Raw genomic sequence first — 64,824 nt, forward strand, 5'->3', positions numbered from 1 at the left:
CTACCAGAAGGTCTATCCACTGCTTTAGTCTGCCATAAGGTCTATCCACTGCTTTAGTCTGCCATAATGTCTATCCACTGCTTTAGTCTACCATAAGGTCTATCCACTGCTTTAGTCTGCCATAAGGTCTATCCACTGCTTTAGTCTGCCATAAGGTCTATCCACTGCTTTAGTCTGCCATAAGGTCTATCCACTGCTTTAGTCTGCCATAAGGTCTATCCACTGCTTTAGTCTGCCATAAGGTCTATCCACTGCTTTAGTCTGCCATAATGTCTATCCACTGCTTTAGTCTACCAGAAGGTCTATCCACTGCTTTAGTCTGCCATAAGGTCTATCCACTGCTTTAGTCTGCCATAAGGTCTATCCACTGCTTTAGTCTGCCATAATGTCTATCCACTGCTTTAGTCTGCCATAAGGTCTATCCACTGCTTTAGTCTACCATAAGCTCTATCCACTGCTTTAGTCTGCCATAAGGTCTATCCACTGCTTTAGTCTGCCATAAGGTCTATCCACTGCTTTAGTCTGCCATAAGGTCTATCCACTGCTTTAGTCTACCATAAGGTCTATCCACTGCTTTAGTCTGCCATAAGGTCTATCCACTGCTTTAGTCTACCATAAGGTCTATCCACTGCTTTAGTCTGCCATAAGGTCTATCCACTGCTTTAGTCTGCCATAAGGTCTATCCACTGCTTTAGTCTGCCATAAGGTCTATCCACTGCTTTAGTCTACCATAAGGTCTATCCACTGCTTTAGTCTGCCATAAGGTCTATCCACTGCTTTAGTCTGCCATAAGGTCTATCCACTGCTTTAGTCTACCATAAGGTCCATACAGATTGATAGAGGTGCTCTCTCTCCTTTCTCCTCTCTTCTCTCTCTTCCTCTCTCCTTTCGCCTCTCTTCTCTCTCTTCTCTCCCTCTCTCTTCTCTTCCTCTCTTCCTCTCTCCTTTCTCCTCTCTTCTCTTCCTCTCTACATGTTGATGACAGCTAACCACAGCTACCTGTCCATCAGTGTGCTGCTCAGACACACAGACACACAGAATCACACACACACAGCTCCTTCTTTAATCCCACAGAGCTGGAGACATTTAGGACATAAGCAGAGCATTAATGGAGAGGTTGATTAAGGTAGGGTTTGAGAGGGAGAATAAGGGAAGTTAAGGAGAGAGGTTGATTAAGGTAGGGTTTGAGAGGGAGAATAAGGGAAGTTAAGGAGAGAGGTTGATTAAGGTAGGGTTTGAGAGGGAGAATAATGGAAGTAAGGAGAGAGGTTGATTAAGGTAGGGTTTGAGAGGGAGAATAAGGGAAGTTAAGGAGAGAGGTTGATTAAGGTAGGGTTTGAGAGGGAGAATAGGGGAAGTTAAGGAGAGAGGTTGATTAAGGTAGGGTTTGAGAGGGAGAATAAGGGAAGTAAGGAGAGAGGTTGATTAAGGTAGGGTTTGAGAGGGAGAATAAGGGAAGTTAAGGAGAGAGGTTGATTAAGGTAGGGTTTGAGAGGGAGAATAAGGGGGAGGTTGATTAAGGTAGGGTTTGAGAGGGAGAATAAGGGAAGTAAGGAGAGAGGTTGATTAAGGTAGGGTTTGAGAGGGAGAATAAGGGAAGTAAGGAGAGAGGTTGATTAAGGTAGGGTTTGAGAGGGAGAATAAGGGAAGTTAAGGAGAGAGGTTGATTAAGGTAGGGTTTGAGAGGGAGAATAATGGAAGTAAGGAGAGAGGTTGATTAAGGTAGGGTTTGAGAGGGAGGACAAGGGAAGTTAAGGGGAGAGGTTGATTAAGGTAGGGTTTGAGAGGGAGAATAAGGGAAGTTAAGGGGAGAGGTTGATTAAGGTAGGGTTTGAGAGGGAGAATAAGGGAAGTAAGGAGAGAGGTTGATTAAGGTAGGGTTTGAGAGGGAGAATAAGGCAAGTTAAGGGAAGAGGTTGATTAAGGTAGGGTTTCAGAGGGAGAATAAGTGAACTAAGGAGAGAGGTTGATTAAGGTAGGGTTTGAGAGGGAGAATAAGGCAAGTTAAGGGAAGAGGTTGATTAAGGTAGTGTTTGAGAGGGAGAATAAGGGGGAGGTTGATTAAGGTAGGGTTTGAGAGGGAGAATAAGGGAAGTTAAGGAGAGAGGTTGATTAAGGTAGGGTTTGAGAGGGAGAATAAGGGTAGTAAGGAGAGAGGTTGATTAAGGTAGGGTTTGAGAGGGAGAATAAGGGAACTAAGGAGAGAGGTTGATTAAGGTAGGGTTTGAGAGGGAGAATAAGGGAAGTTAAGGGGAGAGGTTGATTAAGGTAGGGTTTGAGAGGGAGAATAAGGGGGAGGTTGATTAAGGTAGGGTTTGAGAGGGAGAATAGGGGAAGTTAAGGAGAGAGGTTGATTAAGGTAGGGTTTGAGAGGGAAAATAAGGGAAGTTAAGGAGAGAGGTTGATTAAGGTAGTGTTTGAGAGGGAGAATAAGGGGGAGGTTGATTAAGGTAGGGTTTGAGAGGAGAATAAGGGAAGTTAAGGAGAGAGGTTGATTAAGGTAGGGTTTGAGAGGGAGAATAAGGGAAGTAAGGAGAGAGGTTGATTAAGGTAGGGTTTGAGAGGGAGAATAAGGGAAGTTAAGGAGAGAGGTTGATTAAGGTAGGGTTTGAGAGGGAGAATAAGGGGGAGGTTGATTAAGGTAGGGTTTGAGAGGGAGAATAAGGGAAGTTAATGAGGGAGGTTGATTAAGGTAGGGTTTGAGAGGGAGAATAAGGGGGAGGTTGATTAAGGTAGGGTTTGAGAGGGAGAATAAGGGAAGTTAATGAGGGAGGTTGATTAAGGTAGGGTTTGAGAGGGAAAATAATGGAAGTTAAGGAGAGAGGTTGATTAAGGTAGTGTTTGAGAGGGAGAATAAGGGAAGTTAAGGAGAGAGGTTGATTAAGGTAGGGTTTGAGAGGGAGAATAAGTGAACTAAGGAGAGAGGTTGATTAAGGTAGGGTTTGAGAGGGAGAATAAGTGAAGTTAAGGGGAGAGGTTGATTAAGGTAGGGTTTGAGAGGGAGAATAAGTGAACTAAGGAGAGAGGTTGATTAAGGTAGGGTTTGAGAGGGAGAATAAGGCAAGTTAAGGGAAGAGGTTGATTAAGGTAGTGTTTGAGAGGGAGAATAAGGGGGAGGTTGATTAAGGTAGGGTTTGAGAGGGAGAATAAGGGAAGTTAAGGAGAGAGGTTGATTAAGGTAGGGTTTGAGAGGGAGAATAAGGGAAGTTAAGGAGAGAGCTTGATTAAGGTAGGGTTTGAGAGGGAGAATAAGGGAACTAAGGAGAGAGGTTGATTAAGGTAGGGTTGAGAGGGAAAATAAGGGAAGTTAAGGAGAGAGGTTGATTAAGGTAGTGTTTGAGAGGGAGAATAAGGGGGAGGTTGATTAAGGTAGGGTTTGAGAGGGAGAATAAGGGAAGTAAGGAGAGAGGTTGATTAAGGTAGGGTTTGAGAGGGAGAATAAGGGAAGTTAAGGAGAGAGGTTGATTAAGGTAGGGTTTGAGAGGGAGAATAATGGAAGTAAGGAGAGAGGTTGATTAAGGTAGGGTTTGAGAGGGAGGACAAGGGAAGTTAAGGGGAGAGGTTGATTAAGGTAGGGTTTGAGAGGGAGAATAAGGGAAGTTAAGGGGAGAGGTTGATTAAGGTAGGGTTTGAGAGGGAGAATAAGGGAAGTAAGGAGAGAGGTTGATTAAGGTAGGGTTTGAGAGGGAGAATAAGGCAAGTTAAGGGAAGAGGTTGATTAAGGTAGGGTTTCAGAGGGAGAATAAGTGAACTAAGGAGAGAGGTTGATTAAGGTAGGGTTTGAGAGGGAGAATAAGGCAAGTTAAGGGAAGAGGTTGATTAAGGTAGTGTTTGAGAGGGAGAATAAGGGGGAGGTTGATTAAGGTAGGGTTTGAGAGGGAGAATAAGGGAAGTTAAGGAGAGAGGTTGATTAAGGTAGGGTTTGAGAGGGAGAATAAGGGAAGTTAAGGAGAGAGCTTGATTAAGGTAGGGTTTGAGAGGGAGAATAAGGGAACTAAGGAGAGAGGTTGATTAAGGTAGGGTTGAGAGGGAAATAAGGGAAGTTAAGGAGAGAGGTTGATTAAGGTAGTGTTTGAGAGGGAGAATAAGGGGGAGGTTGATTAAGGTAGGGTTTGAGAGGGAGAATAAGGGAAGTTAAGGAGAGAGGTTGATTAAGGTAGGGTTTGAGAGGGAGAATAAGGGAAGTAAGGAGAGAGGTTGATTAAGGTAGGGTTTGAGAGGGAGAATAAGGGAAGTTAAGGGGAGAGGTTGATTAAGGTAGGGTTTGAGAGGGAGAATAAGGGGGAGGTTGATTAAGGTAGGGTTTGAGAGGGAGAATAAGGGAAGTTAAGCAGGGAGGTTGATTAAGGTAGGGTTTGAGAGGGAAAATAAGGGAAGTTAAGGAGAGAGGTTGATTAAGGTAGTGTTTGAGAGGGAGAATAAGGGAAGTTAAGGAGAGAGGTTGATTAAGGTAGGGTTTGAGAGGGAGAATAAGGGAAGTTAAGGGGAGAGGTTGATTAAGGTAGGGTTTGAGAGGGAGAATAAGGGGGAGGTTGATTAAGGTAGGGTTTGAGATGGAAAATAAGGGAAGTTAAGGAGAGAGGTTGATTAAGGTAGTGTTTGAGAGGGAGAATAAGGGAAGTTAAGGAGAGAGGTTGATTAAGGTAGGGTTTGAGAGGGAGAATAAGGGAACTAAGGAGAGAGGTTGATTAAGGTAGGGTTTGAGAGGGAGAATAAGGGAAGTAAGGAGAGAGGTTGATTAAGGTAGGGTTTGAGAGGGAGAATAAGGGAACTAAGGAGAGAGGTTGATTAAGGTAGGGTTTGAGAGGGAGAATAAGGGAAGTTAAGGGGAGAGGTTGATTAAGGTAGGGTTTGAGAGGTAGAATAAAGGGGAGGTTGATTAAGGTAGGGTTTGAGAGGGAGAATAGGGGAAGTTAAGGAGAGAGGTTGATTAAGGTAGGGTTTGAGAGGGAAAATAAGGGAAGTTAAGGAGAGAGGTTGATTAAGGTAGGGTTTGAGAGGGAGAATAAGGGGGAGGTTGATTAAGGTAGGGTTTGAGATGGAAAATAAGGGAAGTTAAGGAGAGAGGTTGATTAAGGTAGTGTTTGAGAGGGAGAATAAGGGAAGTTAAGGAGAGAGGTTGATTAAGGTAGGGTTTGAGAGGGAGAATAAGGGTAGTAAGGAGAGAGGTTGATTAAGGTAGGGTTTGAGAGGGAGAATAAGGGAACTAAGGAGAGAGGTTGATTAAGGTAGGGTTTGAGAGGGAGAATAAGGGAAGTTAAGGGGAGAGGTTGATTAAGGTAGGGTTTGAGAGGGAGAATAAGGGGGAGGTTGATTAAGGTAGGGTTTGAGAGGGAGAATAGGGGAAGTTAAGGAGAGAGGTTGATTAAGGTAGGGTTTGAGAGGGAAAATAAGGGAAGTTAAGGAGAGAGGTTGATTAAGGTAGTGTTTGAGAGGGAGAATAAGGGGGAGGTTGATTAAGGTAGGGTTTGAGAGGGAGAATAAGGGAAGTTAAGGAGAGAGGTTGATTAAGGTAGGGTTTGAGAGGGAGAATAAGGGAAGTAAGGAGAGAGGTTGATTAAGGTAGGGTTTGAGAGGGAGAATAAGGGAAGTTAAGGGGAGAGGTTGATTAAGGTAGGGTTTGAGAGGGAGAATAAGGGGGAGGTTGATTAAGGTAGGGTTTGAGAGGGAGAATAAGGGAAGTTAATGAGGGAGGTTGATTAAGGTAGGGTTTGAGAGGGAGAATAAGGGGGAGGTTGATTAAGGTAGGGTTTGAGAGGGAGAATAAGGGAAGTTAATGAGGGAGGTTGATTAAGGTAGGGTTTGAGAGGGAAAATAATGGAAGTTAAGGAGAGAGGTTGATTAAGGTAGTGTTTGAGAGGGAGAATAAGGGAAGTTAAGGAGAGAGGTTGATTAAGGTAGGGTTTGAGAGGGAGAATAAGGGAACTAAGGAGAGAGGTTGATTAAGGTAGGGTTTGAGAGGGAGAATAAGTGAAGTTAAGGGGAGAGGTTGATTAAGGTAGGGTTTGAGAGGGAGAATAAGGGGGAGGTTGATTAAGGTAGGGTTTGAGAGGGAGAATAGGGGAAGTTAAGGAGAGAGGTTGATTAAGGTAGGGTTTGAGAGGGAAAATAAGGGAAGATTAAGGAGAGAGGTTGATTAAGGTAGTGTTTGAGAGGGAGAATAAGGGGGAGGTTGATTAAGGTAGGGTTTGAGAGGGAGAATAAGGGAAGTAAGGAGAGAGGTTGATTAAGGTAGGGTTTGAGAGGGAGAATAAGGGAAGTAAGGAGAGAGGTTGATTAAGGTAGGGTTTGAGAGGGAGAATAAGGGAAGTTAAGGAGAGAGGTTGATTAAGGTAGGGTTTGAGAGGGAGAATAAGGGAAGTAAGGAGAGAGGTTGATTAAGGTAGGGTTTGAGAGGGAGAATAAGGGAAGTTAAGGGGAGAGGTTGATTAAGGTAGGGTTTGAGAGGGAGAATAAGGGAAGCTAAGGAGGGAGGTTGATTAAGGTAGGGTTTGAGAGGGAAAATAAGGGAAGTTAAGGAGAGAGGTTGATTAAGGTAGTGTTTGAGAGGGAGAATAAGGGAAGTTAAGGAGAGAGCTTGATTAAGGTAGGGTTTGAGAGGGAGAATAAGGGAACTAAGGAGAGAGGTTGATTAAGGTAGGGTTTGAGAGGGAGAATACGGGAAGTAAGGAGAGAGGTTGATTAAGGTAGGGTTTGAGAGGGAGAATAAGGGAACTAAGGAGAGAGGTTGATTAAGGTAGGGTTTGAGAGGGAGGATAAGGCAAGTTAAGGGAAGAGGTTGATTAAGGTAGGATTTGAGACGGAGAATAAGGGGGAGGTTGATTAAGGTAGGGTTTGAGAGGGAGAATAGGGGAAGTTAAGGAGAGAGGTTGATTAAGGTAGGGTTTGAGAGGGAAAATAAGGGAAGTTAAGGAGAGAGGTTGATTAAGGTAGTGTTTGAGAGGGAGAATAAGGGGGAGGTTGATTAAGGTAGGGTTTGAGAGGGAGAATAGGGGAAGTTAAGGAGAGAGGTTGATTAAGGTAGGGTTTGAGAGGGAAAATAAGGGAAGTTAAGGAGAGAGGTTGATTAAGGTAGTGTTTGAGAGGGAGAATAAGGGGGAGGTTGATTAAGGTAGGGTTTGAGAGGGAGAATAAGGGGGAGGTTGATTAAAGTAGGGTTTGAGAGGGAGAATAAGGGAAGTTAAGGAGGGAGGTTGATTAAGGTAGGGTTTGAGAGGGAAAATAAGGGAAGTTAAGGAGAGAGGTTGATTAAGGTAGTGTTTGAGGGGGAGAATAAGGGAAGTTAAGGAGAGAGGTTGATTAAGGTAGGGTTTGAGAGGGAGAATGAGGGAACTAAGGAGAGAGGTTGATTAAGGTAGGGTTTGAGAGGGAGAATAAGGGAAGTAAGGAGAGAGGTTGATTAAGGTAGGGTTTAAGAGGGAGAATAAGGGGGAGGTTGATTAAGGTAGGGTTTGAGAGGGAGAATAAGGGAAGTTAAGGAGAGAGGTTGATTAAGGTAGGGTTTGAGAGGGAGAATAAGGGAAGTTAAGGGGAGAGGTTGATTAAGGTAGGGTTGAGAGGGAGAATAAGGGAAGTTAAGGGGAGAGGTTGATTAAGGTAGGGTTTGAGAGGGAGAATAAGGGGGAGGTTGATGAAGGTAGGGTTTGAGAGGGAGAATAAGGGAAGTTAATGAGGGAGGTTGATTAAGGTAGGGTTTGAGAGGGAAAATAAGGGAAGTTAAGGAGAGAGGTTGATTAAGGTAGTGTTTGAGAGGGAGAATAAGGGAAGTTAAGGAGAGAGTTGATTAAGGTAGGGTTTGAGAGGGAGAATAAGGGAAGTTAAGGAGAGAGGTTGATTAAGGTAGTGTTTGAGAGGGAGAATAAGGGGGAGGTTGATTAAGGTAGGGTTTGAGAGGGAGAATAGGGGAAGTTAAGGAGAGAGGTTGATTAAGGTAGGGTTTGAGAGGGAAAATAAGGGAAGTTAAGGAGAGAGGTTGATTAAGGTAGTGTTTGAGAGGGAGAATAAGGGGGAGGTTGATTAAGGTAGGGTTTGAGAGGGAGAATAGGGGAAGTTAAGGAGAGAGGTTGATTAAGGTAGGGTTTGAGAGGGAAAATAAGGGAAGTTAAGGAGAGAGGTTGATTAAGGTAGTGTTTGAGAGGGAGAATAAGGGGGAGGTTGATTAAGGTAGGGTTTGAGAGGGAGAATAAGGGGGAGGTTGATTAAGGTAGGGTTTGAGAGGGAGAATAAGGGAAGTTAAGGAGGGAGGTTGATTAAGGTAGGGTTTGAGAGGGAAAATAAGGGAAGTTAAGGAGAGAGGTTGATTAAGGTAGTGTTTGAGGGGGAGAATAAGGGAAGTTAAGGAGAGAGGTTGATTAAGGTAGGGTTTGAGAGGGAGAATGAGGGAACTAAGGAGAGAGGTTGATTAAGGTAGGGTTTGAGAGGGAGAATAAGGGAAGTAAGGAGAGAGGTTGATTAAGGTAGGGTTTGAGAGGGAGAATAAGGGGGATGTTGATTAAGGTAGGGTTTGAGAGGGAGAATAAGGGAAGTTAAGGAGAGAGATTGATTAAGGTAGGGTTTGAGAGGGAGAATAAGGGAAGTTAAGGGGAGAGGTTGATTAAGGTAGGGTTTGAGAGGGAGAATAAGGGAAGTTAAGGGGAGAGGTTGATTAAGGTAGGGTTTGAGAGGGAGAATAAGGGGGAGGTTGATGAAGGTAGGGTTTGAGAGGGAGAATAAGGGAAGTTAATGAGGGAGGTTGATTAAGGTAGGGTTTGAGAGGGAAAATAAGGGAAGTTAAGGAGAGAGGTTGATTAAGGTAGTGTTTGAGAGGGAGAATAAGGGAAGTTAAGGAGAGAGGTTGATTAAGGTAGGGTTTGAGAGGGAGAATAAGGGAACTAATGAGAGAGGTTGATTAAGGTAGGGTTTGAGAGGGAGAATAAGTGAAGTTAAGGAGAGAGGTTGATTAAGGTAGGGTTTGAGAGGGAGAATAAGGGGGAGGTTGATTAAGGTAGGGTTTGAGAGGGAGAATAAGGGAAGTTAAGGAGAGAGGTTGATTAAGGTAGGGTTTGAGAGGGAAAATAAGGGAAGATTATGGAGAGAGGTTTATTAAGGTAGTGTTTGAGAGGGAGAATAAGGGGGAGGTTGATTAAGGTAGGGTTTGAGGGGGAGAATAAGGGAAGTTAAGGAGAGAGGTTGATTAAGGTAGTGTTTGAGAGGGAGAATAAGGGGGCGGTTGATTAAGGTAGGGTTTGAGAGGAAGAATAAGGGAAGTTAAGTAGAGAGGTTGATTAAGGTAGGGTTTGAGAGGGAGAATAAGGGAACTAAGGAGAGAGGTTGATTAAGGTAGGGTTTGAGAGGGAGAATAAGGGAAGTTAAGGAGAGAGGTGTATTAAGGTAGTGTTTGAGAGGGAGAATAAGGGGGAGGTTGATTAAGGTAGGGTTTGAGAGGGAGAATAAGGGGGAGGTTGATTAAGGTAGGGTTTGAGAGGGAGAATAAGGGAAGTTAAGGAGAGAGGTTGATTAAGGTAGGGTTTGAGAGGGAGAATAAGGGAACTAAGGAGAGAGGTTGATTAAGGTAGGGTTTGAGAGGGAGAATAAGGGAAGTAAGGAGAGAGGTTGATTAAGGTAGGGTTTGAGAGGGAGAATAAGGGAAGTTAAGGAGAGAGGTTGATTAAGGTAGGGTTTGAGAGGGAGAATAAGGGAAGTAAGGAGAGAGGTTGATTAAGGTAGGGTTTGAGAGGGAGAATAAGGGAAGTTAAGGGGAGAGGTTGATTAAGGTAGGGTTTGAGAGGGAGAATAAGGGGGAGGTTGATTAAGGTAGGGTTTGAGAGGGAGAATAAGGGAAGTTAATGAGGGAGGTTGATTAAGGTAGGGTTTGAGAGGGAAAATAAGGGAAGTTAAGGAGAGAGGTTGATTAAGGTAGTGTTTGAGAGGGAGAATAAGGGAAGTTAAGGAGAGAGGTTGATTAAGGTAGGGTTTGAGAGGGAGAATAAGGGGGAGGTTGATTAAGGTAGGGTTTGAGAGGGAGAATAAGGGGGAGGTTGATTAAGGTAGGGTTTGAGAGAGAGAATAAGGGAAGTTAAGGAGAGAGGTTGATTAAGGTAGTGTTTGAGAGGGAGAATAAGGGGGAGGTTGATTAAGGTAGGGTTTGAGAGGGAGAATAGGGGAAGTTAAGGAGAGAGGTTGATTAAGGTAGGGTTTGAGAGGGAAAATAAGGGAAGTTAAGGAGAGAGGTTGATTAAGGTAGTGTTTGAGAGGGAGAATAAGGGGGAGGTTGATTAAGGTAGGGTTTGAGAGGGAGAATAGGGGAAGTTAAGGAGAGAGGTTGATTAAGGTAGGGTTTGAGAGGGAAAATAAGGGAAGTTAAGGAGAGAGGTTGATTAAGGTAGTGTTTGAGAGGGAGAATAAGGGGGAGGTTGATTAAGGTAGGGTTTGAGAGGGAGAATAAGGGGGAGGTTGATTAAGGTAGGGTTTGAGAGGGAGAATAAGGGAAGTTAAGGAGGGAGGTTGATTAAGGTAGGGTTTGAGAGGGAAAATAAGGGAAGTTAAGGAGAGAGGTTGATTAAGGTAGTGTTTGAGGGGGAGAATAAGGGAAGTTAAGGAGAGAGGTTGATTAAGGTAGGGTTTGAGAGGGAGAATGAGGGAACTAAGGAGAGAGGTTGATTAAGGTAGGGTTTGAGAGGGAGAATAAGGGAAGTAAGGAGAGAGGTTGATTAAGGTAGGGTTTGAGAGGGAGAATAAGGGGGAGGTTGATTAAGGTAGGGTTTGAGAGGGAGAATAAGGGAAGTTAAGGAGAGAGATTGATTAAGGTAGGGTTTGAGAGGGAGAATAAGGGAAGTTAAGGGGAGAGGTTTATTAAGGTAGGGTTTGAGAGGGAGAATAAGGGAAGTTAAGGGGAGAGGTTGATTAAGGTAGGGTTTGAGAGGGAGAATAAGGGGGAGGTTGATGAAGGTAGGGTTTGAGAGGGAGAATAAGGGAAGTTAATGAGGGAGGTTGATTACGGTAGGGTTTGAGAGGGAAAATAAGGGAAGTTAAGGAGAGAGGTTGATTAAGGTAGTGTTTGAGAGGGAGAATAAGGGAAGTTAAGGAGAGAGGTTGATTAAGGTAGGGTTTGAGAGGGAGAATAAGGGAACTAATGAGAGAGGTTGATTAAGGTAGGGTTTGAGAGGGAGAATAAGTGAAGTTAAGGAGAGAGGTTGATTAAGGTAGGGTTTGAGAGGGAGAATAAGGGGGAGGTTGATTAAGGTAGGGTTTGAGAGGGAGAATAAGGGAAGTTAAGGAGAGAGGTTGATTAAGGTAGGGTTTGAGAGGGAAAATAAGGGAAGATTAAGGAGAGAGGTTTATTAAGGTAGTGTTTGAGAGGGAGAATAAGGGGGAGGTTGATTAAGGTGGGGTTTGAGGGGGAGAATAAGGGAAGTTAAGGAGAGAGGTTGATTAAGGTAGTGTTTGAGAGGGAGAATAAGGGGGCGGTTGATTAAGGTAGGGTTTGAGAGGGAGAATAAGGGAAGTTAAGTAGAGAGGTTGATTAAGGTAGGGTTTGAGAGGGAGAATAAGGGAACTAAGGAGAGAGGTTGATTAAGGTAGGGTTTGAGAGGGAGAATAAGGCAAGTTAAGGGAAGAGGTTGATTAAGGTAGGGTTTGAGACAGAGAATAAGGGGGAGGTTGATTAAGGTAGGGTTTGAGAGGGAGAATAGGGGAAGTTAAGGAGAGAGGTTGATTAAGGTGGGGTTTGAGAGGGAAAATAAGGGAAGTTAAGGAGAGAGGTTGATTAAGGTAGTGTTTGAGAGGGAGAATAAGGGGGAGGTTGATTAAGGTAGGGTTTGAGAGGGAGAATAGGGGAAGTTAAGGAGAGACGTTGATTAAGGTAGGGTTTGAGAGGGAAAATAAGGGAAGTTAAGGAGAGAGGTGTATTAAGGTAGTGTTTGAGAGGGAGAATAAGGGGGAGGTTGATTAAGGTAGGGTTTGAGAGGGAGAATAAGGGGGAGGTTGATTAAGGTAGGGTTTGAGAGGGAGAATAAGGGAAGTTAAGGAGGGAGGTTGATTAAGGTAGGGTTTGAGAGGGAAAATAAGGGAAGTTAAGGAGAGAGGTTGATTAAGGTAGTGTTTGAGAGGGAGAATAAGGGAAGTTAAGGAGAGAGGTTGATTAAGGTAGGGTTTGAGAGGGAGAATAAGGGAACTAAGGAGAGAGGTTGATTAAGGTAGGGTTTGAGAGGGAGAATAAGGGAAGTAAGGAGAGAGGTTGATTAAGGTAGGGTTTGAGAGGGAGAATAAGGGAAGTTAAGGAGAGAGGTTGATTAAGGTAGGGTTTGAGAGGGAGAATAAGGGAAGTAAGGAGAGAGGTTGATTAAGGTAGGGTTTGAGAGGGAGAATAAGGGAAGTTAAGGGGAGAGGTTGATTATGGTAGGTTTTGAGAGGGAGAATAAGGGGGAGGTTGATTAAGGTAGGGTTTGAGAGGGAGAATAAGGGAAGTTAATGAGGGAGGTTGATTAAGGTAGGGTTTGAGAGGGAAAATAAGGGAAGTTAAGGAGAGAGGTTGATTAAGGTAGTGTTTGAGAGGGAGAATAAGGGAAGTTAAGGAGAGAGGTTGATTAAGGTAGGGTTTGAGAGGGAGAATAAGGGAACTAAGGAGAGAGGTTGATTAAGGTAGGGTTTGAGAGGGAGAATAAGGTAAGTAAGGAGAGAGGTTGATTAAGGTAGGGTTTGAGAGGGAGAATAAGGGAACTAAGGAGAGAGGTTGATTAAGGTAGGGTTTGAGAGGGAGAATAAGGGGGAGGTTGATTAAGGTAGGGTTTGAGAGGGAGAATAGGGGAAGTTAAGGAGAGAGGTTGATTAAGGTAGGGTTTGAGAGGGAAAATAAGGGAAGATTAAGGAGAGAGGTTTATTAAGGTAGTGTTTGAGAGGGAGAATAAGGGGGAGGTTGATTAAGGTAGGGTTTGAGAGGGAGAATAAGGGAAGTTAAGGAGAGAGGTTGATTAAGGTAGGGTTTGAGAGGGAGAATAAGGGAAGTTAAGTAGAGAGGTTGATTAAGGTAGGGTTTGAGAGGGAGAATAAGGGAAGTAAGGAGAGAGGTTGATTAAGGTAGGGTTTGAGAGACAGAATAAGGGAACTAAGGAGAGGGATTGATTAAGGTAGGGTTTGAGAGGGAGAATAAGGGAACTAAGGAGAGGGGTTGATTAAGGTAGGGTTTGAGAGAGAGAGAGAGAGAGAGAGAGAGAGAGAGAGCGAGAGAGAGATCTTTGTACACCAGATGCTGGAACACATTTGCCGTTATGTGTCTGTTCTGATGACAGATGAAACACAGACTGATCTTCCTCTCTCTGTGTGTTTCTCCCTCTCTCTTTCTTTCTCTCTCTTTCTCTCTCTCTCTGTCTCACTCCTTTTCCTCTCTTCCCAAAAACAGTGATTCCCGGGATGATGGATCCATCCATGTAGATCTGTGAACGTTGAGGATTTGGGAATGTTGACAGGGAGAGAACATGTCTGACGTGTCCCTGTGTCCCTGTGTCCCTGTGTCACACTCCAACCCTCTGGACCTGAACAGAACACTGAACTCAAAATGGTTCAACTCAGGCCTTTCTAGAAGGAATCTCATTGGAAGGAAGAGGAGGAAGGAAACAACAAACATAACATTTGTTGATGTCATTTCCTTCCTGGTGAATGTGTGAACCTTCTCAGACACACCTTGGAGTCGAATAATATGGTTATTTAAATTGAATTTAATCGAACTGAATTTAATCGAACTGCATTGAATCAAACTGAATTTAATCGAACTGAATTGAATCGAACTGAATTGAATCAAACTGAATTGAATGTCATTTAATTGACGAAGGACTGGAAGATGTCTCATGACCGTGTCCACATCACAATTGAGTGACAATATTACTGACCTCATGACAAAAGCATTTATTTGTATGCGTATTTATTGGTATAATGTTTAAGTTATATTGTTTAAGATCTGTTGTATGCCTTCCTACAGACTGTGACACATACAAACAGCACTGCAGCTGATTGGCTATAAGGGTTTGTGTAAGTAGATAGCTCTGACATGACTGGATAGGAGTTAACATGGGTTGTAACTAAGCTGTCTTGTATCAGTTTACATTTAGTAACTGTAAACAAACACTGTATAGCCTCGAAAACACAGTTCAAATGATAATGGCCATATCAATGATGCATCCATAGCCATGTGTAGGAATTTGAGAGTGGTTACATTTCCCCATCTCTCAGCTTTTAACTGAAACAGTGGTGGGGACCATACTAGGTTGTTGTTTCAACTGGATTGTCCTTTAAAAAGGACTCAAACACACTGAGCTGAAAGATAACTTCTACAATTTTGACAAAGATTTTTGCTGCTAACTTATCACAGAAATATAATCAGAGATGGGCAATTCCCTTTTAATTTCAATCAGAAAACACGTTTGATGAAATATCAGATTAGAATGACAATTGATGTAACATATTTGTGTCTATAAATATAAAAAGGATGGGTTTATTATTTGATTTATTTGACTTTGTTTTACCAAAGTTATACTTCTAAATATAATATAAACAATAATATGTCTTAAGGCAGCTCTCGACACAGATGGTCATTTCACTGTCAAGCTCTCATCATCTATACTTTGCAAAAATGAGAATCACGGATTTGGATACAAAACAGGGATTTCTGTATAAAGTTCTCATTGAAATAATGTATTTCTCTTTTGGATGTGTACATTTTGCATTACTTCTTGACCTAAATTCTAGCTTGTTCTGTGTTAGTTTATAAGTGTCACAGAGTTATGTTTTGCCACCCACTATGTAAATGTGATCTCACAGGTTTTATTTTGTATCTGTATTGGTGCTGTATTGTCTAGACATGTTTCCATTTGTTATTTCCCATCCCAAAATGTTATCTATTCTTTATTTTATAGGTTAATAAAAGTAGAGTTTTTCCTGATTTGAAAATGTTTTTAAAAATGTTATGTCCAAAAGCAGCATCATATTCTGATAGCAGTTGGTTTGGATTTCCACCAACTGTCTTTTTCTAATCTAAACTCCAAGTCCAAACATCAGTCCATGCTCGACCCTGGTTTCCACTTTACAGTATTTACACACACTCAGACACTTGATTCACCTTAGTCAACCATTTCCTCCTCTCCCTCTCCTCCACCTCTTCTTCTCCTTCTCCTTCTTTCTCTCTGTTGGTCCGTTTTTCTCTCTTTCTCTCTATTGGTCCTTTTTTTTCTCTCTCTCTCTCTCTATTGGTCCGTTTTTCTCTCTCTCTCTCTCTCTCTCTATTGGTCCGTTTTTCTCTCTCTCTCTCTCTATTGGTCCGTTTTTCTCTCTTTCTCTCTATTGGTCCGTTTTTCTCTCTTTCTCTCTATTGGTCCGTTTTTTTTTCTCTCTCTCTCTCTCTCTCTATTGGTCCGTTTTTCTCTCTTTCTCTCTCTCTATTGGTTCGTTTATCTCCCTTTCTCTCTCTATTGGGCCGTTTTTCTCTTTCTCTCTCTCTATTGGTCCGTTTTTCTCTCTTTCTCTCTATTGGTCCGTTTTTCTCTCTTTCTCTCTATTGGTCCGTTTTTCTCTCTCTCTCTCTATTGGTCCGTTTTTCTCTCTCTATTGGTCCGTTTTTCTCTCTTTCTCTCTCTCTATTGGTCCGTTTTTCTCTCTCTCTCTATTGGTCCGTTTTTCTCTCTCTCTCTCTTTTGGTCCGTTTCTCTCTCTCTCTCTATTGGTCAGTTTTTTTTTCTCTCTCTCTATTGGTCTGTTTCTCTCTCTCTCTCTCTCTCTCTCTCGGTCCGTTTTTATGTCTTTCTCTCTATTGGTCCGTTTTTTTCTCTCTCTCTCTATTGGTCCGTTTTTCTCTCTCTCTCTCTCTATTGGTCCGTTTTTCTCGAGCTTTCTCTTTATTGCTCCATTTTTCTCTCTCTCTTTATTACTCCATTTTTCTCTACCTTTCTCTTGTATTGCTCCATTTTTCTCTACATTTCTCTTTATTGCTCCATTTTTCTCTACCTTTCTATTGGTCTGTTTTTCTCGACCTTTCTCTCTATCGATCCATTGTGCGTCTTCAAGCTGTTGCCGGACATAGAATCGGACTTTCTGTTCTTGAGAATATTGCGCAGAAGACTGCCTGTTGATAGACTTGGGTGTTGTCAGGTGATGGCGTGAGGCTTTCACCATGCTGTTCAGATCGAGGAGGGGTTGGCGTGAGGCCTTCACCATACTGTTCAGATCGAGGAGGGGTTGGCGTGAGGCCTTCACCATGCTGTTCAGATCGAGGAGGGGTTGGCGTGAGGCCTTCACCATGCTGTTCAGATCGCGGAGGGGTTGGCGTGAGGCCTTCACCATGCTGTTCAGATCGAGGAGGGGTTGGCGTGAGGATTTCACCATGCTGTTCAGATCGAGGAGGGGTTGGCGTGAGGATTTCAACATGATGTTCAGATCGAGGAGGGGTTGGCGTGAGGCCTTCACCATGCTGTTCAGATCGAGGAGGGGTTGGCGTGAGGCCTTCACCATGCTGTTCAGATCGAGGAGGGGTTGGCGTGAGGCCTTCACCATGCTGTTCAGATCGAGGAGGGGTTGGCGTGAGGCCTTCACCATGCTGTTTGAGGAGGGGTTGGCGTGAGGCCATCACCATGCTGTTCAGATCGAGGGGGGGTTGGCGTGAGGCCTTCACCATGCTGTTCGAGGAGGGGTTGGCGTGAGGCCTTCACCATGCTGTTCAGATCGAGGGGGGTTGGCGTGAGGCCTTCACCATGCTGTTCGAGGAGGGGTTGGCGTGAGGCTTTCACCATGCTGTTCAGATCGAGGGGGGTTGGCCTGAGGCCTTCACCATGCTGTTCGAGGAGGGGTTGGCGTGAGGCCACCATGCTGTTCAGATCGAGGAGGGGTTGGCGTGAGGCCACCATGCTGTTCAGATCGAGGGGGGTTGGCGTGAGGCCTTCACCATGCTTCTCGAGGAGGGGTTGGCGTGAGGCCTTCACCATGCTGTTCAAGGAGGGGTTGATGTGAGGCCTTCACCATGCTGTTCGAGGAGGGGTTGGCGTGAGGCCTTCACCATGCTGTTCAGATCGAGGAGGGGTTGGCGTGAGGCCTTCACCATGCTGTTTGAGGAGGGGTTGGCGTGAGGCCTTCACCATGCTGTTCGAGGAGGGGTTGGCGTGAGGCCTTCACCATGCTGTTCAGATCGAGGGGGGTTGGCGTGAGGCCTTCACCATGCTGTTCGAGGAGGGGTTGGCGTGAGGCTTTCACCATGCTGTTCAGATCGAGGGGGGTTGGCCTGAGGCCTTCACCATGCTGTTCGAGGAGGGGTTGGCGTGAGGCCACCATGCTGTTCAGATCGAGGAGGGGTTGGCGTGAGGCCACCATGCTGTTCAGATCGAGGGGGGTTGGCGTGAGGCCTTCACCATGCTTCTCGAGGAGGGGTTGGCGTGAGGCCTTCACCATGCTGTTCAAGGAGGGGTTGATGTGAGGCCTTCACCATGCTGTTCGAGGAGGGGTTGGCGTGAGGCCTTCACCATACTGTTCAGATCGAGGAGGGGTTGGCGTGAGGCCTTCACAATGCTGTTCAGATCGAGGAGGGGTTGGCGTGAGGCCTTCACCATGCTGTTCAGATCGAGGAGGGGTTGGCGTGAGGCCTTCACCATGCTGTTCAGATCGAGGAGGGGTTGGCGTGAGGATTTCACCATGCTGTTCAGATCGAGGAGGGGTTGGCGTGAGGATTTCACCATGATGTTCAGATCGAGGAGAGGTTGGCGTGAGGCCTTCACCATGCTGTTCAGATCGAGGAGGGGTTGGCGTGAGGCCTTCACCATGCTGTTCAGATCGAGGAGGGGTTGGCGTGAGGCCTTCACCATGCTGTTCAGATTGAGGAGGGGTTGGCGTGAGGCCTTCACCATGCTGTTTGAGGAGGGGTTGGCGTGAGGCCTTCACCATGCTGTTCAGATCGAGGGGGGGTTGGCGTGAGGCCTTCACCATGCTGTTCGAGGAGGGGTTGGCGTGAGGCCTTCACCATGCTGTTCAGATCGAGGGGGGTTGGCGTGAGGCCTTCACCATGCTGTTCGAGGAGGGGTTGGCGTGAGGCTTTCACCATGCTGTTCAGATCGAGGGGGGTTGGCCTGAGGCCTTCACCATGCTGTTCGAGGAGGGGTTGGCGTGAGGCCACCATGCTGTTCAGATCGAGGAGGGGTTGGCGTGAGGCCACCATGCTGTTCAGATCGAGGGGGGTTGGCGTGAGGCCTTCACCATGCTTCTCGAGGAGGGGTTTGCGTGAGGCCTTCACCATGCTGTTCAAGGAGGGGTTGATGTGAGGCCTTCACCATGCTGTTCGAGGAGGGGTTGGCGTGAGGCCTTCACCATGCTGTTTGAGGAGGGGTTGGCGTGAGGCCTTCACCATGCTGTTCAGATCGAGGGGGGGTTGGCGTGAGGCCTTCACCATGCTGTTCGAGGAGGGGTTGGCGTGAGGCCTTCACCATGCTGTTCAGATCGAGGGGGGTTGGCGTGAGGCCTTCACCATGCTGTTCGAGGAGGGGTTGGCGTGAGGCTTTCACCATGCTGTTCAGATCGAGGGGGGTTGGCCTGAGGCCTTCACCATGCTGTTCGAGGAGGGGTTGGCGTGAGGCCACCATGCTGTTCAGATCGAGGAGGGGTTGGCGTGAGGCCACCATGCTGTTCAGATCGAGGGGGGTTGGCGTGAGGCCTTCACCATGCTTCTCGAGGAGGGGTTGGCGTGAGGCCTTCACCATGCTGTTCAAGGAGGGGTTGATGTGAGGCCTTCACCATGCTGTTCGAGGAGGGGTTGGCGTGAGGCCTTCACCATGCTGTTCAGATCGAGGAGGGGTTGGCGTGAGGCCTTCACCATGCTGTTCAGATCGAGGAGGGGTTGGCGTGAGGCCTTCACCATGCTGTTCAGATCGAGGAGGGGTTGGCGTGAAGCTTTCACCATGCTGTTCAGATCGAGGAGGGGTTGGTGTGAGGGCTTTACCATGCTGTTCAGATCGAGGAGGGGTTGATGTCTGTTTCAAATTAATTAACCTCTATTTGGAAACATTGCTTTGTACAGCACTTCATCATAATTATAAAGTTTTGTATTGAGGAGACAAAAACAGCCAAGCCAAATAGCTGGTGTCTTTTTTCACTCTGGTGTGTCTGAATACAGTGGTTAGTTAGGGGAAGTGCATTAAAATAACATCTACTGTATGGATTGTTATCATTTTTTAAATGAAAATTCAGCTGTAAAATTACTTTTGGACATTCACAATATGACTGTAAATGAAAGTGACCTCTTGTCTGTGACCTTCTCACTGTCCTATGTTGTGTTTTGGGAAGAGTTCTCTGTGTCCTCAACAACTTGATCTCACCAGCTCAAGATGATATTTGACGTTTATCCAACAGGTTTAGGAAATATGATAATTCCATGTTCATTGTTCTCTGTGATTATGTACTTTGCATACCAGGTGTCAATTCAACACAATGAGGAACAAGGAGCCAGAGCCAGACCGTATTGACCAGCTTCCTAAACCTATTAGTTAATGATGATTCGGGAGTTATTAATCACATATTGCGCACGCCCACCACAATTAATTCAGTCATATGCATTTGCAATTATCAGCAGAAAATTATCAGTTTTTTATCGTTTGCATATTTAAATTCAGGAGGCTGTGATGGGATAAACTTGTTTAAAAAGACAGATCGAAGGATTCTGCAGACCTCACAGTGTTCCTGGGTCTCCACAGTTACTCCAGGGTTTCAAAATGCAAAAAGACAGATTGAAGGAATCTGCAGACCTCACAGTGTTCCTGGGTCTCCACAGTTACTCCAGGGTTTCAAAATGCAAAAAGACAGATCGAAGGATTCTGCAGACCTCACAGTGTTCCTGGGTATCCGCAGTTACTCCAGGGTTCCAAAATACAAAAAGACAGATTGAAGGATTCTGCAGACCTCACAGTGTTCCTGGGTCTCCACAGTTACTCCAGGGTTACAAAATACAAAAAGACAGATCGAAGGATTCTGCAGACCTCACAGTGTTCCTGGGTATCCGCAGTTACTCCAGGGTTTCAAAATGCAAAAAGGGAGATTGAAGGATTCTGCAGACCTCACAGTGTTCCTGGGTCTCCACTGTTACTCCAGGGTTCCAAAATACAAAAATACAGATTGAAGGATTCTGCAGACCTCACAGTGTTCCTGGGTCTCCACAGTTACTCCAGGGTTCCAAAATACAAAAAGACAGATCGAAGGATTCTGCAGACCTCACAGTGTTCCTGGGTATCCGCAGTTACTCCAGGGTTTCAAAATGCAAAAAGACTGATCGAAGGATTCTGCAGACCTCACAGTGTTCCTGGGTCTCCACAGTTACTCCAGGGTTCCGAAATGCAAAAAGGGAGATTGACCAGGAAGCACTAATGAAATGCAACCTGGGATCATTAGACAGTGTTTGTGTGTACCATTGGGTACTAACTGGATAAGTGTAGCCTGTGGTCTCAGCACTGGAAGGGTTGTTGGATCTAGCCACAGAGCTGATTGTCTGCTGACACAGTAAAGTGAGTTGTAGACACACTGAGATGTTAGCAGTAAAGGGAAGTCAATTGAATGATGGGGGTTACAGACTTAATATTGGGTTCACTTTGACTTTGTCCTGGGGCTTAATGATTTTAATTAGAGTAGTGACTCGTGTGGCTCAAGGGAGTCGGCTTCTCCTGGATTCAGCATGAAGCGAAACACACACACACACACACACACACACACACACACACACACACACACAAAGCTGTGGTTTTCTTTTTTTCTTATATATTTTAGCTAGATAAAAGATTAAGAGATTGCACATTTTTGCCCGCCCGACCTACCCCCATCAACCATTTTTGCCCGCCCGACCTACCCCCATCAACCATTTTTGTACCCCCCACCCAGAATGCCTTAAAACACATTTTTAAAAGTCATTAAGTTACGTTTTTATAAGCTAAAGCAAAAAGTATACTAATCTGGAGGAAGGTGATCCTATAGGTCTACTGTATACAGCAGTAACCTCAAGGGGTGGGGCCAAGAGTACTAATCTGGAGGAAATGTATGGAGCTGATAAAAATAGGAAATCATCTGGTCCCAGGTGGAATAACATTTGTTGGTTGACCCTCAAATGGTATACTTTCTTTTTTTCTAATTTTAGGAATAGCATAAAATATTTTAGCCAAAGAAAGTCTAACAGAGGATTGACAGATTTTTAATACAATAAAATCCTTCTGAGGACTAACATGGAGGCAAAGGCAATGGCATCTAGACGTCTATTGGACAGGGAAGGACTTCTGGTACTTCAAAAATAGTTATTTTTGCAATGGGCTGCAACTCTATATGAAATGTTTCAGAAAGGGTTTTGAATATAGTTGACCAGTAATCTACCAGATGTGGAAAGGACCAGAACAAACAGGTCTTTTACACCTGTACCATCAACATTTAGTAGAATTCTGGATAATCTTAAATGACTGAAATGGATACAGTTAAGTAGTGTACCTTACACTGTACAAGGTTGAGCCGGGCACAAGAAGAGCTTCCATTTATCCTGAGTAAGGCACTCTTCCAGACTTCCTCAGAGATCTCTACACCAAGTTCCTTTTCCCACTCAGATCGCATTTTAATTGATGGGTTATCAAGGGACATTACTATAAAAAAATATATATGACATGAGTCTCTTTAGTTGAAATTGTGTTTTCAAAAGGGCATCCAAACCCAATCGGGTGGTAGAAATGCAAAGGTGGGGCTTTGAGTGCGAATACACTGACAAATTTGGAAATACCTATATAAACTTGAATGGGGTAGATTACATTTTAAAGTGAGGTTGTCAAAATTGGCAAAGGTGCCGTCAATATAGAAGTAATTAAACTTAGTAAGGCCATTTCTCTGCCACATCCTAAAAGCTGAATCCAGTTCAGCTGGAAGGAAGAGGTGATTATTACATATAGGCCCTTGAATACAGAAACCACAGAATTGATGGAATTCGGTCCACATTTTAAGAGTAGTAATAACAATTGAAATAGATGTGTAGCATGAAGCTGATAGGAAAAATAGAGATGACTAAAGCTGAGAGAGGGAGAACGGAGGTGACTAAAGCTGAGAGAGGGAGAATGGAGGTGACTAAAGCTGAGAGGGGGAGAACGGAGGTGACTAAAGCTGAGAGAGGGAGAATGGAGGTGACTAAAGCTGAGAGGGGGAGAGAATGGAGGTGACTAAAGCTGAGACGGGGAGAATGGAGGTGACTAAAGCTGAGAGGGGGAGAATGGAGGTGACTAAAGCTGAGAGGAAGAGAATGGAGGTGACTAAAGCAGAGAGGGGGAGAATGGAAATGACTAAAGCTGACAGAGGAAGAGAATGGAGATGACTAAAGCTGACAGAGGAAGAGAATGGAGATGACTAAAGCTGAGAGAGGAAGAGAATGGAGATGACTAAAGCTGAGACGGGGAGAATGGACATGACTAAAGCTGAGAGAGGAAGAGAATGGAGGTGACTAAAGCTGAGAGGGGGAGAATGGAGGTGACTAAAGCTGAGAGGAAGAGAATGGAGGTGACTAAAGCTGAGACGGGGAGAATGGACATGACTAAAGCTGAGAGAGGAAGAGAATGGAGGTGACTAAAGCTGAGAGAGGAAGAGATGGAGGTGACTAAAGCAGAGAGGGGGGGAATGGAAATGACTAAAGCTGACAGAGGAAGAGAATGGAGATGACTAAAGCTGACAGAGGAAGAGAATGAAGATGACTAAAGCTGAGACGGGGAGAATGGAGGTGACTAAAGCTGAGGCGGGGAGAATGGACATGACTAAAGCTGAGAGAGGAAGAGAATGTAGGTGACTAAAGCTGAGAGGGGGAGAATGGAGGTGACTAAAGCTGATAGGAAAAATAGAGGTGACTAAAGCTGACAGAGGAAGAGAATGGAGATGACTAAAGCTTAGAGAGGAAGAGAATGGAGGTGACTAAAGAAGAGAGGGAGAGAATGGAGATGACAAAAGCTGAGAGAGGAAGAGAATGGAGGTGACTAAAGCAGAGAGAGGAAGAGAATGGAGATGACTAAAGCTGAGACGGGGAGAATGGAGGTGACTAAAGCTGACAGAGGAAGAGAATGGAGGTGACTAAAGCTGAGAGGGGGAGAATGGAGATGACTAAAGCTGAGAGAGGAAGAGAATGGAGATGACTAAAGCTGAGACGGGGAGAATGGAGGTGACTAAAGCTGAGAGAGGAAGAGAATGGAGGTGACTAAAGCTGAGACGGGGAGAATGGACATGACTAAAGCTGAGAGAGGAAGAGAATGTAGGTGACTAAAGCTGAGAGGGGGAGAATGGAGGTGACTAAAGCTGAGAGAGAAGAGAATGGAGATGACTAAAGCTGAGAGAGGAAGAGAATGGAGATGACTAAAGCTGAGAGAGGAAGAGAATGGAGGTGACTAAAGCTGAGAGAGGAAGAGAATGGAGGTGACTAAAGCTGAGAGAGGACGAGAATGGAGATGACTAAAGCTGAGAGAGGAAGAGAATGGAGGTGACTAAAGCTGAGACGGGGAGAATGGAGGTGACTAAAGCTGAGAGAAGAAGAGAATGGAGGTGACTAAAGCTGAGAGAGGAAGAGAATGGAGGTGACTAAAGCTGAGAGGAGGAGAATGGAGATGACTAAAGCTGAGAGAGGAAGAGAATGGAGATGACAAAAGCTGAGACGGGGAGAATGGAGATGACTAAAGCTGAGAGAGGAAGAGAATGGAGGTGACTAAAGCAGAGAGAGGAAGAGAATGGAGATGACTAAAGCTGACAGAGGAAGAGAATGGAGATGACTAAAGCTGACAGAGGAAGAGAATGGAGATGACTAAAGCTGAGACGGGGAGAATGGACATGACTAAAGCTGAGAGAGGAAGAGAATGGAGGTGACTAAAGCTGAGAGGGGGAGAATGGAGGTGACTAAAGCTGATAGGAAAAATATAGGTGACTAAAGCTGAGAGGGGGAGAATGGAGGTGACTAAAGCTGAGACAGGGAGAATGGACATGACTAAAGCTGAGAGAGGAAGAGAATGGAGGTGACTAAAGCTGAGAGAGGAAGAGAATGGAGGTGACTAAAGCTGAGAGGGGGAGAATGGAGATGACTAAAGCTGACAGAGGAAGAGAATGGAGATGACTAAAGCTGACAGAGGAAGATAATGGAGATGACTAAAGCTGACAGAGGAATAGAATGGAGATGACTAAAGCTGACAGAGGAAGAGAATGGAGATGACTAAAGCTGACAGAGTAAGAGAATGGAGATGACTAAAGCTGACAGAGGAAGAGAATGGAGATGACTAAAGCTGAGAGAGGAAGAGAATGGAGATGATTAAAGCTGACAGAGGAAGAGAATGGAGATGACTAAAGCTGACAGAGGAATAGAATGGAGATGACTAAAGCTGACAGAGGAATAGAATGGAGATGACTAAAGCTGACAGAGGAAGAGAATGGAGATGACTAAAGCTGACAGAGGAAGAGAATGGAGATGACTAAAGCTGACAGAGGAAGAGAATGGAGATGACTAAAGCTGACAGAGGAAGAGAATGGAGATGACTGAAGCTGACAGAGGAAGAGAATGGAGATGACTAAAGCTGACAGAGGAAGAGAATGGAGATGCCTAAAGCTGACAGAGGAAGATAAAAAGGAGTCAGTTTCAGGTTTGACACCAGTCAGTTTCTGGAGTGTGGAGCCAGTAAACAATATTTTGTATCGTTGCTGCCCAGCAATAACACATAGCGTTTGGAGAGGATCATTCTCTGTGTGTTCTCTCTCTCTGGAAGGTCAGGTTTTCTTTGTGTTTGTGTGTGCTCTTTTCACACAGAAATCATTGCTGTGTCTTAACAATGGGAGTCTCTGTGTGATCATTGATTCAGAAAGACCTGGTATATCAACAGTAATTCCTGCTGGTAATTGACTGTGCGTTGTGCTAATGAGAGGTGGGGGCGGGGGGAGTTATCTCTCTCTGTAATAAGTGTGTTCAATAAGAGGGGGAGGTGAGGGGGTGAGTTAGCTAATGGATTTTAGAGAGGCAGAGATGGAGGGATGGATTTCACCCGGTGCGAACAGAGAGATGGAGAGGGGGAGGAGGTCTGTGAACTGAGTGACGAGTGGGCATTTAGAACACTTATCTTTATTGTTTAGCTGGAATGAAAACACCAGATAGATAGCCTGTCCTCTCTATCTATCTCTAGCTCCCTCTCTCTCTCCCACTCTCTCTCTCTCGTCCATCTGACAATGAAAGTGACTACAGAACAACAGATAACCATTTAAGTGAGTATACTAATGATAAAAGCGAACAATAAACGCTAATATGTTTATTTGTTTATCAAAAGGTAGAAGGTATACTGTATATTAATGCGAGAAGTTTATATAAAATAGGTACTATTATGATAATAGCATTGTATGGTAAACAATCAAAAATATTATACTCTATCGGGATAGATGTAGAAAGATAGAGGTCTATAGGGATAGATGTAGATAGATGGAGGTCTATAGGGATAGATGTAGACAGATAGAAGTCTGGGATAGATATAGAAAGATAGAGGTCTATAGGGATAGATGTAGAAAGATAGAAGTCTGGGATAGATGTAGAAAGATAGAGGTATATAGGGATAGATGTAGACATGTAGAAGTCTATATGGATAGATGAAGAAATATAGAAGTCTATAGGGATAGATGTAGAAAGATAGAAGTCTATAGGGATAGATGTAGACTGAATACTGGGATAGATATAGAAAGATAGAGGTCTATAAGGATAGATGTAGAAAGATAGAAGTCTATAGGGATAGATGTAGAAAGATAGAGGTCTATAAGGATAGATGTAGACTGAATACTGGGATAGATATAGAAAAATATAATTCTGGGATAGAAGTAGAAAGATAGAAGTCTATAGGGATAGATGTAGACAGATAGAAGTCTATAGGGATAGATGTAGACAGATAGAAGTCTACAGGGATAGATGTAGAAAGATAGACTTTATTGTCACTCACACTTGTAATCATTGATGACATCTGAGCCTAGCCACACATCCACTTTTCATTTAACCCTAATGGGGTTAGGAAGAAGACCAATGACATCACACATACATGCACGCACGCACGCACTCACACACACACTTATTGTGCGTTGGATTGACAAAGGCCATCTTTGATTGATGCACCGTGGTGCCTCCACATGTCCTACAGCTCATTCATAGATTTGTGTTTCCTCAGCATCATTAAGTCCTGTTTTATTCCATTATATTTTAATGTGGAACAAGCTAAATTGTGATTAATGTAGTGTATCTGAGAAAACACAAGATTTGACATTTAATGAGACAATGTGGTGTTTACATGCTGAATATGTAAAAACAAAAATAGGCAGACAAATGAAGGAAAGAAAGTGCAATGAACGAAGCATCAGATCTGATCTGATTCCTTCTCATTTCTCTCTTTGTTCAGTCTCTTCACTAACCAACCCAATAAACATAACTGGCCTTTCTGATTAGCACACACACACACACACACACACACACACACACGCACACGCACACACACGCAAGCACGCAGCTCTAGGTGTCTACATTTAAGCCTGATCCATCTCTGTAAGAATAATTTAAGCCTGATCCATCTCTGTAAGAATCATTTAATCCTGATCCATAGCTGTAAGAATCATTTAATCCTGATCCATCTCTGTAAGAATAATTTAATCCTGATCCATAGCTGTAAGAATCATTTAATCCTGACCCATAGCTGTAAGAATCATTTAATCCTGATCCATAGCTGTAAGAATCATTTAATCCTGATCCATAGCTGTAAGAATCATTTAATCCTGATCCAACTTTAAAATTAGTAATAATAATAATAATAATGAATTGGTAGACACATGCAGAGATAGCTGTTACCACACACACGGGCAGATACACAAAGGCATACACACACACACACACTGTCATTCTAAAGTGGATGGAGCCATGTGGTGGTCACATATTGTTTGCCTGGCCGTGCTACGACAGAAACAAGCTGAGATGGATGGGGACCTGGGACTGATTGGGGTTAGAGAAGAGAAGAGAAGAGAAAGAGAGAGAGACTGCATGCAGAAACACCAAATTGAGACTCTGCATGCAGAATTCTGCTAAAATATCCTCAGTGTACAACGTAGAACACCAAATAATGCATGCAGAGCAGAATACGGCCGATACCCTCTAATTATCAAAATCCAGAAAAGAGACATTCAATTTTACAACCACCTAAAAGGGGGCGATTCCCAAACCTTCCATAACAAAGCCATCACCGACAGAGAGATAAACCTGGAGAAGACTCCCCTAAGCAAACTGGTTCTGGGACTCTGTTCACAAACACAAACAGACCCCACAGTGCCCCAGGACAGCGACCCAACCAAATCATGAGCAAACAAAAAGATAATTACTTGACACATTGGAAAGAATTAACAAAAGAACAGAGCAAACTAGAATACCTGACCACTTTGACAGACCCAAACCTAAAAACGTCTTCGGGATCGGTGTCCCATCCACGGGACGGTTGAGCTAACGTAGGCTAACAATAACGTTTCCCAGGGCATAGACAAAACTGATATTGGCAGCAAGCTTAAATTATTGTTAATCTAACTGCACTGTCCAATTTACAGTAGCTATTACAGTGAAATAATACCATGCTATTGTTTGAGGAGAGTACACAGTTTTGAACATGAAAAGTTATTAATAAACAAATTAAGCACATCAGTCTTGATACAACATTTTGAACAGAATGCAATGGTTCATTGGATCAGTCTAAAATAATGCACACACACACACAGACTGCTGCCATCTAGTGGCCAAAATCTAAATTGCAGCTGGGCTGGAATAATACACTGCTCAAAAAAATAAAGGGAACACTAAAATAACACATCCTAGATCTGAATGAATGAAATATTCTTATTAAATACTTTTTTCTTTACATAGTTGAATGTGCTGACAACAAAATCACACAAAAATGATCAATGGAAATCAAATGTATCAACCCATGGAGGTCTGGATTTGGAGTCACACTCAAAATGAAAGTGGAAAACCACACTACAGGCTGATCCAACTTTGATGTAATGTCCTTAAAACCTGTTAAGGATATGGCAGACATACGCCCCCTTTGGAGAGATTGGGTACCCCTAGTAAACTGGAAAAAAAATCTGTCAAAAATTGATAATATATGCAAATAAAAATTATTATTGGATAGAAAACACTCTAAAGATTCTAAAACCGTTGGAATTATGTCTGTAAGTATAGCAGAACTCACAGGGCAGGCATTCTTCCAAACTAGTTTTTGTGGCCATGAAAGTTGGAGCAACTTTGACGTCATGGCCCCCACCCTTCCCAACGAGCTATGATTCTGGGGACTTTCTATCTCTTCCGCTAGATGTCCTCTTTCATTAGAGCTTCAAATCGTTCAAATCCCGCGAGAATTGACCCTATGGGAGTGAAATTAGTGCGTGCCACAAGAGAATAGGCTGTGCGTATGGGCGCGAATTGGTCCCAGCCATTCCTTTGTTTCCAGCACTCAAGAGAAGGGCAGACGATGGCCGATTGAATTGAAGTTTGTTTTGCATGTCTAAAACATCATAAAGCTTGCTTCTGCACTTAGTTTGACCTGTTTAGTCGACATATAATGTGTAATTTTGAAGTTTTGATGCGCAACTTATCCGGACCAGAGGACGTTTTGGGTGCATTTCAGCTGATGTTATTAGCAGTAGCTAATACAAAGACGCAAGACTTGAAACCAAACGATGTATTGGGTAAGTATGAAGCCTTCCAGAACATTCTGAACGAAGACCATCGAAGGTAAGGGAATATTTATGCTTAAATCTGTGTTTCTGTTGACTCCAACATTACGTGGAAATGTAGCTTGGAACTGAGCGCTGTCTCAGCATATGGAATAGTGTGCGATTTCTGTAACGTTAAAAATAAATCTAACACAGCGGTTGCATAAAGAAGCAGTGTATCTTTCTAACTATATGTAGAACATGTATATTTAGTAAAAGTTTATGATGTCTATTTACGTTATCTTGCCGCGCTACATAGATTTCCTGCGGGCATTTTTGAGTAATTTCTGAAGGTAAACTCACTGTAAATGGACATTTATGGATATAAATGGCATATTATTGAAAAAAAAAAATATGTACTGTGTAATATGTCATATTACTGTCATCTGATGAAGATTTTCAAAAGGTTAGTGAGCGATTTATTTTTTAATCCTGCGTTTGTTGATTGCATGTTTTGGCTATTGAAATGAGCTGTGTCTGGTGGTGGTTTTACATATATATGTGCTATGTTTTCGCCGTAAAACATTTTAGAAATCTGACTTGCTGGCTAGATGAACAAGGTGTTTATCTTTCATTTGAGCTATTGGACTTGTTAATGTGTGGAGGTTAAATATTTTTAAGAATATTTTTGCGTTCCATGCGCCACCGTTTCAGCTGAACGTGGGAGGGTTGATCCCCAATTGGGAACCAGTATCGTAGACAGGTTAAAACAAGTCAAAATGAGGCTCAGTAGTGTGTGTGGCCTCCACGTGCCTGTATGACCTCCCTACAACGCCTGGGCATGCTCCTGATGAGGTGGCGGATGGTCTCCTGAGGGATCTCCTCCCAGACCTGGACTAAAGCATCCGCCAACTCCTGGACAGTCTGTGGTGCAACGTGGCGTTGGTGGATGGAGCGAGACATGATGTCCCAGATGTGCTCAATTGGATTCAGGTCTGGGGAACGGGAGGGCCAGTCCATAGCATCAATGCTTTCCTCTTGCAGGAACTGCTGACACACTCCAGCCACATGAGGTCTAGCATTGTCTTGCATTAGGAGGAACCCAGGAGGAACACAGGGCCAACCACACCAGCATATGGTCTCACAAGGGGTCTGAGGATCTCATCTCGGTACCTAATGGCAGTCAGGCTACCTCTGGCGAGCACATGGAGGGCTGTGCGGCCCCCCAAAGAAATGCCACCCCACACCATGACTGACCCACCGCCAAACCGGTCATGCTGGAGGATGTTGCAGGCAGCAGAACGTTCTCCACGGTGTCTCCAGACTGTCACGTCTGTCACATGTGCTCAGTGTGAACCTGCTTTCATCTGTGAAGAGCCCAGTGGCGAATTTGCCAATCTTGGTGTTCTCTGGCAAATGCCAAACGTCCTGTTGGGCTGTAAGCACAACCCCCACCTGTGGACGTCGGGCCCTCATACCACCCTCATGGAGTCTGTTTCTGACCGTTTGAGCAGACACATGCACATTTGTGGCCTGCTGGAGGTCATTTTGCAGGGCTCTGGCAGTGCGCCTCCTGCTCCTCCTTGCACAAAGGCAGAGGTAGCGGTCCTGCTGCTGGGTTTTTGCCCTCCTACGGCCTCCTCCACGTCTCCTGATGTACTGGCCTGTCTCCTGGTAGCGCCTCCATGCTCTGGACACTACGCTGACAGACACAGCAAACCTTCTTGCCACAGCTCGCATTGATGTGCCATCCTGGATGAGCTGCACTACCTGAGACACTTGTGTGGGTTGTAGACTCCGTCTCATGCTACCACTAGAGTGAAAGCACCGGAAGCATTCAAAAGTGACCAAAACATCAGCCAGGAAGCATAGGAACTGAGAAGTGATCTGTGGTCCCCACCTACAGAACCACTCCTTTATTTGGGGTGTCTTGCTAATTGCCTATAATTTCCACCTGTTGTCTATTCCATTTGCACAACAGCATGTGAAATTTATTGTCAATCAGTGTTGCTTCCTAAGTGGACAGTTTGATTTCACAGAAGTGTGATTGACTTGGAGTTACATTGTGTTGTTTAAGTGTTGCCTTTATTTTTTTGAGCCGTGTACATTATGGCCTTTCTTTTGTATGTGTGTGTGATAGGCTATGTGCTCACTGCCCACAAAATGAGGTGGAAACTGAGCTGCACTTCCTAACCTCCTACCAAATGTATGACCATATTAGAGACACATATTTCCCTCAAATTACACAGACCTACAAAGAATTCGAAAACAAATCACATTTTGATAGACCTCCATATCTTCTGGGTGAAATACTACAGTGTGCAATCACAGCTGTAAGATTTGTGACCTGTTACCACAAGAAAAGGGCAACTAGTGAAGAACAAACACCATTGTAAATACAACCCATATTTGTGTTTATTTATTTTCCCTTTCGTACTTCAACTATTTGCACTTCGTTACAATACTGTGCATAGACATAATATGACATTTGATGTGGCTTTACTCTTTTGTAACTTTTGTGAGTGTAATGTTTACTGTTAATTACTATTGTTTATTGTTTATTGTTTATTTCACTTTTGTTTATTATCTGTTTCACTTGCTTTGTAAACATAAAAGATTCGGCATGGGCTCTCAGATCCTCTAAACGTTTTACAGCTGCACCATCCTGACTGGCTGCATCACCTTTGGTATGGCAAATACACTGCTCTTGACCACAAAGCACTATAGAGGGTGGTGCGGACTGCCCAGTACATCACTGGGGCCAAGCTCCCTGCCATCCAGGACCTCTATATTAGGCGATATCAGAGGAAGGATGAAAAATTACCAAAGACTCCAGCCACCCAGCCACCCAAGCCATAGACTATTTTAAAACTCTGCATCGTTGGGAAAGGGCTCAAAACAAGCATTTCAGGGAAAATTCTACACCAGCTGTATTCGGTGCATGTGACAAATACTATTTTATTTTATTTGTGTGTCTGCATGTGTGCAACTGTACAAGCACACACATAAAACCTTCCCACTAGTTGAATCAACGTTGTTTCAATGTAATTTGTCAACGTATTGTGAAGTCGAATCTACGTGGAAAATACATTGGATTTGAAAGAAGTCAAAGTAAACTGTTGTTTTGAGGTGAAATGTTAACCACAGGGTTATGTCACCATGGTAACCAAATGTCAACATAGATAAACCTTGTAGAAAATACACTACATGACCAAAAGTATGTGGACACCTGCTCGTCAAACATCTCATTCCAAAATCAGGGGCATTGATATGGAGTTGGTCCCCCCTTTGCTCCAGCCTCCACTCTTCTGGGAAGGATTTCCACTAGATGTTGGAACATTGTTGTGGGGACTTGCTGCCATTCAGCCACAAGAGCATTAGTGAGGTTGGGCACTGATGTTGGGCGATTAGGCCTGGCTAGCAGTCGGCGTTCCAATTCATCCCAAACGTGTTCGATGGGGTTGAGGTTTCGGGCTCTGTGCAGGCCACACCGATCTCTACAAACCATTTCTGTACAGACCTTGCTTTGTGCACAGGGGCATTGTCTGAATGCTGAAACAGGAAAGAGCCTTCCCCAAACTGTTGCCACAAAGCACAAAGTTGGAAGCACAGAATCATCTGGAATGTCATTGTATGCTGTAGCGTCAAGATTTCCCTTCACTGGAACTAAGGGGGCTGAACCATGAAAAACAGCCTCAGACCATTATTCCTCCTCCACCAAACATTACAGTTGACACTATGCATTGGCGCAGGACGCTTTCTCCTGGCATCCGCCAAACCCGGATTTGTCTGTCGGACTGCCAGATGGTTGATGCGTGAGAACACGTTTCCACTGCTCCAGAGTCCAATGGTGGTGAGCTTTACACCACTCAAGCCAACACTTGGCATGTCGCATGGTGATCTTAGGCTTGTGTGCGGCTGCTCGGCCATGGAAACCCATTTCATGGAGCTCCCGAACATCTATTTAGCTGACTTTGCATCCAGAGACAGTTTGGAACTCGGTAGTGAGTGTTGCAAACAGACCCCACATAGCCCCATACCATTTTTACTCGCTCCAGCACTCGGTGGTCCTGTTCTGTGAGCTTGTGTGGCCTACCACTCCACTGCGGAGCCATTTTTTGCTCCTAGACGTTTCTACTTCACAATAACAGCACTTACAGTTGACCGGGGCAGCTCTAGGAAGGCAGAAATTGGACAAACTGACTTGTAGGAAAGGTGGCTTCCTATGACGGTGCCACGTTGAAAGTAACAGCTCTTCGGTAAGGCCATTCTACTGCCAATGTTGGTCTATGGAGATTACATGGCTGTGTGCTCGATTGTATACACCTGTCAGCAACAGGTGTGACAGCAATAACCGAATCCACTAATTTGAAGGGGTGTCCACATACTTTTGTATATATCGTGTATGTTGAGTTTGTACCTAAAAATAATGTCAGATCTTCCCATGTTATATTCACTTTCCGAAAAAAAATATAGACTGGGCAGAACCTCCTACTGGAGAGCCGATCCATCTACAGCACCTCCTACTGGAGAGTCGATCCATCTACAGCACCTCCTACTGGAGAGTCGATCCATCTACAGCACCTCCTACTGGAGAGTCGATCCATCTACAGCACCTCCTACTGGAGAGTCGATCCATCTACAGCACCTCCTACTGGAGAGTCGATCCATCTACAGCACCTCCTACTGGAGAGTCGATCCATCTACAGCACCTCCTACTGGAGAGTCGATCCATCTACAGCACCTCTCACTGGAGAGTCGATCCATCTACAGCACCTCCTACTGGAGAGTCGATCCATTTACAGCACCTCCTACTGGAGAGTCGATCCATCTACAGCACCTCCTACTGGAGAGTCAATCCATCTACAGCACCTCCTACTGGAGACTCAATCCATCTACAGCACCTCCAACTGGAGAGTCGATCCATCTACAGCACCTCCTACTGGAGAGTCGATCCATCTACAGCACCTCCTACTGGAGAGTCGATCCATCTACAGCACCTCCTACTGGAGAGTCGATCCATCTACAGCACCTCCTACTGGAGAGTCGATCCATCTACAGCACCTCCTACTGGAGAGTCGATCCATCTACAGCACCTCCTACTGGAGAGTCGATCCATCTACAGCACCTCCTACTGGAGAGTCGATCCATCTACAGCACCTCCTACTGGAGAGTCGATCCATCTACAGCACCTCCTACTGGAGAGTCGATCCATCTACAGCACCTCCTACTGGAGAGTCGATCCATCTACAGCGCCTCCTACTGGAGAGTCGATCCATCTACAGCACCTCCTACTGGAGAGTTGATCTACCTACAGCACCTCCTGCTGGAGAGTTGATTCACCTACAGCTATTAATTTGGTCTCCCATCCAGGGTTTTAACCAAGCCCAGCTTAGCTATTTGTCACTGACTATTACCAATGTTACTATTGTGAGAATGATTGTTGAGAGATCTCTTAATAACTAAATAGATTCACTGTTGCTATTGAAGTCATTCAAATGGGTAGGCTTAACAGAGCAAATTAAATGTAACCATACATTATAAATCATATATAATCAATATTTAGGCCTATATAGCATTTTACCAAGTCAGATGTTGTTTCAATTAAACCCAGGATTCAACTAAACATTGACAATACAATAGGCTTGGGGTTTCAAGCTCTGGTTGATTTCAAATGTAAGGATTTTTAATGACATTGAATTGTGTTAGGTTGTCAACACAACCAAATATCAACATTTGAAAAAAATCTAAGTTAAAGAACAATACTAAATCAAATCTAACTTTATTTAAAGCTTCAACTTGAAAACTGTAATAAAGCCAGACTAAGTCAGTGGTACAGATGGAACTATCCAAGCAGAAGATACTTCTCCTTCAGACGGTGATATTTGGTTGCATTGACAACCAAACACAACTCAATATCACTTTTGAAATGACAATAAATAACCTATTAACTTTTCGACCAGTGGAGAAATGAGATGTCGTATTCACATCTCCAGCTCAACCACAAATAAAAGTTAAAAAATGGGATTAAGCCAATGGTTCAGACGGAACTATCCAAGCAGCAGTTGAGTTGTCGACCAAAAACAATTCAACATAACTTTTAGAATCCAGTAAAAAAAAACTTACAAACTAATGTAACATTCAACCTTAAAATGAGTAACACATCCGTGGCCACATGTTGAGGTTACTGTAACTATACATTAATATCTTAGGTAATCGTAGAAAGTGCGCAGGTTCAATATAGCGTGCATGGGTCATCACAGGTCTGTGGAGATCTTCACAATTCCTGTAATAATCTGCACAGAATCTCGAATAGCAATGATCACTTGCACCATACATGTTTTATGTAATCTCAACTGCTATTACATGAAGCACAGTGATAACACATTCATCTGTTGTATAAATAAGCATCATGTCTATTGTCACCTATTAAAGACAGGGTCAACAGGTACTGTACTTGTGCCAACCTGAAATGATGACCACCTGTTCCGATGTTACACTGGACCGTTCCTTCCACGCTTATGGAAAGAGAAAGTGAAGGTTAAATGGAGGAAGTTAGAGAAACAAACGGATAGAGAACACACACACACACACACACACACACACACACACACACACACACACACACACACACACACACACACAGTCCATTAGAATGGTAGTGTTCTGCTCTGCTGATGATGAGGTGCAAATGGACTGAACATGCCTCCATGCATCAATAACCCCTCACTCCACTTTCACCTCTCTCTCTCTCTCTCCTCTGTGTGATCTCTCTCTCTCTCCCCCCTCCGTCTCTCTCCCCCTCTCTGTCTCTATCTATCTCTCTCCTCTTTCCGTACTCCACCTTTTCCACCTCTCTCTCTGTCTGTCTCTCTCTCACTCACTTCCCCTCTCTCCACCCTCTCTCCTGTGTCCATACAACATATCTTCCAACTATTCCACCTCTCTCCTCTCTGTGGTCCAAGGTGAGTGGACATGTTTCACTGTCCTTGCTGCTACTATATGGGAAAAGAGAGAGGACAATTGTAATGTTATCATAGTCTGAGGAAGATGAATCTACACCTTCATGTAGCCATCACAATCCTCTCTCTCCTCTAGCATGGGGTTAAAAACCTGCGCCTGTCTGTGTGTGAGTCTGTGTGTGTGTGTGTGTGTGTGCGTGTGAGATGTGGTCTGAATGGGTTATGTATTCCCTCAGGGTCGGTTGGGTAACACAGATCAGAGAGAGAGATGGAGGTTAAATGGCCAGACCTGAGTAACACACACACACACACACACACACACACACACACACACACACAGGTTGCAATGGACAGCATTTGAAGGACCCTAGGAGAGTAAGGGACTTGAGAGCGAAACTAACTTTGTCAGTCCACTCTCAGACCCATACCTCTCACACTAGACCCATTACCTGGATGTGTTCATTCTACAACATCAAATATCTTCCATCCATAGATAATTAAACTAGGGTCAAACTGATACTGAAAACACATAATTAAACTACAAAGGTGCTTTCTAGAACCTTAAAAGGTTATTCACCTGTCATCATAGGAGAACCCTTTGAAGAACCCTTTTTGGTTCCAGGAAGACCGCTTTTGTTTCCAGAGGGTTCTACATAGAACCCAAAAGGTTTCTACCTGGAACCAAACAGGGTCTTACCTGGACCTAAAAGGGGTTATCCTGTGGGGACAGGCCAATAACTATTTTTTAACCCCATTATCTAAGAGTAGGGTCAAACACCTAACGGACTGCTACTGAAAACAGTATTAAACTAGGGTCAAACACCTAACGGACTGCTACTGAAAGCAGAATTGAACTAGGGTCAAAAACCTAAAGGACTGCTACTGAAAGCACAACTGAACTAGGGTCAAACACCTAACGGACTGCTACTGAAAGCAGTATTATACTAGGGTCAAACACCTAACGGACTGCTACTGAAAGCAGAATTGAACTAGGGTCAAAAACCTAAAGGACTGCTACTGAAAGTAGAATTAAACTAGGGTCAAAAACCTAACAGACTGCTACTGAAAGCACAACTGAACTAGGGTCAAAAACCTAAAGGACTGCTACTGAAAACAGTATTAAACTAGGGTCAAAAACTTAACAGACTGCTACTGAAAGCACAACTGAACTAGGGTCAAACACCTAAAGGACTGCTACTGGAAACAATATTAAATTAGGGTCAAACACCTAACGGACTGCTACTGAAAGCACAACTGAACTAGGGTCAAACACCTAAAGGACTGCTACTGGAAACAATATTAAATTAGGGTCAAACACCTAACGGACTGCTACTGAAAACAATATTAAACTAGGGTCAAACACCTAAAGGACTGCTACTGAAAACAATATTAAACTAGGGTCAAACACCTAAAGGACTGCTACTGGAAACAGTATTATACTAGGGTCAAACACCTAACGGACTGCTACTGGAAACAATATTAAACTAGGGTCAAACACCTAAAGGACTGCTACTGGAAACAGTATTAAACTAGGGTCAAACACCTAACGGACTGCTACTGAAAACAGTATTATACTAGGGTCAAACACCTAACGGACTGCTACTGAAAACAATATTAAACTAGGATCAAACACCTAATGGACTGCTACTGAAAACAATATTATACTAGGGTCAAACACCTAAAGGACTGCTACTGGAAACAGTATTATACTAGGGTCAAACACCTAACGGACTGCTACTGGAAACAATATTAAACTAGGGTCAAACACCTAAAGGACTGCTACTGGAAACAGTATTAAACTAGGGTCAAACACCTAACGGACTGCTACTGAAAACAGTATTATACTAGGGTCAAACACCTAACGGACTGCTACTGAAAACAATATTAAACTAGGATCAAACACCTAATGGACTGCTACTGAAAACAATATTATACTAGGGTCAAACGCCTAAAGGACTGCTACTGGAAACAATATTAAACTAGGGTCAAACAGCTAACAGACTGCTACTGAAAGCAGTATTAAACTAGGGTCAAACACCTAACGGACTGCTACTGAAAACAATATTAAACTAGGGTCAAACACCTAATGGACTGCTACTGAAAACAATATTAAACTAGGGTCAAACACCTAAAGGACTGCTACTGAAAGCAGAATTTAACTAGGGTCAAAAACCTAAAGGACTTCTACTGAAAGCACAACTGAACTAGGGTCAAACACCTAACGGACTGCTACTGAAAGCAGTATTATACTAGGGTCAAACACCTAACGGACTGCTACTGAAAACAGTATTATACTAGGGTCAAACACCTAAAGGACTGCTACTGAAAACACAACTGAACTAGGGTCAAACACCTAAAGGACTGCTACTGAAAACAGTATTAAACTAGGGTCAAACACCTAAAGGACTGCTACTGAAAACAGTATTATACTAGGGTCAAACAGCTAACAGACTGCTACTGAAAGCAGTATTAAACTAGGGTCAAACACCTAAAGGACTGCTACTGAAAACAGTATTAAACTAGGGTCAAACACCTAAAGGACTGCTACTGAAAACAGTATTAAACTAGGGTCAAACACCTAAAGGACTGCTACTGAAAACACAACTGAACTAGGGTCAAACACCTAAAGGACTGCTACTGAAAACAGTATTAAACTAGGGTCAAACACCTAAAGGACTGCTACTGAAAACACAACTGAACTAGGGTCAAACACCTAAAGGACTGCTACTGAAAACAGTATTAAACTAGGGTCAAACACCTAACGGACTGCTACTGAAAACAATATTAAACTAGGGTCAAACACCTAACGGACTGCTACTGAAAGCAGTATTAAACTAGGGTCAAACACCTAAAGGACTGCTACTGAAAACACAACTGAACTAGGGTCAAACACCTAAAGGACTGCTACTGAAAGCAGTATTAAACTAGGGTCAAACACCTAAAGGACTGCTACTGAAAACACAACTGAACTAGGGTCAAACACCTAACGGACTGCTACTGAAAACAGTATTAAACTAGGGTCAAACACCTAACGGACTGCTACTGAAAACACAACTGAACTAGGGTCAAACACCTAAAGGACTGCTACTGGAAACAATATTAAATTAGGGTCAAACACCTAACGGACTGCTACTGAAAACAATATTAAACTAGGGTCAAACACCTAAAGGACTGCTACTGAAAACAGAATTGAACTAGGGTCAAACACCTAACGGACTGCTACTGAAAACAGTATTATACTAGGGTCAAACACCTAAAGGACTGCTACTGAAAACAGAATTGAACTAGGGTCAAACACCTAACGGACTGCTACTGAAAGCAGTATTAAACTAGGGTCAAACAGCTAAAGGACTGCTACTGGAAACAGTATTATACTAGGGTCAAACACCTAACGGACTGCTACTGAAAACAGTATTATACTAGGGTCAAACACCTAAAGGACTGCTACTGGAAACAATATTAAACTAGGGTCAAACAGCTAACAGACTGCTACTGGAAACAATATTAAACTAGGGTCAAACACCTAAAGGACTGCTACTGGAAACAGTATTAAACTAGGGTCAAACACCTAACGGACTGCTACTGAAAACAGTATTATACTAGGGTCAAACACCTAACGGACTGCTACTGAAAACAATATTAAACTAGGATCAAACACCTAATGGACTGCTACTGAAAACAATATTATACTAGGGTCAAACGCCTAAAGGACTGCTACTGGAAACAATATTAAACTAGGGTCAAACAGCTAACAGACTGCTACTGAAAGCAGTATTAAACTAGGGTCAAACACCTAACGGACTGCTACTGAAAACAATATTAAACTAGGGTCAAACACCTAATGGACTGCTACTGAAAACAATATTAAACTAGGGTCAAACACCTAAAGGACTGCTACTGAAAGCAGAATTTAACTAGGGTCAAAAACCTAAAGGACTTCTACTGAAAGCACAACTGAACTAGGGTCAAACACCTAACGGACTGCTACTGAAAGCAGTATTATACTAGGGTCAAACACCTAACGGACTGCTACTGAAAACAGTATTATACTAGGGTCAAACACCTAAAGGACTGCTACTGAAAACACAACTGAACTAGGGTCAAACACCTAAAGGACTGCTACTGAAAACAGTATTAAACTAGGGTCAAACACCTAAAGGACTGCTACTGAAAACAGTATTATACTAGGGTCAAACAGCTAACAGACTGCTACTGAAAGCAGTATTAAACTAGGGTCAAACACCTAAAGGACTGCTACTGAAAACAGTATTAAACTAGGGTCAAACACCTAAAGGACTGCTACTGAAAACAGTATTAAACTAGGGTCAAACACCTAAAGGACTGCTACTGAAAACACAACTGAACTAGGGTCAAACACCTAAAGGACTGCTACTGAAAACAGTATTAAACTAGGGTCAAACACCTAAAGGACTGCTACTGAAAACACAACTGAACTAGGGTCAAACACCTAAAGGACTGCTACTGAAAACAGTATTAAACTAGGGTCAAACACCTAACGGACTGCTACTGAAAACAATATTAAACTAGGGTCAAACACCTAACGGACTGCTACTGAAAGCAGTATTAAACTAGGGTCAAACACCTAAAGGACTGCTACTGAAAACACAACTGAACTAGGGTCAAACACCTAAAGGACTGCTACTGAAAGCAGTATTAAACTAGGGTCAAACACCTAAAGGACTGCTACTGAAAACACAACTGAACTAGGGTCAAACACCTAACGGACTGCTACTGAAAACAGTATTAAACTAGGGTCAAACACCTAACGGACTGCTACTGAAAACACAACTGAACTAGGGTCAAACACCTAAAGGACTGCTACTGGAAACAATATTAAATTAGGGTCAAACACCTAACGGACTGCTACTGAAAACAATATTAAACTAGGGTCAAACACCTAAAGGACTGCTACTGAAAACAGAATTGAACTAGGGTCAAACACCTAACGGACTGCTACTGAAAACAGTATTATACTAGGGTCAAACACCTAAAGGACTGCTACTGAAAACAGAATTGAACTAGGGTCAAACACCTAACGGACTGCTACTGAAAGCAGTATTAAACTAGGGTCAAACAGCTAAAGGACTGCTGCTGGAAACAGTATTATACTAGGGTCAAACACCTAACGGACTGCTACTGAAAACAGTATTATACTAGGGTCAAACACCTAAAGGACTGCTACTGGAAACAATATTAAACTAGGGTCAAACAGCTAACAGACTGCTACTGAAAGCAGTATTAAACTACGGTCAAACACCTAAAGGACTGCTACTGAAAACAGTATTAAACTAGGGTCAAACACCTAAAGGACTGCTACTGAAAACAGTATTAAACTAGGGTCAAACACCTAAAGGACTGCTACTGAAAACACAACTGAACTAGGGTCAAACACCTAAAGGACTGCTACTGAAAACAGTATTAAACTAGGGTCAAACACCTAAAGGACTGCTACTGAAAACACAACTGAACTAGGGTCAAACACCTAAAGGACTGCTACTGAAAACAGTATTAAACTAGGGTCAAACACCTAACGGACTGCTACTGAAAACAATATTAAACTAGGGTCAAACACCTAACGGACTGCTACTGAAAGCAGTATTAAACTAGGGTCAAACACCTAAAGGACTGCTACTGAAAACACAACTGAACTAGGGTCAAACACCTAACGGACTGCTACTGAAAGCAGTATTAAACTAGGGTCAAACACCTAAAGGACTGCTACTGAAAACACAACTGAACTAGGGTCAAACACCTAACGGACTGCTACTGAAAACAGTATTAAACTAGGGTCAAACACCTAACGGACTGCTACTGAAAACACAACTGAACTAGGGTCAAACACCTAAAGGACTGCTACTGGAAACAATATTAAATTAGGGTCAAACACCTAACGGACTGCTACTGAAAACAATATTAAACTAGGGTCAAACACCTAAAGGACTGCTACTGAAAACAGAATTGAACTAGGGTCAAACACCTAACGGACTGCTACTGAAAACAATATGAAACTAGGGTCAAACACCTAACGGACTGCTACTGGAAACAGTATTAAACTAGGGTCAAACACCTAACGGACTGCTACTGAAAACAGTATTATACTAGGGTCAAACACCTAAAGGACTGCTACTGAAAACAGAATTGAACTAGGGTCAAACACCTAACGGACTGCTACTGAAAGCAGTATTAAACTAGGGTCAAGCAGCTAAAGGACTGCTACTGGAAACAGTATTATACTAGGGTCAAACACCTAACGGACTGCTACTGAAAACAGTATTATACTAGGGTCAAACACCTAAAGGACTGCTACTGGAAACAATATTAAACTAGGGTCAAACAGCTAACAGACTGCTACTGAAAGCAGTATTAAACTACGGTCAAACACCTAACGGACTGCTACTGAAAACAATATTAAACTAGGGTCAAACACCTAATGGACTGCTACTGGAAACAGTAATATACTAGGGTCAAACACCTAAAGGACTGCTACTGGAAACAATATTAAACTAGGGTCAAACAGCTAACAGACTGCTACTGAAAACAATATTAAACTAGGGTCAAACACCTAACGGACTGCTACTGAAAACAGTATTATACTAGGGTCAAACACCTAAAGGACTGCTACTGAAAACAGTATTATACTAGGGTCAAACACCTAACGGACTGCTACTGAAAACAATATTAAACTAGGGTCAAACACCTAACGGACTGCTACTGGAAACAATATTATACTAGGGTCAAACACCTAACGGACTGCTACTGAAAACAGTATTATACTAGGGTCAAACACCTAAAGGACTGCTACTGAAAACAGTATTATACTAGGGTCAAACACCTAAAGGACTGCTACTGAAAACAATATTAAACTAGGGTCAAACACCTAACGGACTGCTACTGAAAACAGTATTATACTAGGGTCAAACACCTAACGGACTGCTACTGAAAACAGTATTATACTAGGGTCAAACACCTAAAGGACTGCTACTGAAAACAGTATTATACTAGGGTCAAACACCTAACGGACTGCTACTGAAAACAATATTAAACTAGGGTCAAACACCTAACGGACTGCTACTGAAAACAGTATTATACTAGGGTCAAACACCTAATGGACTGCTACTGGAAACAGTAATATACTAGGGTCAAACACCTAAAGGACTGCTACTGGAAACAATATTAAACTAGGGTCAAACAGCTAACAGACTGCTACTGAAAACAGTATTAAACTAGGGTCAAACACCTAACGGACTGCTACTGAAAACAATATTAAACTAGGGTCAAACAGCTAACAGACTGCTACTGAAAACAATATTAAACTAGGGTCAAACACCTAACGGACTGCTACTGAAAACAGTATTATACTAGGGTCAAACACCTAAAGGACTGCTACTGAAAACAATATTAAACTAGGGTCAAACACCTAACGGACTGCTACTGAAAACAGTATTATACTAGGGTCAAACACCTAACGGACTGCTACTGAAAACAGTATTATACTAGGGTCAAACACCTAAAGGACTGCTACTGAAAACAGTATTATACTAGGGTCAAACACCTAACGGACTGCTACTGAAAACAGTATTATACTAGGGTCAAACACCTAAAGGACTGCTACTGAAAACAGTATTATACTAGGGTCAAACACCTAACGGACTGCTACTGAAAACAATATTAAACTAGGGTCAAACACCTAACGGACTGCTACTGGAAACAATATTATACTAGGGTCAAACACCTAACGGACTGCTACTGAAAACAGTATTATACTAGGGTCAAACACCTAAAGGACTGCTACTGAAAACAGTATTATACTAGGGTCAAACACCTAAAGGACTGCTACTGAAAACAATATTAAACTAGGGTCAAACACCTAACGGACTGCTACTGAAAACAGTATTATACTAGGGTCAAACACCTAACGGACTGCTACTGAAAACAGTATTATACTAGGGTCAAACACCTAACGGACTGCTACTGAAAACAATATGAAACTAGGGTCAAACACCTAACGGACTGCTACTGGAAACAGTATTAAACTAGGGTCAAACACCTAACGGACTGCTACTGAAAACAGTATTATACTAGGGTCAAACACCTAAAGGACTGCTACTGAAAACAGAATTGAACTAGGGTCAAACACCTAACGGACTGCTACTGAAAGCAGTATTAAACTAGGGTCAAACAGCTAAAGGACTGCTACTGGAAACAGTATTATACTAGGGTCAAACACCTAACGGACTGCTACTGAAAACAGTATTATACTAGGGTCAAACACCTAAAGGACTGCTACTGGAAACAATATTAAACTAGGGTCAAACAGCTAACAGACTGCTACTGAAAGCAGTATTAAACTACGGTCAAACACCTAACGGACTGCTACTGAAAACAATATTAAACTAGGGTCAAACACCTAATGGACTGCTACTGGAAACAGTAATATACTAGGGTCAAACACCTAAAGGACTGCTACTGGAAACAATATTAAACTAGGGTCAAACAGCTAACAGACTGCTACTGAAAACAGTATTAAACTAGGGTCAAACACCTAACGGACTGCTACTGAAAACAATATTAAACTAGGGTCAAACAGCTAACAGACTGCTACTGAAAACAATATTAAACTAGGGTCAAACACCTAACGGACTGCTACTGAAAACAGTATTATACTAGGGTCAAACACCTAAAGGACTGCTACTGAAAACAATATTAAACTAGGGTCAAACACCTAACGGACTGCTACTGAAAACAGTATTATACTAGGGTCAAACACCTAACGGACTGCTACTGAAAACAGTATTATACTAGGGTCAAACACCTAAAGGACTGCTACTGAAAACAGTATTATACTAGGGTCAAACACCTAACGGACTGCTACTGAAAACAGTATTATACTAGGGTCAAACACCTAAAGGACTGCTACTGAAAACAGTATTATACTAGGGTCAAACACCTAACGGACTGCTACTGAAAACAGTATTATACTAGGGTCAAACACCTAAAGGACTGCTACTGAAAACAGTATTATACTAGGGTCAAACACCTAACGGACTGCTACTGAAAACAGTATTATACTAGGGTCAAACACCTAAAGGACTGCTACTGAAAACAGTATTATACTAGGGTCAAACACCTAACGGACTGCTACTGAAAACAATATTAAACTAGGGTCAAACACCTAACGGACTGCTACTGGAAACAATATTATACTAGGGTCAAACACCTAACGGACTGCTACTGAAAACAGTATTATACTAGGGTCAAACACCTAAAGGACTGCTACTGAAAACAGTATTATACTAGGGTCAAACACCTAAAGGACTGCTACTGAAAACAATATTAAACTAGGGTCAAACACCTAACGGACTGCTACTGAAAACAATATTAAACTAGGGTCAAACACCTAACGGACTGCTACTGAAAACAGTATTATACTAGGGTCAAACACCTAATGGACTGCTACTGGAAACAGTAATATACTAGGGTCAAACACCTAAAGGACTGCTACTGGAAACAATATTAAACTAGGGTCAAACAGCTAACAGACTGCTACTGAAAACAGTATTAAACTAGGGTCAAACACCTAACGGACTGCTACTGAAAACAATATTAAACTAGGGTCAAACAGCTAACAGACTGCTACTGAAAACAATATTAAACTAGGGTCAAACACCTAACGGACTGCTACTGAAAACAGTATTATACTAGGGTCAAACACCTAAAGGACTGCTACTGAAAACAATATTAATCTAGGGTCAAACACCTAACGGACTGCTACTGAAAACAGTATTATACTAGGGTCAAACACCTAACGGACTGCTACTGAAAACAGTATTATACTAGGGTCAAACACCTAAAGGACTGCTACTGAAAACAGTATTATACTAGGGTCAAACACCTAACGGACTGCTACTGAAAACAGTATTATACTAGGGTCAAACACCTAAAGGACTGCTACTGAAAACAGTATTATACTAGGGTCAAACACCTAACGGACTGCTACTGAAAACAATATTAAACTAGGGTCAAACACCTAACGGACTGCTACTGGAAACAATATTATACTAGGGTCAAACACCTAACGGACTGCTACTGAAAACAGTATTATACTAGGGTCAAACACCTAAAGGACTGCTACTGAAAACAGTATTATACTAGGGTCAAACACCTAAAGGACTGCTACTGAAAACAATATTAAACTAGGGTCAAACACCTAACGGACTGCTACTGAAAACAGTATTATACTAGGGTCAAACACCTAACGGACTGCTACTGAAAACAGTATTATACTAGGGTCAAACACCTAACGGACTGCTACTGAAAACAATATGAAACTAGGGTCAAACACCTAACGGACTGCTACTGGAAACAGTATTAAACTAGGGTCAAACACCTAACGGACTGCTACTGAAAACAGTATTATACTAGGGTCAAACACCTAAAGGACTGCTACTGAAAACAGAATTGAACTAGGGTCAAACACCTAACGGACTGCTACTGAAAGCAGTATTAAACTAGGGTCAAACAGCTAAAGGACTGCTACTGGAAACAGTATTATACTAGGGTCAAACACCTAACGGACTGCTACTGAAAACAGTATTATACTAGGGTCAAACACCTAAAGGACTGCTACTGGAAACAATATTAAACTAGGGTCAAACACCTAATGGACTGCTACTGGAAACAGTAATATACTAGGGTCAAACACCTAAAGGACTGCTACTGGAAACAATATTAAACTAGGGTCAAACAGCTAACAGACTGCTACTGAAAACAGTATTAAACTAGGGTCAAACACCTAACGGACTGCTACTGAAAACAATATTAAACTAGGGTCAAACAGCTAACAGACTGCTACTGAAAACAATATTAAACTAGGGTCAAACACCTAACGGACTGCTACTGAAAACAGTATTATACTAGGGTCAAACACCTAAAGGACTGCTACTGAAAACAATATTAAACTAGGGTCAAACACCTAACGGACTGCTACTGAAAACAGTATTATACTAGGGTCAAACACCTAACGGACTGCTACTGAAAACAGTATTATACTAGGGTCAAACACCTAAAGGACTGCTACTGAAAACAGTATTATACTAGGGTCAAACACCTAACGGACTGCTACTGAAAACAGTATTATACTAGGGTCAAACACCTAAAGGACTGCTACTGAAAACAGTATTATACTAGGGTCAAACACCTAACGGACTGCTACTGAAAACAATATTAAACTAGGGTCAAACACCTAACGGACTGCTACTGGAAACAATATTATACTAGGGTCAAACACCTAACGGACTGCTACTGAAAACAGTATTATACTAGGGTCAAACACCTAAAGGACTGCTACTGAAAACAGTATTATACTAGGGTCAAACACCTAAAGGACTGCTACTGAAAACAATATTAAACTAGGGTCAAACACCTAACGGACTGCTACTGAAAACAGTATTATACTAGGGTCAAACACCTAACGGACTGCTACTGAAAACAGTATTATACTAGGGTCAAACACCTAAAGGACTGCTACTGAAAACAGTATTATACTAGGGTCAAACACCTAACGGACTGCTACTGAAAACAGTATTATACTAGGGTCAAACACCTAAAGGACTGCTACTGAAAACAGTATTATACTAGGGTCAAACACCTAACGGACTGCTACTGAAAACAATATTAAACTAGGGTCAAACACCTAACGGACTGCTACTGAAAACAATATTAAACTAGGGTCAAACACCTAACGGACTGCTACTGAAAACAGTATTATACTAGGGTCAAACACCTAACGGACTGCTACTGAAAACAGTATTATACTAGGGTCAAACACCTAACGGACTGCTACTGAAAACAGTATTATACTAGGGTCAAACACCTAACGGACTGCTACTGAAAACAGTATTATACTAGGGTCAAACACCTAACGGACTGCTACTGAAAACAGTATTATACTAGGGTCAAACACCTAACGGACTGCTACTGAAAACAGTATTATACTAGGGTCAAACACCTAACGGACTGCTACTGAAAACAGTATTATACTAGGGTCAAACACCTAACGGACTGCTACTGAAAACAGTATTATACTAGGGTCAAACACCTAACGGACTGCTACTGAAAACAATATTAAACTAGGGTCAAACACCTAACGGACTGCTACTGAAAACAGTATTATACTAGGGTCAAACACCTAAAGGACTTATACTGAAAATATACTGTATATATATATATTTTTTGTGGCAAATGTGAAATAAAAAACTGTTTTGAAATGTTTTTCATACACATACCTTGTCCATAATGAAGAGCCCTGTTACATGCGCCCCCTCCCCCACCCTCCTTCTCCGTGGCCGACGTGAATAAGACAGTTAAACGTGTTAACGCTCGCAAGAATGCCGGCCCAGACGGCATCCATAGCCGGGTCCTCAGAGCATGCGCAGACCAGCTGGCTGGTGTGATTAAGGACATTCATTTTTCTCCCTATCCCAGTCTGCTGTCTGCTTCCTGTACCCAAGAAGGCAAAGGTAACTGAACTGAATGACTATCGCCCCATAGCACTCATGTCTGTCATCATTATGTGCTTTGAGAGACTAGTCAAGGATCATATCACCTCCACCATAACTGTCACCCTAGACCCACTGCAACATTCACAAAGCCGCCGGGGGCAGACGGATTACCAGGATGTGTACTCAAAGCATGCGCGGACCTACTGTCAAGTATCTTCAGACATTTCCAACCTCTCCCTGACCAAATCTGTAATACCTACATGTTTCAAACAGACCACCATAATCCCTGTGCCCAAGGAAGTGAAGGTAACCTGCCTAAATGATTATTGCCTTGTGCCCGTTCACGTCAGTAGCCATGAAGTGCTTTGAAAGGCTGGTCATGGCTCACATCAACAGCATCCTCCAGGACACCCTAGACCCACTCCAATTCGCATACCGCCCAAACAGATCCACAGATGACACAATCAGAATGTCAGAAAATTGTCAGAGACTCCAGTCACCCAAGTTATAGACTGTTTTCTCTGCTACGGCAGGGCAAGCGGTACAGGAGCGCCAAATCTAGGACCAAAAGGCGCCACAACAGCTTCTACCCCCAAGCCATTATACTGCTGAACAATTCATAAAAATCGCCACAGGACAATTTGTACACTGCTGCTACTCGCTGTTTGTTTGTTACCTATGCATAGTCACTTCGCACCCACCTACATGTACAGATTCCCTCAACTAGCCTGTACCCCTGCACACTGACTCAGTACCGGTGTCCCCTGTATATAGACTCCACACTGACTCAGTACCTGTATAGAGCCTCGTTATTGTCATTCTTATTGTACTGCTTTTTATTATTACTTTTTATTTTAGTCTACTTGGTAAATATGTTCTTCTTCTTGAACTGCACTGTTGGTTAAGGGCTTGTAAGTAAAGCATTTCACGGTAAAGTCTACACTTGTTGTATTCAGCGCATGTGGCAAATAAAGTTAGATTTGATATGTTTTGCATACCGCCCCAATAGGTCCACAGACGATACAATCGCCATCACACTGCACACTGCCCTATCCCATCTGGACAAGAGGAATACCTATGTAAGAATGCTGTTCATTGACTACAGCTCAGCATTCAACACCGTAGTACCCTTCAAGCTCATCATTAAGCTTGAGGCCCTGGGTCTCAACCCCGCCCTGTACAACTGGGTCCTGGACATCCTGACGGGCCGCCCCCAGGTGGTGAAGGTAGGAAACAACATATCCATTTCGTTGATCCTCAACTCTGGGGCCCCACAAGGGTGCGTGCTCAGCCCCCTCCTGGACTCCCTGTTTACCCATGACTGCATGGCCATGCACACCTCCAACTCAATCATCAAGTTTGCAGACAACACAACAGTAGTAGGCTTGATCACCAAAAACAACAAGACAGCCTATAGGGAGAAGTTGAGAGCACTCGGAGTGTGGTGTCAGGAAAACAACCTCTCACTCAACATCAACAAAACAATGGAGATGATAGTGGACTTCAGGAAACAGCAGAGGGAACACCCCACATCTAAATCGACAGGACAGCAGTGGAGAAGCTGAACAATTTCAAGTTCCTTGGCTTACACATCACGCACAAACTGAAATGGTCCTCCAACACAGACAGTGTGTTCAACCTCAGGAGGCTGGAGAAATTTGGCTTGTCACCTAAAAGTTTATTAATGCCACTTTTAAATAATGATGTTTACATATCTTGCACTACTCATCCTAAATGTATATACTGTATTTTATACCGTCTATTGCATTTAGTCTATGCCGGTCTGTCATGGCCCATCCATATATTGATATGTACATATTCTTATTCCATCCCTTTACAGAGATGTGTGTGTATTAGGTAGTTGTTGTGGAATTGTTAGATTATTTGTTAGATATTGCTCCACAGTCAGAACTAGAGGCACAAGCATTTCGCTACACTCACAATAACATCTGCTAACCATGTGTATGTGACCAATAACATCTGCTAACCATGTGTATGTGACCAATAACATTTGATTTGATTTTGATATTCTTACCTCTTGTTGATTGATATCCATTGAATTGTCAATTTTCTGTTTTAGAAAGATTTGCACAAATATGAAAAGATAGATGGTATCATCATAAAACAACATATTGTCTTGTTTTGCACACTTTGTACAAAATAGTAAAATGCAGTACTACAGGATATTTCTTAACGTAGCTCTTTATTAGCTATAACAGGCATGTTCACGTATCGCCAACCAGGATCAAACTGACCATGCCCTAACCATTTGAATGGTCTTAACCAATCATAGCACAGTATGATATGGCGGTAAAATACATCCAATTACAATTCAGCATGTTTACACATATGAATATTACACATATTTAGATCATACAAGGGAGAAGAAACCTTACCTTACATTGAGGAGATCTTTCCATTATTCAGTTAAGTGCCTGGACCTGCTCTCCTTTCAAATCCAAATGTTTCAGTTGGGCAGTTAGGTTCCTGCAAGAACCCCCACCAACTAAGGAGGTTCCTTGATTAAACCCACTTCCTATGGGTTTCTTGGATTAACCTTTTGGGGGCAATTGTCAGTGCCAAGAAACGTAAGGCTCTTCAAAGAACTGTGAGGATCTTAGAAGAACCCTTGTTGAACCCCTCATTTTTAGAGCGTACTACCGTACGACATGATTTATATCTGCTGTAGCAACAGAGTTTGGGTCTTGTTGAATTGGCTTCTGGTGCAGTTATGTTATGCTAGATCTATAGCATTCCTTCTGATGGAGGGTGTGTGTGTTTGTGTGTGCATGTGTGTATGTCTGTGTTAAAGAGTATGCATTAATGTGTGTGAGGAAGTGTGTGTGCTTGGTGAGGCTGTTAGGTTGTCATCAGTCTCCTGGGTGACCAGAGGAGAAAGACACATGCTCCTTGAAAAGAGAGAGGGAGGCTGAGAGAGAGAGAACGAGAAAGAGAGACTATAGCTCTCTCCAGGCATCTTGCATTAGTGTGTGTGTGTGGTTGTGTGTATTGCATGTGTTTCAGGTCAGGTGCATAGTGAGCAGTGTCAAGCCATCATTAGAGCCCCTGTCACCCAGCCTTAGCTGATCTCTCTATAAAGCTCTGTTTTGAATACCCCAGCCACATCCTGCACTGCTACTGACTAGCGCTGAGAGGGCGCTGACAGAGTGTGTGTGTGTGTGTGTGTGTGTCAGGGGTGTTAACAGAGTTAAACTGTCCTGACAAAGACGTTACCCAGCAGCCATAGCACTGCTTCGGTTCACCTCTCACCTGTTACCTCTCAGAGTTACTCGAAAACACTATAGTTTCACTTTGCAGTTTACAAGCTGTCATCCAGCTGCTCTCTGGGCACCACCTCTGACTCTCACACTGGTACAGAGTTTATTTATTTATTTATATAGTGCACTACTTTTGACCAGGACTGGCACCCTATTCCTTATATAGTGCACTCATTTTTGACCAGCACTGGCACCCTATTCCTTATATAGTGCACTACTTTTGACCAGGACTGGCACCCTATTCCCTATATAGTGCCCTACTTTTGACCATGGCCCAGTGCACTATGAAGGGAATAGGTTTACATTTGGGACATAACCTCAGTTTACATGACTACACTATGGGAAAGGTCTTGTTTTCAGTAACAGTCCATTAGGTGTTTTGCCCTAGTTTAATTCAGTGTTTTCAGTAGTAGTCCATTAGGTGTTTGGCCCTAGTTTAATTCAGTGTTTTCAGTAGCAGTCCATTAGGTGTTTGGCACTAGTTCATTTCAGTGTTTTCAGTAGCAGTCCATTAGGTGTTTGGCACTAGTTCATTTCAGTGTTTTCAGTAGCAGTCCATTAGGTGTTTGGCACTAGTTCATTTCAGTGTTTTCAGTAGCAGTCCATTAGGTGTTTGGCACTAGTTCATTTCAGTGTTTTCAGTAGCAGTCCATTAGGTGTTTGGCACTAGTTCATTTCAGTGTTTTCAGTAGCAGTCCATTAGGTGTTTGGCACTAGTTCATTTCAGTGTTTTCAGTAGCAGTCCATTAGGTGTTTGGCACTAGTTCATTTCAGTGTTTTCAGTAGCAGTCCATTAGGTGTTTGGCACTAGTTCATTTCAGTGTTTTCAGTAGCAGTCCATTAGGTGTTTGGCACTAGTTCATTTCAGTGTTTTCAGTAGCAGTCCATTAGGTGTTTGGCACTAGTTCATTTCAGTGTTTTCAGTAGCAGTCCATTAGGTGTTTGGCACTAGTTCATTTCAGTGTTTTCAGTAGCAGTCCATTAGGTGTTTGGCACTAGTTCATTTCAGTGTTTTCAGTAGCAGTCCATTAGGTGTTTGGCACTAGTTCATTTCAGTGTTTTCAGTAGCAGTCCATTAGGTGTTTGGCACTAGTTCATTTCAGTGTTTTCAGTAGCAGTCCATTAGGTGTTTGGCACTAGTTCATTTCAGCGTTTTCAGTAGCAGTCCATTAGGTGTTTGGCACTAGTTCATTTCAACGTTTTCAGTAGCAGTCTGCCAAGGCAATGGAATTATAAAACTGTTACTCCATAACCTAACAAGTCCTGCTCATGTTGATGCATATCAGGCTGAGGAGAATACGGGTGGATATAGAATGGTTAATTTAAGGGTCCTTACATTTGTATGATGGCATATTGGATGTAATTAGAATAGTAGAATATAGCTTGTCTCTGGTTAGCAGTGTAGTAAAGGATAAACAACACAGGCTGGCTGCCACACAGAGTGGAATTACCTTATTATAATGTTTATATGTGAGACAAAATGTCCGGAGCTGGACCGATGTTTTAAAGATGGAATCCGCAGTAGGGAAAACAACGCCCCACAGCCGTTATTGTTTTTGTTTTGTTGATGAAGCAGAGGTGAGGAGTGGTCTGCAACAAAAACATGATAGTACATTTTCTGATGTTCTGTTGCACGCGCAACGATGTCTGAGGGGGAAAAACAAACAGCTACGTTGTTGTAATATCGTAAATGGACATGGCAGTTTCACAATTAAGGATTCCAGCTTTAAGGGCTGTTTTAAATGCACTGAAAAACACTGATGTGTGTCCCAAATGGCATCCTATTCCCGATTTAGTGCACAACTTTTGACCCAAGACCTACAGGAATAGGATCCCATTTGGGACGCGTCCTAACAAATTTCCAATCAGTAGTTCTCTACTGCTCTCTACTGCTCAGGTGTCGTAACATTAACACAATTCGGGAAATTCTGAAAAATCTGTGCTGACACACAACTAAATGCCGAAGCCAAACATGGTCATTTTTCCAGGGTGATTCAACTCTACTAGAACAGATTCATTAACGTTAGAGCCGTAAAGTCACTTTGTTTAGGCTTGGCACTGCATGGGTAAAATATGAATGATTTAGCATATTAGTTAGCTTATTAGTATGCCTCTGACATATTAACCAACCCCAGGGGACCATATCTGCTCTTTTTGAATATATGCTAATTTATTTTTATTTTGGTTTGGATCGTTTTCAATGACTTTTGGGAACAGTGTTTGGATAATTAATAATATAATGAGTGTGTGCATGCTGATTCAGAGTTGTGGGCCCTCTTCATAAAAAGACGATGATAAGGTAGATTAGCATACAAATTAGGAACATTTCGAGCTGGTTTTTAATCAACTATTTTTTTTTCTCTTCCTCAACCTTGACCAGTTTAAAATAGCTTCTGTCTATTCCCTTGGAGAATGTAAACATTGTTCCAGCTTTTAATTGATATGACTCGATTGATATTGTCCTTCGTTCCTATCCTTCCTGTTTGGCCCTGTCCGGGGGTGTCCTCGGAGTGGGCCACAGTGTCTCCTGACCCTTCCTGTCTCAGCCTCCAGTATTTATGCTGCAGTAGTTTATGTGTCGGGGGGCTAGGGTCAGTTTGTTATATCTGGAGTACTTCTCCTGTCCTATTCGGTGTCCTGTGTGAATCTAAGTGTGCGTTCTCTAATTCTCTCCTTCTCTCTTTCTCTCTCTCGGAGGACCTGAGCCCTAGGACCATGCCCCAGGACTACCTGACATGATGACTCCTTGCTGTCCCCAGTCCACCTGGCTGTGCTGCTGCTCCAGTTTCAACTGTTCTGCCTTATTATTATTCGACCATGCTGATCATTTATGAACATTTGAACATCTTGGCCATGTTCTGTTATAATCTCCACCCGGCACAGCCAGAAGAGGACTGGCCATCCCACATATGCTCTCTCTAATTCTCTCTTTCTTTCTCTCTCTCGGAGGACCTGAGCCCTAGGACCATGCCCCAGGAATACCTGACATGATGACTCCTTGCTGTCCCCAGTCCACCTGACTGTGCTGCTGCTCCAGTTTCAACTATTCTGCCTTATTATTATTCGACCATGCTGGTCATTTATGAACATTTGAACATCTTGACCATGTTTTGTTATAATCTCCACCCGGCACAGCCAGAAGAGGACTGGCCACCCCACATAGCCTGGTTCCTCTCTAGGTTTCTTCCTAGGTTTTGGCCTTTCTAGGGAGTTTTTCCTAGCCACCGTGCTTCTTCACCTGCATTGCTTGCTGTTTGGGGTTTTAGGCTGGGTTTCTGTACAGCACTTTGAGATATCAGCTGATGTACGAAGGGCTATATAAAATAAATTTGATTTGATTTGATTTGAAAACCGGTTCCTTTGTTACTTTTAAATTTGTCCTGGGTACTTTAACCTCTGTCCTCTGTCTCCACTCTACCTCTGTCTCCTCTTTGTTTTCACTGCCATCCCTCCTTACTGACTCCTGTCTTCATTCTGTCTTTGCTAACCACACCTGTAGCTCCAAGCCAGATAAAGTATCACTTAATTTCTCTTATAATAAAGTAGAGAGAGAAAGAGAGTCAGACAAAGAGAGAGAGAGAGAGAGAGAGAGAGAGAGGGGGCAAGAGAGCGAGTGAGGGAGAGAGGGAGAGAATGAGAGAGGGAGAGAGGAGAAAGAGAGAGGGAGAGGGAGAGAGAGAACAGCAACCTTGGGCAAATCCTCTGCATTATCATTAACAGTAGTGAAAACAATTTCAAATTGGCTTTCGATCAAATTACCGTACGACAGACCACAAATTCACCCTGCACACCCTAATTGACAAACCAAAAAAACAAACCAAACGCAAAGTCTTCTTGTCTTTCTCGTCCGTTGCTGTTTTCAAAAAAGCGTTTGACTCAAATTGGCATGAGGGTCTGTTATACAAATTGATGGAAAGTGGGGCTGGGGAAAAACATACAACATTCTAAAATCCATGTACACAAAAAACAAGTGTGAGGTTAAAACTAATTTCTTTCCACAAGGTCGTGGGGTGAGACAGGGATGCAGCTTAAGCCACACCCTCTTCAACATATATATCATTTTACAGAAATACTCATTATAAATGTTAATGAAAATACAATTGTTAGACATGGAAATATAGATATACCTCTCCTTAATTAATGCAACCGCTGTGTCAGATTTCAAAAAAACTTTACGGAAGAAGCAAACGATGCAATAATCTGAGAACGGCGCTCAGAAAAAAAATATAAAAAACTATCCGCCAAAGATTATCCATCATGTTGGAGTCAACAGAAATCAGAAATAACATTATAAATATTCCCTTACCTTTGATGATCTTCATCAGAATGCACTCCCAGGAATCCTAGTTCCACAATAAATATTTGATTTGTTCGATAATGTCCATTTATTTATGTCCAAGTAGCTACTTTTGTTATGTTATGTCCAAACGCTCGTGCAGGTCCAGCCGAACGTCGGACGAAAACTTCAAAATGTTATATTACAGGTCGTAGAAACATTTCAAACTAAGTATAGAATCAATCTTTAGGATGTTTTTTCATAAATCTTCAATAACGTTCTGCAGAAACGCCATGGAACGCAGATCTCTATCATGTGAAATGCACCTGACCAGGACCTGGCTCTCTGCCAGACCACTGACTCAAAGAGCTCTCATCTGGCCCCACATCACAGTAGAAGCCTTATTCAGGTTTCTAAAGACGATAGACATCTAGTGGAAGCATTAGAAAGTGCAACATAACCAATATCCCACTGTGTATTCAATAGGGTCTGGGTTGAAAATCGACCAACCTCAGATTTCCCACTTCTTGTTTGGATTTCTTCTCAGGTTCTCAGGAGCAGGCCGTTTACTCTGGGCACCTCTGGGCACCTTTCATCCAAGCTACTCAATACTGCCCCTGCATAATACATTTGATGAAGTTTTTATAAAATAAGACAAAAAGTGTTAAGTAAAAAATAGATGAGTAGAAAACTGAAAATAAAGTTACAAATAACTAAACAGCAGCAGTAAAATAACAATACGGAGGCTATGTATACAGGGGGTACCAGTACAGAGTCAATGTGCGGATACCGGTTAGTCGAGGTAATTGAGGTTATATGTACATGTACTGTAGGTATAGTTAAAGTGACTATACATAGATAACAAACAGAGAGTAGCAGCAGCGTAAGAGAGGGGTCTGGGTAGTCATTTGATTTGCTGTTCAGTAGTTTTATGGCTTGGGGGTAGAAGCTGTTAAGAAGCCTTTTGGACCTAGACTTGATGCTCCAGTACCACTTGCAGTGCGGTAGCAGAAAGAACAGTCTATGACTAGGGTGGCTAGAGTCTTTGACAATTTATATTGCCTTCCTCTGACACCGCCTGGTATAGAGGTCCTGGATGGCAGGAAGCTTGGCCCCGGTGATGTACTGGGCCGAAGGGACTAACCTCTGTAACGCCTTGTGGCCGGAGGCCGAGCAGTTGCCATACCAGGCAGTGATGCAACCAGTCAGGATGCTCTCGATGGTGCAGCTGTAAAACCTTTTGAGGATCATAGGACCCATGCCAAATCATTTCAGTCTCTTGACGGGGAACAGGCTTTGTCATGCCCTTTTCACGACTGTCTTAGTGTGTTTGGTCCATGATAGTTTGTTGGTGATGTGAACACTAAGTAACTTGAAGCTCTCAACCTGCTCCACTGCAGCTCCGTCGATGATAATGGGGGCGTGCTCGGTCCTTTTCCTGTAGTCCACAATCAGCTCCTTTGTCTTGATCATGTTGAGGGAGAGGTTGTTGTCCTGGCACCACACTGGTCTTGTCTCTAACCTCCTCTCTATATAGCGGTCTCATCGTAGTTGGTAATCTGGCCTACCACTGTTGTGTCTTCTGCAAACCTGATGATGGTGTTGGAGTCGGGCCTGGCCATTGTTAGGGAAGATTCAGAATTTGTTGGTAACATATGTAAGATGTTTTTATATTCATCAAATGGGTGTAAGTTACTTCTCATCAGAATGGTATTTTTGTATAATGCTGTGGCGAGGTTGCAGTTATCTGTTCTATGTCAAAACTAAGTTGCATGGGCCACAGAGAGGGGAGAGGTCAAAGTGTCATCATGTGTAAACATATCTTTTACTCCCTACCTTTTTCCAGTGGGGAAAGGAGGGTGACAGTGTCTGGAATCATTCTCATGCTCCCTTTTATCTTAACCTATAGCCTCACTCTCCTCTCCGTGAGTTTGTATTTAGAGTGGGTTGTATCTAAATGACAATTTGATATATGCCTGTTGATATGGAGGATTGGTTTATGGTTCTGGGGTTTGGGAAAGGAGACAAAGCTGAACGATGAATTATGTCTATGCTGTCTGACTATGTGTGATCTTTGCTATAAAGGATCCCATTTTGCCATTGTGTGGGGACTCTCAACTTTTCATTAGAGATACGGAACTGTTGAAAGTCAAAATGCTATAGAGCTTATATAATTAAAGATGGACTTTTATAACTAACTCTGACTTGTGTGTGTGGTTTGCTCCCATGATTTGGTAAATAGAGGACATTTCCATGACACCATACAGTCATGAGTGAACAAGGAGTACAGGGGGGGACTGAGCACTCACCCCTGAGGGATCAGCATAGTGGATGTGTTATTACCTACCCTTACGACCTGGGGGCGGCCGTCAGGAAGTCCAGGATCCATTTGCAGAGGGAGGTGTTTAGTCCCAGGGTCCTTAGCTTAGTGATGAGCTTTGAGGGCACCATGGTGTTGAACGCTGTGTTGTGGGTTGTGCCGTGGGGGAGATCTTTGTGGGCTATACTCTGCCTTGTCTCTGGATGGTAAGTTGGTGGTCGAAGATATCCCTCTAGTGGTATGGGGGCTGTGCTTTGGCAAAGTGGGTGGGGTTTTATCCTGCCTGTTTGGCCCTGTCCGTGGGAATCATTGGACGGAGCCACAGTGTCTCCCAACCCCTTCTGTCTCAGCCTCCAGTATTTATGCTGCATTAGTTTATGTGTCGGGGGGCTAGGGTCAGTCTGTTATATCTGGAGTATTTTTCCTGTCTTATCCGGTGTCCTGTGTGAATTTAAGTACTCTCTCTCTCTCTCTCTCTCTGTCTCTGTCTCTGTCTCTGTCTCTGTCTCTCTCTCTCTCTCTCTCTCTCTCTCTGTCTGTGTGGACCTGAACCCTAGGACCAAGCCTGGTGACTCCTTGCTGTCCCCAGTCTCAACTATTCTGCCTGCGGCTATGGAACCCTGACGAGTTCACCGGACGTGCTACCTGTCCCAGACTGGCTGTTTTCAACACTCTAGAGACAGCAGGAGCGATAGAGACACTCTGAATGATCGGCTATGAAAAGACAACTGACATTCACTCCTGAGGTGCTGACCTGTTGCACCCTCGACAACCACTGTGATTATTATTATTTGACTCTGCTGGTCATCTATGAACATCTTGGCCATGTTCTGTTATAATCTCTACCCGGCACAGCCAGAAGAGGACTGGCAACCCCTCATAGCCTGGTTCCTCTCTAGGTTTCTTCCTAGGTTTTGGCCTTTCTAGGGAGTTTTTCCTAGCCACTATGCTTCTACACCTGCATTGCTTGCTGTTTGGGGTTTTAGACTGTGTTTCTGTACAGCACTTTGAGATATCAGCTGATGTAAGAAGGGCTTTATAAAACATTTTTGATTGATACAACCACCTAAAAGGAAGCGATTCCCAAACCTTCCATAACAAAGCCATCACCTACAGAGAGATGAACCTGGAGAAGAGTCCCCTAAGCAAGCTGGTCCTGGGGCTCTGTTCACAATCACAAACAGACCCCACAGAGCCCCAGGACAGCAACACAATTAGACCCAAACAAATCATGAGAAAACTAAAAGATTATTACTTGACACATTGGAAAGAATTAACAAAAAAACAGAGCTAACTAGAATGCTATTTGGCCCTAAACAGAGAGTACACAGTGGCAGAATACCTGATCACTGGGACTGACCCAAACTTAAGGAAAGCTTTGACTATGTACAGACTCAGTGAGCATAGCCTTGCTATTGAGAAAGGCTGTCGTAGGCAGAACTGTCTCTCAAGAGAAGACATGCTATGTGCGCACTTCCCACAAAATGAGGTGGAAACTGATCTGCACTTCCTAACCTGCAAGATTACACAGATCCACAAAATTCAGAAAGAAACCCAATTTTGATAAACTCCCATATCTACTGGGTGAAATTCCACAGTGTGCCATCACAGCAGCGGGATTTGTGACCTGTTACCGCAAGAAAAGGGCAACCAGTGAAGAACAAACACCATTGTAAATACAACCCATATTTATGTTTATTTATTTTACCTTTTGCACATCATTACAACAGTATATAGACATAATATGACATTTGAAATGTCTTTATTCTTTTGGAACTTCTGTGAGTGTAATGTTTACTGTAAATTTGTGTTGGTTATTTCACTTTTGTTTATTGTCTACGTCACGTGCTTTGGCAATGTTAACATATGTTTCCCATGCCAATAAAGCCCTTGAATTTAATTGAATTGAGAAAGGGAGACAGAGAGAGAGAGAGGGGAGGGGGAGGGGGGAGGAGCTGTAGGCCTAATGGCTTTGCTCTGATAATTAGCTCCAATTACAGCTAATGGAGCTACAGGGGTAGTGCGCGTGCATGTGCATGTTTGCGTGCATATATGTGTCCACATGCACATACGTGTGTGCATGTGTTCCTACAGTACTTTGTCAATACCATGCTCCGAAACAATTTAGTAATCTGGATGAAAGTGCTTCTACAATAAGGCTGCATTTACACTGACAGACCAATTCTGATATTGTTCCCAATTATTGGCAAAAGAGATGATCTGATTGGCCAAAAGAACCTACTAATGGGAAAAGATCAGAATTCGGCTGCCTGTGTAAACACAATTTTGGTTGAGAAGGTGGGAATACATCCCAGTTTCTATAGGCCTATGTTACTAGCCCGTATTGTTTAATGAATTCCTTGTGCCTCTGTAAAAAATAAAGTTTCAGATGATGAAACAGTGTCATAGCAGCTTGAATTCTTGATAATAAAAAGCCATGTGTGTGTTCCTAATGGCACTTGATTCACCTTAGAGCTCTGTGTAAGGAAGAGGGTGCCTTTTGGGAAACAGCCTATGTTTCACTGTTCTACTGCCTCCCTGGTGGGGTTCTCTTAGTACAGAATCATTGTCCTAACTCACGGTATAATTGGATGCTATTACTCGAACGACAACACTAACTAATAACCTGGATCACTTCTGCTGCATTTTAAACACACAGACACACAACCCCCCCCCCTCTTTTTCACACACACACACACACACACACACACACACACACACACACACACACACACACACACACACACACACACACACACACACACACACACACACACACACACACACATTTCTACTGCCTGCCTGTAATTATCTTAACAGATGTGGAAACGCTAATGTGCCTTTCCAATCTTTCATTTTTCACATGTGGATTGATACGAAAATGAATGTGATGCATTTATGAGTAAAAATACATATAACATGTAGCCAATATTTATTTTTGTGGGTATTTGCTGTGTCTCACTCATTCACACAAACAAACACACACTCACACACACAAACACACAAAGACACATACGTTGAGCATTAATCTCCTTCTCTGATTCCTTCTGTCTCTCTTTCCTTCGCTCCCTCCATCCATCTGTCCTTCTCCAGTCATCAATGAATTTTCCACTGAAGCATTTCACAGGACTTCAACAGTGTTGTCTTTGCTGCTATTTATCCATCCCTCTATCCTACTCTCTATGTATCTGTCCCTCTATCCTACTCTCTATGTATCTGTCCCTCTATCCTGTTATCTATGTATCTGTCCCTCTATCCTACTCTCTATGTATCTGTCCCTCTATCCTACTCTCTATGTAAATGTCCCTCTATCCTACTCTCTATGTATCTGTCCCTCTATCCTACTCTCTATGTATATATCCCTCTATCCTCCAATTCTCTATGTATCTGTCCCTCTATCCTATTATCTATGTATCTATCCCTCTATCCTATCCTCCTATCCTCTAATTATCTATCCCTCTATCCTATCCTCTCTGTATATATCCCTCTATCCTATCCTCCTATCCTCTATCAAATCAAATCACATTTTATTTGTCACATACACATGGTTAGCAGATGTTAATGCGAGTGTAGCGAAATGCTTGTGCTTCTAGTTCCGACAATGCAGTAATAACCAACGATTAATCTAACCTAACAATTCCAAAACTACTACCTTATACACACACGTGTAAAGGGATAAGAATACGTACAAAAATATATATGAATGAGTGATGGTACAGAACGGCATAGGCAAGATGCAGTAGATGGTATCGAGTACAGTATTTACATATGAGATGAATAATGTAGGGTATATAAACATAAAAGTGTCATAGTTTAAAGTGGCTAGTGATAAATGTATTACAAAGATGGCAAGATGCAGTAGATGGTATAGAGTACAGTATATACATATACATATTAGATTAGTCATGTAGGGTATGTAAACATTATATTAAGTGGCATTGTTTAAAGTGGCTAGTGATACATTTTTTACATCAATTTCTATCAATTTCCATTATTAAAGTGGCTGGAGTTGAGTCAGTGTGTTGGCAGCAGCCACTCAATGTTAGTGGTGGCTGTTTAACAGTCTGATGGCCTTGAGATAGAAGCTGTTTTTCAGTCTCTCGGTCCCTGCTTTGATGCACCTGTACTGACCTCGCGTTCTGGATGATAGCGGGGTGAACAGGCAGTGGCTCGGGTGGTTGTTGTCCTTGATGATCTTTATGGCCTTCCTGTGACATCGGGTGGTGTAGGTGTCCTGGAGGGCAGGTAGTTTGCCCCCGGTGTTGCATTGTGCAGACCTCACTACCCTCTGGAGAGCCTTACGGTTGTGGGTGGAGCAGTTGCCGTACCGGGCGGTGATACAGCCCGACAGGATGCTCTTGATTGTGCATCTGTAGAAGTTTGTGAGTGCTTTTGGTGACAAGCCAAATTTCTTCAGCCTCCTGAGGTAGAAGAGGCGCTGCTGCGCCTTCTTCACAACGCTGTCTGTGTGGGTGGACCAATTCAGTTTGTCCGTGATGTGTACGCCGAGGAACTTAAAACTTACTACCCTCTCCACTACCGTCCCGTCGATGTGGATAGGGGGGTGCTCCCTCTGCTGTTTCCTGAAGTCCACAAACATCTCCTTTGTTTTGTTGACGTTGAGTCTGAGGTTATTTTCCTGACACCACACTCCGAGGGCCCTCATCTCCTCCCTGTAGGCCGTCTCGTCGTTGTTGGTAATCAAGCCTGATGATTGAGTTGGAGGCGTACATGGCCACGCAGTCGTGGGTGAACAGGGAGTACAGGAGAGGGCTCAGAACGCACCCTTGTGGGGCCCCAGTGTTGAGGATCAGCGGAATGGAGATGTTGTTACCTACCCTCACCACCTGGGGGCGGCCAGTCAGGAAGTCCAGTACCCAGTTGCACAGGGCGGGGTCGAGACCCAGGATCTTGAGCTTGATGACGAGTTTGGAGGGAACTATGGTGTTAAATGCTGAGCTGTAGTCGATGAACAGCATTCTCACATAGGTATTCCTCTTGTCCAGATGGGTAAGAGCAGTGTGCAGTGTGGTTGCAATTGCGTCGTCTGTGGAACTATTGGGGCGGTAAGCAAATTGGAGTGGTTCTAGGGTGTCAGGTAGGGTGGAGGTGATATTGTCCTTGACCAGTCTCTCAAAGAACTTCATGATGACGGAAGTGAGTGCTACGGGGCGGTAGTCGTTTAGCTCCGTTACCTTAGCTTTCTTGGGAACAGGGACAATGGTGGCCCTCTTGAAGCATGTGGGAACAGCAGACTGGGAAAAATAATTGAATGAATATGTCCGTAAACACACCAGCCAGCTGGTCTGCTCATGCTCTGAGGATTCAGCTGGGGATGCCGTCTGGGGCAGCAGCCTTGCGAGGGTTAACACGTTTAAATGTTTTACTCACGTCGGTTGCAGTGAAGGAGAGTCCGCAGGTTTTGGTAGCGGCCGTGTCAGTGGCACTGTATTGTCCTCAAAGCGAGCAAAGAAGTTATTTAGTCTGCCTGGGAGCAAGACATCCTGGTCCGCGACTGAGCTGGTTTTCTTTTTGTAATCCGTGATTGACTGTAGACCCTGCCACATACCTCTTGTGTCTGAGCCGTTGAATTATGTCTCTACTTTGTCTCTATACTGACGCTTAGCTTGTTTGATTGCCTTGCGGAGGGAATAGCTACACTGTTTGTATTCGGTCATGTTACCAGACACCTTCCCCTGATTAAAAGCAGTGGTTCGCGCTTTCAGCTTCAAGCGAATGCTGCCATCAATCCACGGATTCTGGTTTGGGAATGTTTTAATCGTTGCTGTGGGTATGCCTCAGGATACGTGGTTTCCATTTTACATAGAGGGGAATATAGGGGGAATATATACGGCTGTGATTATAATCAAAGAGAATTCCCTTGGTAGATAATGCGGTCAACATTTCATTGTGAGGAATTCTAAGTCAGGTGAACAGATGGACTTGAGTTCCTGTATGTTGTTATGATCACACCAAGTCTTGTTAATCAGAAGGCATACACCCCTGCCCCTCTTCTTACCAGAAAGATGCTTGTTTCTGTCCAACCTCACTGAGCTCGAGCTGTTTTGCAAGGAGGAATGGGAAAAAATGTCAGTCTCTCGATGTGCAAAACTGATAGAGACATACCCCAAGCGACTTACAGCTGTAATCGCAGCAAAAGGTGGCGCTACAAAGTATTAACTTAAGGGGGCTGAATAATTTTGCACGCCCAATTTTTCAGTTTTTTATTTGTAAAAAAAGTTTGAAATATACAATAAATGTCAATCCACTTCATGATTGTGTCCCACTTGTTGTTGATTCTTCACAAAAAAATACAGTTTTATATCTTTATGTTTGAAGCCTGAAATGTGGCAAAAGGTCGCAAAGTTCAAGGGGTCCGAATACTTTCGCAAGGCACTGTATGTATCCCTCTATCCTATCCTACTATTCTATATATTAATATATCCCTCTATCCTATCCTCCTCTATGTATATATCCCTCTATCCTATCATCTATGTACATATCCCTCTATCCTATAATCTATGTACATATCCCTCTATCCTATCCTCCTATCCTCTATTGATCTTTCCCTCTATACTATCCTCTTGTCCTCTATGTATCTATCCCTCTATCCTGTTCTCTATGTATCTATCTTTCTGTCCTATCCTCTATGTATCTATCCCTTTATATTATCCTCCTATCCTCTATGTATCTAAGCCTCTATCCTATAATCTATGTATCTATCCTTCTATCCTTCTATCCTATCCTCTATGTATATATCCCTCTCTCCTATCCTCTATGT

The 64,824-nt window shown here is 43.0% G+C and overlaps 1 protein-coding gene and 1 long non-coding RNA gene across 3 annotated transcripts in view; both read left to right on the top strand.

The window, feature by feature from the left end:
- The window catches only part of LOC110487777 (transcription factor COE1), a 140,839-nt gene extending 125,927 nt beyond the window's left edge, over positions 1–14,912 (top strand). For both annotated transcript variants that reach the window (XM_036943291.2, XM_036943293.2), the window contains one exon: positions 13,376–14,912. Coding sequence is in view for 1 of the 2 variants with exons in the window: in XM_036943293.2 (XP_036799188.1) it covers positions 13,376–13,407 (32 nt within the window). In the remaining variant the exon portion in view is untranslated. The remainder of the gene's footprint in view (positions 1–13,375) is intronic.
- A 13,162-nt stretch (positions 14,913–28,074) lies between these two features.
- LOC149978344 (uncharacterized) lies at positions 28,075–60,441 on the top strand. The gene is made up of 2 exons (XR_016486170.1): positions 28,075–28,719; positions 58,601–60,441. It is a non-coding gene; the product is annotated as an uncharacterized LOC149978344 (long non-coding RNA).
- The last annotated feature ends 4,383 nt before the right edge of the window (positions 60,442–64,824 follow it).

The sequence above is a fragment of the Oncorhynchus mykiss genome, chromosome 14 (assembly GCF_057628025.1).
Source record: "Oncorhynchus mykiss isolate SJ-2025 chromosome 14, ASM5762802v1, whole genome shotgun sequence".
Taxonomy (NCBI): Eukaryota; Metazoa; Chordata; class Actinopteri; order Salmoniformes; family Salmonidae; genus Oncorhynchus; species Oncorhynchus mykiss.